Source organism: Hordeum vulgare, chromosome 3H (assembly GCF_904849725.1).
Source record: "Hordeum vulgare subsp. vulgare chromosome 3H, MorexV3_pseudomolecules_assembly, whole genome shotgun sequence".
Classification (NCBI taxonomy): domain Eukaryota; kingdom Viridiplantae; phylum Streptophyta; class Magnoliopsida; order Poales; family Poaceae; genus Hordeum; species Hordeum vulgare.
Genome location: NC_058520.1, coordinates 391,859,240 through 391,931,328, shown reverse-complemented (window position 1 = coordinate 391,931,328; position 72,089 = coordinate 391,859,240). Strand labels below are relative to the sequence as shown.

Below are 72,089 nucleotides of genomic sequence, written 5' to 3'. Positions count from 1 at the left end.
CGTGTCACACCCAAGATGCGACCCTATCCTCAATTTGGGACGAGGGCCTCGTCAGGGATAGAAGCGCATCTCGCGTTTCGCAAGAATGGATATCGTTACAAGTACATGTACTGAAAAGAAGAGATATATACATAGAATTGGCTTACACTCGCCACAAGCTACATCAGAGTCACAGCAGTACAATACATAAACATCATGAAGAAGAGCGGGGTCCGACTACGGACGAAAAACAAACGAGAAAAGAAGAACGACGTCCATCCTTGTTATCCCAGGCTGCCGGCCTGGAACCCATCCTAGATCGATGAAGAAGAAGAAGTAACTCCAAATGAACAATCAATGCGCTCGCATCGAGTAACCTTTACCTGTACCTGCAACTGGTGTTGTAGTAATCTGTGAGCCACAGGGGACTCGGCAATCTCATTTCCAAAGGTATCAAGACTAGCAAAGCTTAATGGGTGAGGTAAGGTTACAAGAGGGGGAAGATCTACGCATAGAGAACATGAGTACTGTTGATCAAATTAATGATCCTGAACACCTACCTACGTAAGACATAACCCCACTGTGTCCTCGATCGGAGAAGGAACTCACGAAAGAGACAGTCACGGTTACGCACACAGTTGGCAAGTTTTAATTAAGTTAACTTCAAGTTATCTAGAGCCAGTGTTAAACAAAGTTTCCAAGTTGCCACATAACTGCGGGCACGGCTTTCCGAAAAGATTTAACCCTGCAGGTGTGCTCCAACTAGTCCATCACAAATTACCACAAGCCGCATAGAAATCCTCAATCACGAAGCTCGCGATCTCGTCGGATTCCCTAGTGAAAAACCTCAACTCTGAGATTACCCAAAGCATCACCGGAATCCCGATGCACAAGATATCTCGTCAAAGGTGAAACTAATCCAGCAAGGCCCCCCCGTGTGTCGACGAACCCGATAGGAGCCGCGTATCTCGTTCTCAGGACACACCGTCTATGCATAGTGGACAGTAACCAAACGCTCGAGTTGCCCTGAGGTGGCACCGCCGACTGCTAGGTGGGTGGACCAACACTCATGAGGAGCACTGGCCCGGGGGTTGACTAAATTTCCTCGGGTTAATTACTTCCTATGCGGTTCATTAGTTATTAGGCAAATGTAAAACCAAAGTTGGGCCTTGTCAGACCAGCTTTAATCTAAAACGAATTATCAAGGGGGTCCCCATAACAACCCCGATCGTGTTAGGAGCGCTCAAATATGGAACATAACATCGGTAGCCGAAACTAAGGGGGCAAAGGTGGAACAAAACACCAGGCTAGAAAGGCCGAGCCTTCCACCTTTTACCAAGTATATAGGTGCATTAAATTAGATAGCATTTAATAGGGTGATATGACAAGGAACCCATGTTATCACATGGAAGCAACTGCACCTGCAACTAGCAACGCTAACACATGGTTAAGCAAGCGGTAACATAGCCAATCAGTGGTTTGCTAGGTCGAACTGGTTGAAGGTTTCATGGCATTGTTGAGAGGCTCATATATAACATGTGGTCAACACTGAGACGTAAACGGTAGAAACGGTAAAACTAGCATGGCAATGATAGTAATGATATCTGGGGAAATGGTTATCTTGCCTGAGATCTTGCTTGGAAGAAGAACAACTCCGTGAAGTCGGCGAACCAACGTAGTCGAACGGGTCCTCACATTCCGACACGCTTGCGGAACTCTATCGAGACGGGAAACAAACATCAACACAGATATTCACCACACGATGCACACATGATGCACAACCTACTATGATGCATGATCAGTTCACTGATGCAAGGCATGGCATGGCAATTCACCTCACGCAAACACTACACATTAAGTGAAGCTCGATATGCAACGAGTTGCATATCGACGAAACTCCACATTTAATTGTTTAGTTCACTCCCGTTAATTTACACGGCAATATTAAATTGTTGTTAACATGGCAAGGGGTGAAGCGGGTGATTCTACCTGTCATCCTGGTCGATTAACACGCGGAACATAGATCGGAGCTACGTTACAAGAGACATGCAACACAAGGTAACTATGCCATGAATGTGTCATGCATGCTAGTTACAACAACACAGGCAAGAAGGAAAAGAAGCATGTGTCGCCACGGCGAGCGAAAGGGAACCATGGCGGCAAAACGGAAACGATGCCACGGCAACGTTCCTATCCCAATAACTCAACGAGATATCGGTGCCAACGAATAGGGAGCGTGTGCGGGTCAAGCCAAATAAAGATGGGGTGATCCCAGTTACCGGGTTCCCACGTGTCGGGGCCACAACAAAAGAGGAACACGTGCAACGGGCAACATATATAGGCGCAAACATACGGGTACATCTAATACATCATATGCATTCGGTACACGACACGTTCCAACGTATACCTTCGAAGCATGCATTTCGGAGCGGTTCGAATAATTGCGGTGAAGGAGAACAAAGATCGTCGTGGTCGTAGCGGAAGTCGTGGTACTCGGGTCTCGTCGACGGTAGTCGTACTCTTGGGGTCGATAGTTGAACACGGTTCCGTAGATGTTCGGGGTCGTCGAGGACGTCGTGGTACTCGGCGAACTTGTCAGATCCACGGTGGCGGGGATGGTGCACGTGGTCTTCGGCGACGTTCCAACAGGCAGCCGGACAAGGCAACAGCAGCAAGCATCCAACAGCAATGGGCTTGGCTATCAACAGCAGCGGTCACAGGCAGGCAAGCAACAGCAACAAGCTTCGGCAGTGGCAGCAACTGGCAGCAACACACAAACACAGCAGCTAGCAACCTAGCATGCTCCTGCGGCACGCAAGCAACGCAAGCAGCAGGTAACAGCAACAGCATCTAGCAGGCAGGCAAGCTAGCAGGAACATCACCCAACAGCTACAGCAACTAGCAATAGCAGCTAGCAACACATAGCAACATCAGGCGGCAAGCACATCAATGGAAACATAGCAGCTAGCACCTACCGGCCGCGGGCAATAGCAACAGAAAGCGGCTACAGGCAGCAACAGCACGCAACAGGCAAACACAGTAGCAGTCGGCATGGCAACTCGGCATGAGACCGCGGGAGGCGGCGACGGGTTCTTGCAGCCGGCGAAGGGGCGAGCACCGGCGGGGTTGGCGCTGCAGGCGACCACGGCGGGGCGGCGCCGGCGGAGGACCTCGGGCTGGCCGGGAACGTGACGGGCGGCGACGCAGCTGTCGCCGTGATCCGGATGAGTCGAGGAGGAGCAGGGACGCCACGGCGGCGAGCGGCCATGGCTGCGGCCGCACGAGCTCGCGGGGGACGAGGCCGAGGAAGAGGGTGAGGGAGGCTCCAGCGAGAGGAGGTGCGCTGACGACGGGAGGCCAAGGCGACTCGGCAGGGGAGCGAAGCAGGAGCTAGCGGCTTGCAGGGAGGCGAGCACGCGGGGCGGCGCATCGGGGAAGGGAGGCCAGGGCGACGCGGAGAGGGGCGCTGGAGGCGGCTCCCGACGAGGGGGAGAAGAGGGAATCGGGAGGTTGCTCGGGAGGATGACATCGATGCGGGAACCAGGAGAGGGATCGAGGAGGATCCCTCCTGTCGCTAGGTGAGGGGTCGCTTGGTCCTGCACCGGCTGGGCCTTGGGCAGGCTTGGCCTAGGCTCGCAACTCCCTCTCTCTCCCCTTTACTTGTTTTTTTAAATAGAAAACACACACAAGAAAGAATTTAACAAAATAAAAAAATACTTTTTGGCTCCTTAAAAACATACCCCAACTATAAGAAATAGATTGGGCATTTTTTTAAGAATAAAAACGAAACCTTTTTTTAAGAATAAAATAAAAACCCCTTTTTTATAAATAAAATGGGACTCTATTTTAAAATAAAAGAAAAGAAGAAATAAAGGAAAACCCAAGGGGTTGCCCCCACTTTTAATAAAAGGATTTTTAAAAGAAGACAAACTTTTTATAGGGGTTAAAACTAAAACTTTAACGCAGCCACAAAATAGAATAAGAGAGGAGAGAAGGGTTTTTTATGTCCTTGGTGCAACAGGGTTTTGAAGTGGCTCTGTTGCACCCACTCTCATCACACCAACAAACAAAGCCACACTCACAAAGCACCCACACTCCAACAACAAGGAGCAACAAGCAACACAGACAAAGAACACAGTTGACATGATGCCATGCATGATGCAATGATGCAAACTAAAAGATGATGCAACAAATAAAACCAATCACACGACGGAAACGGAAATAAAGGGGAATCTTCTGGGGCGTCGGCATCGGGCTGTCACAACTCTCCTACACTACAAGAGGATCTCGCCCCGAGATCCAAGAATGAAAGGGGGGAGAGGATGAGAAAGAACAAGAGGTAAAAACTTAGTCGCTTCTTTGACAAACAAGTGAAAACAACGATCCTTGAAGATTGTACAGAGATGAGGAATGATAGGAGAAACGGGAAAGAATTCACAGAAAAATTCGGCAGCACTTCGGTAGGAAAATGGGACAAAAAATTCGATAAGATGGGAGAAATAGACAATATACATCACAAACAACTAAATAGAACAAGGGAACACCATGATCTTGATAGAACAACATAATAGACCCAAAAGAGCAACATCACAATGCCTCCGGAACAAGAGAATATGAACTAGCTCATACTGAAGAAGACAATGAAGAAAAGAATGACAACTATCATCACAATAGAATTGAAGAGCCTCCGGACAGAGAATTAACGTAGTAGTTGGAAAACCAACAACGAAAATAAAAAGATAGTAGTGGGCTTATGAAAATCATCTCAACAAATATGAGATGCCAACCAACCACTAAAAGAAACAGGGATAGTTGAAAGCAAAGATATCAAAAATTCTTACACCAAGAGGGTGCATTGAGAACTTGGATCAATGATAAACACCATAATAGCAACATCCTTAGACAAGCTTTAGGTAAAGTCCAAACCAAGATAGCTCAATGAAGAAATCATGGGTTGAAATATCTCATGATCAAAGAATTGGTGGATTTAATTATCTCATTCTTGAAAGGAAAACTGTTCGAGGCTCCTACACTAACAAGAATGCTATAATACCACCTCAAAGGATAAAGGAAGAACCAATGCACTGGAAATGCAAGGGAAAGAATGCTTGAGGTTGTCCAACGGGAATGTTGAAGAACACTTTGAGAAAAAATCACATCCTCGACGAACCACCACGACGAGCCTCCGTATCAAAAGGATGATGCAAGATATGAAGGATGAAAGAATAAGATTGAAGCCTTGCAAAGCCTTCGATGAAGCTTCACGAAGAGATACTTGAGAAAACTTGGAACTCCGGAAAAGAAAAGATAAGAACACTTGAGAAAAAGGAATTGATATCAAGAGCCACTCCGGAAGAAGAATTGAAACCATTTGATGAAACAAGAATAAGAATTATGTTGTGCTAATCCTTCACCAAATCAAATTGACGACAATCAACGGATTTAGCATACGACTTAATCTTCTTGAAAAGATTAAAGAGAGATAGATAAAGCACAAACTTAAGAAGTCTTGAAACAACCACCGACAAGAATTCACACTTGAATGGGAAGACCACGAATTAATGGAGATGCATGAGAATGAAGAGATCGTAAGACACCTGAGAGAAACTTGAACAAGGCACCGGATAATGGAGAGACGAATGAAGAGACAACAATTGAGAAGAATTGATGGTGAAAGCTGAAAGCTGAGAACGAAGATGTCTTCTGAAATGATGGCCTTCGGAGGAACGAGAATGAAAACAACTCAGAGAAGCACCGGATAGCAAGAAAGGGATCACTCATGATTGGAACAAATAGATGACGACACCAAGCTGAAATGATGAATCTTCTAGATAATGAACCAAGATTTGAGAGAAACACCCCTTCTGTCATCAAAGCTGGAATGATGAGGAGAACACCACCAAGAATAGCTGAGACACTCCGGAATAATGAAGAATGAAAGGTTGAGCCAATATGAGAATTAATTCAAATAGATCTTGAAGAAGGAATATGACTGATGAAGATCATACTTATGTCATAGTTGAAAAGATTTAGAGATCTCCGGAACGATTACAAGAGCCAGATAAGATCCTGGGAAAAAACCTGTGGGTTATGGGCCCACTCAAAGAAACCACCGTTAGAAAAGAATTCTTAGAAGAGAGATATTGCACCGGTATGAAGAGAACTAGGTGAGGTTAGCACCTTGAAATAATTGACAAGATTGGAATAAAGAACTACTGAGATAACTTCAACGCTCCAGAAAGAATAGAGATAAATGCCACCATAATACTAGATAAGAATTTCCAACACAGAAAAGAATTTAAAGGATGACAAGGATATAATGAACACGGATAATTGAATAGAATTCACCGGTACGGATGACAAGAATGAACAAATATGACACGAATCTCCTGAGAATCTTCACAATGAATCTCCGGGTAAGAGAGAACAGAACAGTCAGCGGAAGCACAATGAAAAGAAAACTCTTGGAAGAAAATTGAATCACTGAAGAAAAAGGGTGGGAGGGCGGGGAAAAACAAAGACAACTTGAGACAGATGAGATGAACTCCGGAAAGAATTGAGAGAATGATCTGCAAAAAATTGGAGAGGATAGAATACACTGAAGAGAAGCACACCGGTTGAAAAAGAATAGATATGACAACTCCGGTGGACAAGAATTGATAAAACAATAGATTAATGAAAAGGATTAGCACTCTCACAAAAATATGAGAACGCCACTTAGGAAAGATCTGAAATCACCACTTGACATTGAAGCAACTCGAATTACCATATTCAACAAAACAAAGGGATGAGTCTTACAATTAGCTAGAACAAACTCATGAGAAAGATTTCGTCTGATACTTTCGTGGACAGGATCGCACGGGCTCGAACCTTACAGTAGCCATCAAGTGCAAGGCAGTGCACCCGACATACGAAGCGTCCCCAAGTCGTAGCAAGCTACAAGGACTCTTTAAGACACAACGTGAACCGCTGTAAGACGACCGTCAACAAACGAATCCACTAGATGTCGAACCCCAACCTAACATCATGTATTTGTTGGAAGATTGTCCTATAAGCAACTACTTGAATTCCCACCTAAGAATTCCCGAAATTTCTGGTCATGCAATCTGGTACACGGATACAAGGAGTAATATATCACACAACTCCTATGCTAACCCGTCACATGTATCACATCCGTCAACACACAACCAGAATCTCGGACCTTCATCTACAACAGACCCTCGTGATCCCAACGATACAAAGTATGGCAGTACTCCCAAACAATCTGCACCAATACTGGGGACATCGGGGTTATCTTGCCACTACTAGTATTGAAGCAATTACGAACATCCTTCGTTCTGAGATTTTAACAAATCTGAATGATAACGATGTGCTCGAGAATCCCCTGGAGCTCAACTCCCCGGAATAAAATCAAGTCAGACAGGAGGCACCAAGACAGAACTCCGTCACATCGGCATCATACAGATCCCAAGAATATCCGCATGATCCTAAAAAAATTTGAGTGAGAAGAGGAGTAGAATTAAAATATTACGTCAAGATTCCTCACCAGAGCATAGAAGAGGAGAAAAAAGAATCCTACTCTCTGATATATAACTAGACTCAAAGTAGTTTTTCACTAGATTCGACTCGGCCAAGTTCGATCAATCAAGGGGGCTCCTAGGTCGATACTGCTCTGATACCAACTTGTCGCGCCCAAGATGCGACCCTATCCTCAATTTGGCACGAGGGCCTCGTCAGGGATAGAAGCGCATCTCGTGGTGTCGCAAGAATGGATATCGTTACAAGTACATGTACTGAAAAGAAGAGATATATACATAGAATTAGCTTACACTCGCCACAAGCTACATCAGAGCCACAGCAGTACAATACATAAATATCATGAAGAAGAGCAGGGTCCGACTACGGACAAAAACAAATGAGAAAAGAAGAACGACGTCCATCCTTGCTATCCCAGGCTCCGGCATGGAACCCATCCTAGATCGATGAAGAAGAAGAAGAAGAAGAAGTAACTCCAAATGAACAATTAACGCGCTCGCATCAAGTAACCTTTACCTGTACCTACAACTGGTGTTGTAGTAATCTGTGAGCCACACGGGACTAAGCAATCTCATTTCCAAAGGTATCAAGACTAGCAAAGCTTAATGGGTGAGGTAAGGTTAAGTGGTGAGGTTGCAGCAGTGACTAAGCATATATTTGGTGGCTAAACCTACGAGTACAAGAAATAAGAGCGGGAAGATCTATGCATTGCGGACATGACTACTAATGATCAAATTAATGATCCTGAACAGCTACCTACGTCAGACATAACCCCACTGTGTCCTCAATCGGAGAAGGAACTCACGAAAGAGACAGTCACGGTTACGCACACAGTTGGCAAGTTTTAATTAAGTTAACTTCAAGTTATCTAGAGCCAGTATTAAATAAAGTTTCCACGTTTCCACATAACCGCGGGCACGACTTTCCGAAAAGATTTAACCCTACAGGGGTGCTCCAACTAGTCCATCACAAATTGCCACAAGCCGCATAGAAATCCTCAATCACGAAGCTCGCGATCTCGTCGGATTCCCTAGTGGAAAACCTCAACTCTGAGATTACCCAAAGCATCACCGGAATCCCGATGCACAAGATATCTCGTCAAAGGTAAAACTAATCCAGCAAGGCCACCCGGTGTGTCGACGAACCCGATAGGAGCCGCGTATCTCATTCTCACGACACACCATCTATGCATAGTGGACAGTAACCAAACGCTCGAGTTGCCCTGAGGTGGCACCGCCGACTGCTAGGTGGGTGGACCAACACTCATGAGGAGTAATGGCCCGGGGGTTGATTAAATTTCATCGGGTTAATTACTCCCTATGCGGTTCCTTAGTTATTAGGCAAATGTAAAACCAAAGTTGGGCCTTGCCAGACCAGCTTTAATCTAAAATGAATTATCAAGGGGGTCCCCATAATAACCCCGATCATGTTAGGAGCGCTCAAATATGGAACATAACACCGGTAGCCGAAACTAAGGGGGCAAAGGTGGAAGAAAACACCAGGCTAGAAAGGTCGAGCCTTCCACCTTTTACCAAGTATATAGGTGTATTAAATTAGATAGCATTTAATAGGGTGATATGACAAGGAACCCATGTTATCACATGGAAGCAACTGTACCTGCAACTAGCAACGCTAACACATGGTTAAGCAAGCGGTAACATAGCCAATCAGTGGTTTGCTAGGTCGAACTGGTTGAAGGTTTCATGGCATTGTTGAGAGGCTCATATATAACATGTGGTAGGCAACCAGACGTAAACGGTAGAAAGGTAAAACTAGCATGGCAATGATAGTAATGATATTTGGGAAAATGGTCATCTTGTCTGAGATCCCACTTGGAAGAAGAACAACTCCGTGAAGTTGGCGAACCAACGTAGTCGAACGGGTCCTCACATTCCGACAGGCTTGCGGAACTCTATCGAGACGGAGCAAACTGGAAACAAACATCAACACGGATATTCACCACACGATGCACACATGATGCCAACCTACTATGATGCATGATCAGTTCACTGATGCAAGGCATGGCATGGCAATTCACCTCACGCAAACACTACACACTAAGTGAAGCTCGATATGCAACGAGTTGCATATCGACGAAACTCCACATTTAATTGTTTAGTTCACTCCCGTTAATTTACACGGCAATATTAAATTGTTGTTAACATGGCAAGGGGTGAAGCGGGTGATTCTACCTGTCATCCTAGTCGGTTAACACGCGGAACATAGATCGGAGCTATGTTACAAGAGACATGCAACACAGTGTAATTATTCCATGAATGCATCATGCATGCTAGTTACAAAAACACAGGTAAGAAGGAAAAGAAGCATGTGTTGCCACGGCGAGCGAAAGGGAACCATGGCGGCAAAACGGAAATGATGCCACGGCAACGTTCCTATCCTGATAACTCAACGAGATATCAGTGCCAATGAATAGGGAGCGCGTGCGGGTCAAGCCAAATAAAGATGGGGTGATCCCGGTTACCGGGTTCCCATGTGTCGGGGCCACAACAAAAGAGGAAGACGTGCAATGGGCAACATATATAGGCGCAAACATACGGGTACATCTCATACATCATATGCATTCGGTACACGACACATTCCAACGTATACCTTCGAAGCGTGCATTTCGGAGTGGTTCGAATCGTTGCGGTGAAGGAGAACAAAGATCGTCGTGGTCGTAGTGGAAGCCGTGGTACTCGGGTCTCGTCGACGGTAGTCGTACTCTTGGCGTCGGTAGTCGAACACGGTTCCGTAGATGTTCGGGGTCGTCGAGGACGTCGTGGTACTCGGCGAACTTCTGGGATCCACGGTGGCGGGGATGGTGCACGTGGTCTTCGGCGACGTTCCAACAGGCAGGCGGGCAAGGCAATAGCAGCAAGAATCCAACAACAACGGGCTTGGCTATCAACAGCAGCGGTCACAGGCAGGCAAGCAACAAGAACAAGCTTCGGCAGTGGCAGCAACTGGCAGCAACACACAGACACAGCAGCTAGCAACCTAGCAGCAGCAAGCAACCTAGCATGCTCCTGCGGCAGGCAGGCAACACAAGCAGCAGCTAACATTAACAGCATCTAGCAGGCAGGCAAGCTAGCAGGAACAGCAGCCAACAGCTATAGCAACTAGCAATAGGAGCTAGCAACACACAGCAACATCAGGCGGCAAGCACAGCAACGGCAACATAGCAGCTAGCACCTACCGGCCGCGGGGAATAGCAACAGCAAGCGGCTACAGGCAGCAGCAGCACGTGGCAACAACGACAGCACGCAGCAAGCAAACACAGCAGCAGCCGGCATGGCAACTCGGCATGGGACCGCGGGAGGCGGCGGCCGGTTCTTGCAGCCGACGACGGGGCGAGCATCGGCGGGGTTGGCGCTGCAGGCGACAACAGCGGGGCGGCGCCGGCGGAGGACCTCGGGTCGGCCGGGAACGTAACGGGGGGCGACGCAGCTGCCGCCGTGATCCGGATGAGTCGGGGAGGAGTAGGGAGGCCGCGGCGGTGAGCGGCCATGGCCGCGGCCGCGCGAGCTCGCGAGGGACGAGGCCAAGGCCGAGGGCGAGGGGAGGCTCCGGTGAGAGGAGGTGCGCCGACGTCGGGAGGCCAAGGCGACTCGGCAGGGGAGCGGCGCAGGAGCTAGCGGCTTGCGGGGAGGCGAGCACGTGGGGCGGCGCATCGGGGAAGGGAGGCCAGGGCGACGCGGGGAGGGGCGCTGGAGGCGGCTCGCGACGAGGGGGAGAAGAGGGAATCGGGAGGCTGTTGGGGAGGATGACGACGCTGCGAGAACGAGGAGAGGTATCGAGGAGGATCCCTCCTGTAGCTAGGTCAGGGGCCGCTTGGGCCTAGACCTGCTCGGCCTTGGGCAGGCTTGGCCCAGGCTCGCAACTCCCTCTCTCTCCCCTTTACTTGTTTTTTTAAACATAAAACACACACAAGAAAGAATTTAACAAAATAAAAAAAACACTTTTTGGCTCCTTAAAAACATACCCCAACTATAAGAAATAGATTGGGCATTTTTTTAAGAATAAAAATGAAACCTTTTTTGAAGAATAAAATAAAAAACCCTTTTTTTATAAATAAAATGGGACTCTATTTTAAAATAAAACAAAAGAAGAAATAAAGGAAAACCCAAGGGATTGCCCCCACTTTTAATAAAAGGATTTTTAAAAGAAGACGAACTTTTTATAGGGGTTAAAACTGAAACTTTAACGCAGCCGCAAAATAGAATAAGAGAGGAGAGAAGGGTTTTTTTGTGTTCTCGGTGCAACAGGGTTTTGAAGTGGCTCTGTTGCACCCACTCTCATCACACCAACAAACAACGCCACACTCACAAAGCACCTACACTCCAACAACAAGGAGCAACAAGCAACACAGACAAAGAACACAGTTGACATGATGCCATGCATGATGCCATGATGCAAACTCAAAGATGATGCACCAAATAAAACCAATCACACGACGGAAACGGAAATAAAGGGGAATCTTCTGGGGCGTCGGCATCGGGCTGTCACAGTACGAGTAATGTTGGTCCGGGCCGCTTCAATCCAATAATACCGCCGAATCGAGAAAAGACTAAGGAGGGTAGCAAATCGAACATCAACCTCCACAAAACCTTTTGTGTTCTACTCGATATAACATCTACGCATGAACCTAGCTCATGATGCCACTGTTGGGGAACGTTGCATGGGAAACAAAAAAAATCCTACGCGCACAAAGACCTATCATGGTGATGTCCATCTACGAGAGGAGATTAGATCTACGTACCCATATAGATCGATAAGCGGGAAGCGTTAAGAAACACGGTTGATGTAGTGGTATAGCTTCGTGATTCAAATCACCGTTGTCCCACGATCCGTTCCGATCTAGCGTCGAACGGACGACACCTCCGCGTTCAGCACACGTACAGCTCGATGACGATCTCGGCCTTCTTGATCCAGCAAGAGAGACGGAGAAGTAGATGAGTTCTCCGGCAGCATGACGGCGCTCCGGTGGTGGTGATGATCTACTCCTGCAGGGCTCCGCCCGAGCTCCCTAGAAATCCGATCTAGAGGTAAAACTATGTGGTATAGGTTTGAGTTGCACGTGGCAAAGTTGTGTCTCAAAAGCCCTAAAACCACCAGTATATATAGGAGGAGGGGAGGGGCTAGCCTTGGGTCTCAAGGATCCCCTTGGTGCGCCGGCCGAAGGGAGGAGGTGGACTCCCACCCCAATTCGGTTTGGGGGAAGGAGTCCACTCCTTCCTTCCCACTTCCCTCATTCCTTTTTTTTCTTTCCTTTGGTGTTTTTCCACTTGTGGCGCCATGGCCCTATTGGGCTGGCCTCACCATCCCACTAAGGGCTGGTGCGCCACCCTAGGGTCACTGGGCTCACTCCCGGGTGGGTGGGCCCCTCCCGGTGAATACCCGGAACCCATTCGTCACTCCTGGTACACCGCCGGTAATGCCCGAAACTTTCCAGTGACCAAATGAAACCATCCTATATATCAATCTTTGTTTTCGGACCATTCCAGAAACATTCGTGATGTCCGTGATCTCATCCGGCACTCCGAACAACATTCGGTAACCACACATATAACTCAACTATACTAAAACATCATCGAACCTTAAGTGTGCAGACCCTGCGGGTTCGAGAACTATGTAGACATGACCCGAGACACTCCTCGGTCAATATCCAATAGCGGGACCTGGATGCCCATATTGGATTCTACATATTCTCCGAAGATTTTATCGGTTGAACCTCAGTGCCAAGGATTCATATAATCCCGTATGTCATTCCCTTTGTCCTTCGGTATGTTACTTGCCCGAGATTTGATCGTCGGTATCCGTATACCTATTTCAATCTCGTCACCAGCAAGTCTCTTTACTCGTTCTGTAATACAAGATCCCATGACTTACACTTAGTCACATTGCTTGCAAGGCTTGGTTGTGATGTTGTATTACTGAGTGGGCCCCGAGATACCTCTCTGTCACACGGAGTGACAAATCCTAGTCTTGATCCATACTAACTCAACGGACACCTTCGGAGATACCTGTAGAGCACATTTATAGTCACTCAGTTACGTTGCGACGTTTGATACACACAAGGTATTCCTCCGGTGCCAGTGAGTTATTTGATCTCATGGTCACAAGAATAAATACTTGACACGCATAAAACAATAGCAACAAAATGACACGATCACATGTTACGTTTATAGTTTGGGTCTAGTCCATCACATGATTCTCCTAATGATGTAATCCAGTTATCAAGTGACAACACTTGCATATGGTCAGAAAACCTTGACAATCCTTGATCAACTGGCTAGCCAACTAGAGGCTTGCTAGGGACATTGTTTTGTCTATGTATCCACACATGTATCTATGTTTTCATTCAATACAATTATAGCATGGATAATAAACGATTATCTTGAAACAGGAAATATAACAATAACTATTTTATCATTGCCTCGAGGGCATCTTTCCAACATAAGGTTCATTGTTGTCCAACAACTTGATTTCCATGACAGGGTTGTCGTACCACTCTGGTGCGGAACATACCCTTGTCGACCTTCGAGGTCCAATAGCAACTTGATCTGAAGTGTCATGATCATCATCATTAACTTCATCTCTTGCCGATGCATGCGCCTCAGAAACATTTTCTTGCGCTGCGCTACTCTCCGGTTCGAGAGGAGGTACGATTACCTCATCAAGTTCTATTTTCCTCCCACTTACTTCTTTTGAGAGAAACTCTTTCTCTAGAAAGGATCCGTTCCTAGCAACAAAGATCTTGCCTTCGCATCTAAGATAGAAGGCGTACCCACTAGTTTCCTTCATATATCCTATGAAGACGCATTTTTCGCTTTGGGTTCGAGCTTCTCTGGTTGAAGTTTCTTCACATAAGCATTGCAGTCCCAAACTTTAAGAAATGACAGCTTAGGTTTTTTGCCAAACCATAATTCATACGATGTCATCTCAACGGATTTAGATGGTGCCCTACTTAAAGTGAATGCGATAATTTCCAAAGCATATCCCCAAAATGATAGCGGTAAATCAGTAAGAGACATCATAGATCGTACCATATCCAATAGAGTGCAATTACGATGTTTAGACACACCATTACGCTGCGGCATGCCAGGCGGCGTGAGTTGTGAAACAATTCCACATTTCCTTAGGTGCGTGCCAAACTCGTGACTCAAATATTCTCCTCCACGATCGGATCGTAAGAACTTTATTTTCTTGTCACGTTGATTCTCCACCTCACTCTGAAATTCCTTGAACTTTTCAAAGATTTCAGATTTATGCTTCATTAAGTAGACATACCCATATCTACTCAAATCATCAGTGAGGGTGAGAACATAATGATAGCCTCCGCAAACTTCAACGCTCATTAGTCCGCATCCATCGGTATGTATTTTTTCCAATAAGTTGGTCGCTCGCTTCATTGTTCCGGAGAACGGTGTCTTGGTCATCTTTCCCATGAGGCACGGCTCGCATGTGTCAAATGATTCGAAATCAAGAGACTCCAAAAGTCCATCAGTATGAAGTTTCTTCATGCGCTTTACGCCGATATGACCAAGGCGGCAGTGCCACAAGTATGTGGGACTATCAATACCAACCTTACATCTGTACTCACACTATGAATATGTGTATCATCACGATCGAGATTCATCAGGAATAAACCATTTACCAGCGGGGCATGACCATAAAACATACCACTCATACAAATAGAACAACCATTATTCTCAAATTTAAATGAGTAGCCATCTTGCATCAGCCGAGATCCCGATACAACGTTCATGCTCAAAGCTGGTACTAAATAAAAATTATTAAGGTTTATAACTAATCCCGAAGGTAGATGTAGAGGTAGTGTGCCGACGGCGATCACATCGACCTTGGAACCATTCCCGACGCGCATCGTCACCTCGTCCTTAGCCAGCCTACGCTTGTTCCACAGTTCCTGCTTAGAGTTGCAAATATGAGCAACAACACCGGTACCAAATACCCAGGAGCTACCACGAGCGCTGGTAAGGTACACATCAATAACAAGTATATCACATATATCTTTGACGTCACCGGCCTTCTTGTCCGCTAAGTACTTGGGGCAATTCCGCTTCCACTGACTGGTTCCCTTGCAGTAATAACACTCAGTCTCAGGCTTGGGTCCTTTCTTTGACTTCTTCCCGGCAACTGGCTTACCCGGTGCGGCAACTGCTTTGTCGTCTTTCTTGAAGCTTTTCTTACCCTTGCCCTTCTTGAAACTGGTGGTCTTATTGACCATCAACATTTGATGCTCTTTCTTGATTTCTACCTCCGCAGATTTCAGCATTGAATACAACTTGGGAATAGTCTTTTCCATCCCTTGCATGTTGTAATTCATCACAAAGCATGTGTAGCTAGGTGGAAGCGACTGGAGGATTCTGTCAATGACCGCATCATCCAGAAGTTCAACTCCCAGCTGAGTCAAGCGTTTGTGCAACCCAGACATTCTGAGCATGTGCTCACTGGCAGAACTATTCTCCTCCATCTTACAACTAAAGAACTTGTCAGAGACTTCAGATCTCTCGACCCGAGCATGAGCTTGAAAAACAAGTTTCAGCTCCTCGAACATATCATATGCTTCGTGTTGCTCAAAACGCCTTTGGAGCCCCGGTTCTAAACTGTAAAGCATGCCGCACTAAACGAGAGAGTAGTCATCACTCCGCGACTGCCAGGTGTTCCTAACGTCCTGGTCTGCCGCGGGAATGGGAGGATCACCTAGTAGTGCAGTAAGGACATATGCCTTCTTGGCAGCATTGGGGTGAGCTTTAAGTTACGAGCCCAATCCGCATAGTTGCTCCCATCATCTTTCAGCTTGGTTTTCTCTAGGAACGCGTTGAAGTTGAATGAGACATTTGCGTTGGCCATTGGATCTACAATATTTGTAAAGACAATTTTAGACTAAGTTCATGATAATTAAGTTCATCTAGTCAAATTACTAATGAACTCCCACTTAGATCGACATCCCTCTAGTCATCCAAAGGACACGATCCACGTCGACTAGTCCATGTCCGATCATCACGTGAGACGGACTAGTCATCAATGGTGAGCATATCTATGTTGATCGTATCAACCATACGACTCATGTTCGACCTTTCGGTCTCCCGTATTCGAGGCCATGTCTGTACATGCTAGGCTCGTCGAGTCAACCTAAGTGTTCTACGTGTGTAAACTGGCTTACACCTGTTGTATGCGAATGTTAGGATCTATCACACCCGATCAACACGTGGTGCTTCGAAACAACGAACCTTCGCAGCGGTGCATACTTAGGGGAATACATATCTCGAAATTTTATGAGGGATCATCTTATCTTTGCTACCGTCGTTCTAAGCAATAAGATGTAAAACATGATAAACATCACATGCAATCATATAGTGACATGATATGGCCAATTTCATCTTGCTCCTTTGATCTCCATCTTCGGGGCACCATGATCATCATTGTCACCCGCACGACACCATGATCTCCATCATTGTGTCTCCGTGGAGTCGTCATGCCAAATATTACTTCTACTACTGTAGCTAATCGTTAGCGATAAAGTAAAGTAATCAATATAGCATTGCATCTCATACAATAAATTAAGACAACTCCTATGGCTCCTGCTGGTTGTCTTACTCATCGACATGCAAGTCGTGAATCCTATTACAAGAACATGATCAATCTCATACATCACATATGTAACATCACTTCCTCTTGGCCATATCACATCACATAGCATAACCTGCAAAAACAAGTTAGATGTCCTCTACTTGTTGTTGCAAGTTTTACGTGGCTGGTTAGGGTTTCTAGCAAGAACGTTTCTTACCTACGTGACAGCCACAATTTTGATATGCCAATGCTATTTACCCTTCATAAGGACCCTCTTCATCGAATCCGATCTGACTAAAATGGGAGAGATACACACCCGCTAGACACCTTATGCAACTAGTGCATGTGAGTCGGTGGAACCACTCTCACGTAAGAGTACATGTAAAGTCGGTCCGGGCCGCTTCATCCCACGATGCCGCCGAACCAAGATAAGACTAGTAACGGCAAGCAAATTGACAAATCAGCGCCCACAACTTTTGTGTTCTATCCGTGCATAGAATCTACGCATAGAACCTTGGCTCTGATACCACTGTTGGGGGTCGTAATAATTTCAAAAAAAAATCCTACGCCATGCAAGGATCTATCTATGGCGAAACCAGCAACGAGCAAAGGGGTAGAGCATCTTCATACCTTTGAAGATCGCTAAGCGGAAGCGTTGCTAGAACGCGGTTGATGGAGTCGTACTCGAAGTCATTCAGATCGCGGTGGATTCCTATCTATGCACCGAATGACGGTGCCTCCGCGTTCAACACACATGCATCCCGGTGAAGTATCCCACGCCTTGATCCAGCAAGAAGGAGGGAGAGGTTGAGGGAGAACTCCGGCAGCACGAGGGCGTGGTGACGATGGAGCTACGTGGCACTCCAGCAGGGCTTCGCTAAGCACTACGGAGGACGAGGAGGAGGAGGAGTATGGTTGCGCCGTAGAGAGATCAATTGTGTGTCTCCAAAAGGCTAAAACCCTCCGCTATATATAGGAGGAGAGGGAGGAGGTTCCCACCCTAAAGGGTGCGGCAGCCCTAAGGGCCAAGGAGGGCGGCGGCCAAGGGGTGGAGCGCCCTAGGGTCGGCCTTTGAGGCCTAAAGTGGCCTCCCACGCCTAGGGTTTGCCCCTCCCCACCCTTGCTGCGCCTTGGGCCTCTTGTGGAGGCACACCAGCCCACATATGGGCTGGTTCCCTCCCACTCTTAGAGCATCTCTAGTAGAGCCCTCAAACCCTTAAACCCTTAAAAATAACTGCTTTTTTACAGTTTTCGTCGAAAAAACAGCGTAGACTAGAACCCTTAAACCCCTAAACCCGTAAAAAAGTTTAGAGGTCCAACCCTCAAACCCTCTCCCGATCTGTAGAAGTGAGGGTTGGGGAGCAAAGTCTACCCCAACCCTTAAACCGTTCCATCCTAGCGTGGGAGGGAAATTTCCCATCCCAACTACCTCCCGCGCCCACGCCGGCCTCCTCTCCGACCGCCGCTGCCGCCGTCCCGCCCCCGGATGCCTCCCCTCCACTTCCCGAGACGCCGCCGCTGTCTCGCCCCCCCCCCCCCCCCCCGCCCGCCTCAACCTCCCCGGCCGTCGCCCGCCTCGACCTCCCCTGTCGCCGCTACCTCCTCGACCTCCGCCGCTGCCGCCCGCCTCGGCCTCCCAGCCGCCGTCTCCGCCTCCCGCCCGCCTCGACCTCCCCAGCCGCCTCCGCCACCCCCCGCGCCCTCCGCCTCCCGCAACAAGAGGCCGCTCGAGCTCTCCTCGTCGATCCGCAAGAATATTCCGTTATAAGGGTTGGGTTTGAGGGTTCTAGTCTTTGCCCCTGTTTTTCAACCCTTAAAAGTGTCAAAAATGGCCAATTCTCAACCCTTAAAACTGGTTTTAGATTTAAGGGTTTGAGGGTTCTACTAGAGATGCTCTTAGCCCATGGAGCACTTTGGGGCTGGTGGCCCTTGCCGGTGGACCCCCGGAACCCTTCCGATGGTCCCGGTACATTGTCGGTGTCGCCCGAAACAATTCCGGTGACCAAATCCTCACTTCCTATATATCAATCTTTACCTCTGGACCATTCCGGAACTCCTCGTGACGTCTGGGATCTCATCCGGGACTCCGAACAACCTTCGGTAATCACATACACTATTTCCCTATAACCCTAGCGTCATCGAACCTTAATTGCGTAGACCCTACGGGTCCGGGAAGCATGCAGACATGACCGAGACACCTCTTTGGTCGATAACCAATAACGGGGTCTGGATATCCATGTTGGTTCCCACATGTTCCACGATGATCTTATCGGATGAACCACGATGTCAAGGATTCAATCAATCCCGTATGCAATTCCCTTTGTCTACCGGTATGATACTTGCCCGAGATTCGATCGTCGATATCCCCATACCTTGTTCAATCTCGTTACCGGCAAGTCTCTTTACTCGTTTCGTAACACATCATCCCGTGGCTAACTCCTTAGTCACACTGAGCTTAATATGATGATGGATTACCGAGTGGGCCGAGAGATACCTCTCCGTCACAGGGAGATCCCGGTCACGATTCGTACAACCGAACAGACACTTTTGGAGATACCCGTAGTGCACCTTTATAATCACACAGTTACGTTGTGATGTTTGGTACACCCAAAGCACTCCTACGGTATCCGGGAGTTGCACAATCTCACGGTCTAAGAAAATGATACTTGACATTAGAAAAGCTTCAGCACACGAACAACACGATCTAGTGCTATGCTTAGGATTGGGTCTTGTCCATCACATCATTCCCCAATGATGTGATCCCGTTATCAATGACATCAAATATTCATGATCAGGAAACCATGATCATCTATTGATCAACGAGCTAGCCAACTAGAGGCTCACTAGGGACACATTGTGATCTATATATTCACACATGTATTACGGTTTCCGGTTAATACAATCATAGCATGAATAATAGAACTGGAAATATAATAATAACAACTTTATTATTGCCTCTAGGGCATATTTCCAACACTACCGGCGTCAACAGCCGCATCCTCCGCCGTAGCAACCACGCACCACAGCCCCTGGGCATCAAGGAACGCTTCCACCTTGATCGCCTAGGGAGTGTAGTTCGATGGCGTCAACGGCGGGACCGGCGGCGACATCGCGCCACCGCCGCCGCCTCCGTACGGAACCAGGGTCATGGCCGCCGGCGATCCCTGCTCAAGGCTCTGATGCCAATTGTTGTTACCGCAGCGTCCCTCCGTGCTCTGTGAAACCTCTCTCTTGTCGGAACAGCCGAAGGAAGAAGAAGTGGAGAGCGCAGAGACACAGTGGGGATTTTTCCTGACGCCAGGGCACACACCCACGCCTCCACTCGCTCGCCCCGCGATCCGCTTGCTCCGCTCGCACCCACGATGCGCACCAACGCGTCTCGGTTCACGCTCGGGCTCAACACATCGCTCGCGATCACCGCGCGGCTCGCCAACAGGCTGGCGACCCACACACCTACGACACGGCCACACACCCGTGCATGCACACACTAACCTACGCACAAGCCAGCCGTGGACTCGCTGCACCCGACGCGCCCTGGTGCGCACCCCAGCCACAGAGTCCGTCATGGCTTATTTGGCCAACAGGTGCTGCTGCAAAACATAGGGGTTGCAGACGCGACGGGGCACACCAGAGCCATGCAACTGAGATGGCCGTAGTCGCCCTCCATCGACCTTGCATGTTGGTGTGGTGGCCGGCGTCGCCTTCTTCTTTTTGCAGCTGCACCCGGTGACGAGGATGCAGGAGTGATGTGGTTGTGTTATCCCCTCTAATTTCAAACATTGATGAAGTTGGACGGAGGATGCATCAAGACGGCGACCGGTGGCAGCCCCTATCGATTTTCTTGCGGCTATGGTGGTCTTCGCCATGGGTTCTCTCCTTTGGTTGTCCGGATAAATGAGATTGGAAGGGGGAAGAAAAGAAGCAATGTGTGGAGGAGGCAGCTTCGTCCTGAGAGATAAAGTTAGGGAAGCGGTGGGCCTTCTCACGCGGACACATGGCGTGTAGAGGAGGGGGTTTACGAGATGCAAAAATCAGTGAGTAGATTTAGAGACTTTTCCAACTTACACACGTTTGACTTTCTTTCAAGGAAATTGGAAAATATATATCTAAATAGTTAGCCTCACAAACATTTTTTCTCAACATATAAGCATATCACCTCATCAATCAACATACAATAAAATTGATTCATCTCAATATATGGTCATGCATAAAAAAGGTTTCATATTAACATGCATACATGCATAAGATATTTAATAAATAACTAGACCTCACTGACCTATTTCTCCCATCAAGTAAGGATGTCACAGAAAGGTTCCCCTCAATATGCTATCATGGGTACAAAAGTTTCACCTAAACATGCAAACATGCATGAGATATTTAATGCTATAAGTAACTATTTAAGAGCAACTCTACTAGACCCCTTATATCTTCCCGATCCGCAAAATAATTGTCATTTTATAATTTTGCGGTGAAAAAGTGTCTCGGACAGACCCCGTAAACGCGGTTGCCGTAGATGCGGCTGACCCTTACAAAATTTTAAATGGCGCAATAAAATTGCCCCTCTGAGTCGAGAATACACAGTTTTCCCCTCGCCCCGACGACGCCATGTATCTCGCGAAAGCGGTTGGCAAGAGCGACATTTTAGCCCGCGCTTGTTCCCCTTCCCATTCCCTAACCACCCAGCACCGTCGTCGCCTGCGATTTCGACCATATCCGTCACCAGAATCACGTTGCCAGACCGCTCCACACCCCGCTCCATCGCGCCGCCTCGTCGCCCCCGGATGCCCGCCGACACAGATCTACGGCGGAGCCGCCGCCGGCCCGCCTCCACCTCGAATTCAAGAGTTTGCGGTCGTCCCCAGCCCACCGGCGGTCAGTCATTTCGTGCCCTTTTCTAGTTCGATGTAGCGGTTGATTTGACGAAGGAAATTCGTTCATGCGAGCTCGGGTGTGCCATTTTGTACATGGATTTGAGCCATTGCGAGGAGTTTTTGCTCGAGAATTCATACTCGTCGGACGACTCGGACATAGAGTCGCTGCTCGAGAGACATCGATGACAAATGATGGTGATGGTGCCCGCCATGAAGAAGCACGAGGATTGGAACCGAAAGAGACAGCCAGGATCAACCGTCGGCCGCCTGTACATCCCTCGCAACCGCCATCTTGAAAACGAGATGCTCATGCAAGACTACTTCACGGAGAATCCAACGTATCTGCCGCACCTCTTTCGGAGAAGGTATCGAATGTGTCGATCCCTCTTCATAAATTTAGTGCAAGCTTGCGAGGCAAATTCGGGTTTTTACTCAAAGAAGAAACGCCACTGGCTTGAAGGGTTTTAGCGCATATCAAAAAATCTCAACAACTATGCGAATGATTGCATATGGCGTTCCGGTTGACTATGCCGACGAATATCTTCGCATTGACGAAGATACTACAATAGAGTTAGTGCATAGATTTGGACCTGTCTATCTTCATACACCCGACGAAGAAGACACAAAAAGTTGATGACAACAAGTGAGAGGAGAGGTTGGCCTGGTATGCTAGGAAGCGTTGATTGAATGCATTGGACTTAGAAAAACTGCCCGAAGACATGGCACGGGCAGTATTGTGACAAGTCTCATGATGCAACAATTATGCTAGAAGCCGTAGCATTCAAGGATTTATGGATGTTCTTTTTTGTATGCCGGATACTCTCAATAATATCAATGTGTCGCAATTGTTTTATTTATTTGCTAGACTTGCTAGTGGTGATGCTCATGCTTACAACTACATGGTCAATGAGCATGAGTGCATCAAGGAATACTATCTTGCAGATGGTATTTATCTTTTTGGTGTATATTTATTAAGAGTATAAAAAACCAAGTACTAGGAAGCATGTTGAATTTGCAAAAGTACAAAAGGTTGCTTGAAAAGATATTTAAAAAGCTTTTGAGGTTTTGCAATCAAGATTTACTGTTTTGCGGTCCTGCTCATTTTTGGGACAAACGAACCCTGAAGAACATCATGAATTGCTACGTGATTCTTCACAACATTATCCTTAAAGATGAGAGGGACATGAACTTGAAATTCTTCCGATAATGTTGATAGCTGTGTGAAACCAGCTAGAGACCTTGACTGCATATAAACATTTTTTTAGACATACTGACAAATTAAGGACACAAATACCCACTATCAACTTCAGGAGGATCTCATTGAACAACTTGATAAATGCATAAACAGTAATTTCTGTCATTTTTCCATTCATTTCATTTAATTCATGTGTGATTTGCATCATTATTGTATTCAGAACAATTTTTTATTTAATTATTAAATTATTTCAGTGATTTGAATAATTATTCTAATCTAAATGATTGTTGTATTATGATTTAGATATTCAATCTTATGTTTAATATATCATATTTGAGTCAAATCCAGCCAATACCACATTTTTAGGGCCGCATCACGGAGTTGTAAAACAAAATATTCAGTTCTACGACGTTCTGTTGCGGCCCTCGCCAGCCCGTAAAAATCATTTTTTGCAACCTGTAAATGTGGAATATGGGTCTTGATATCATAGGTCTGCTAGAGTTGCTTTAACAACTATATACAATAGTCAAACACAATAATACATACATATTTTAACTATTAGCTGTCATATTGTTCTCTGAATATTCATATTCAATACAATCGAATATCATCAAAATACATTGTACTCCCTCCGTTCCTAAATAATTGTAATTGAGGAGCACTAGAGTCGTCCTCCTCCAATACAATTATTTAGGAACAGAGGAAGTAAAATATTCCGCAACAACTTGCAGGGTATTATCTAGCACAATCAACTACGAATCAGAGTCCCCCCAAAAAAACTGCGAAACAGAGTACAAGGTACTCACTAATTCAACATCCTAACATAACCCCTCATGTCCTCATACCTTCTCAGGGACACATGCAACTAAATTGTTATAAATCCCATAGAATCAGCAAAAGTAAAAAAAAGACGCCATGGCAGCTTGCCAAACGCAACACAAGCTATATGCCGAGTCCCCTAGGTCGGAGGGGGAGATCATCCACACATTAACAGAAACCAGGCAGCAAACCTTCTTGTAGATTTTATCCTTCGGAACCTTCTTGGTGCCATTGTGCGTTAATGACTCAGGGAATAATATACCTAACATTTCGAATGGCAAACTTCACGTCCGGTATGTTGCACCTCCTACCAGACTACAAGGCATCCAATTCTGTAAGAAAGCATCCAGCTGCACCGTGCCGTCAATCACTTGCTACAATAATTCAGGACGCCTTTATTCTTGCTTCATGGAGGATTTGTACTCTGCACGCTTGGGAGACCCAAGAAGCGGCCTATAAATACCTTGGTCCATCTATTCCCAGTTCATCAAGTGCACGACAGCTTAAGCTTCTGAGCCTTCCAGTGCCGGAACAGAGCAGCATATAAGAATGGCATCCCTGAAGGCCGTGAAGCCAACCGGACTTGAAGGGCAGGCCAAGGAGCCTACCAAGGTTAGTGCCACTAAGGGGCCTGCAAAGCTCAGTAACACGGCGACCAAGCCAGCAGCCGCCAAGGGCGGCATCAAGAAGGCTGAGTCAAAGCCACGGGAGCCTAAGAAGAGGGTATAACCTGCAGCTGGTGTTATATTGAGGTCCTTATAACCTTCACCTTGCATGCTCTTTCCCTAATGATTTGGTGTGTTTTCAAATGACAGCAGGTCAAGAGCACCAAGCCAGCAGCAGCAAAAAACTGACAACGGCAGCAGGAGAACGGAGCTTGCATAGCTATCTCCATGGTGCTATGAATTATATATGAATCCTGCCTTTCCCTTCCTCTGTCTCCCATGATATTGATCATGCCTACACAGGGTGTGCGCACAATCCATGTGACGAATATTACAAATAAGACGTGTAGTTCTGCCATCTGCTTCATCTTATCCTGCTTGATGTTTCACTGCATTCTCCCATTTTACGTGTGTTTGTTCGGATTCGATTGGCAAATACAATAACACAAACACCATGCACGAGATCCTAAGAATCATCATCTCCGCGGTGTCGTCTAAAAAATAAGCAAAACCCATTATGCCAACAGTAATAGGAGTACATGACAAACGATTATCATGATCTTCAAACGAACAGAAATTTCAGAACACAGAACTTTCAAAGAGTCACACAACCAATCACCATAAACGCTGATGATGTCAGAAAAAGTAACACTGTATGAATGACTAGCCACACTTATCCAAAAATTAGAAGAACGCACACTTGGTAAGTTATAAACAGAAAAGTCAAAGGTGGGCACTTCCGAAATTACCATGATGCATTTCAAAATAATAACAAAAAATACTTTCTAAACCAACTTTTATATTACCCATATAGTGACCTTCTAGTTTCGTGTTTGACACAAATTAGAACATTGCAGATCAGGTGATTACAAGCCTCTGTGGGTGATACAAAGTACACAACTTCAAAAACAAGGACGGGCGCGCGGGGGATGGGGACGGGGTGGGGGGTTGAGAAGGTGTAACTTCGACTCATAAGTTTCTGTTGAATTATAGATGGGCCTTGGCCTCATATAACAATAATTCATGGTTAATCTCTAAGGCCCATGTGGGGTGTCATGATACGGTGGAAAGTTTAGTAACATACTACTAGCGGAGTAGAGTTGAGACCTCTTTATAAGAGATTCTCTTCTACATACTATTGGAGCTTGAGAAGAGGAGTAGTACACACATGCTCCTCCTCTGTTGCCCGCCTTGCCACGCCTGGCCCGGGCGCGTCATGTTTCGTGAATGAGCCGAGCCGAGCTCAGATCTATGTCATGCGTGCACTTAATTTTTGCCGGTCACAAACGGATAATTAATTAAAGATCAATTATGAGTCGCTAATGGACGTGCCACTAATTCGAGACGCTGGATTGTGGTATGCTACTGACTCGGTTGTGGGCCTAAGCCGAGGCCCGCGACTCCCTACCAGATATATTTGAGGCATTGGCAACCCCAGCCGACACTTGCTCATGCATAAACCGCCACTATCGTTCCACTCATTGTTGTTGCTTCTGGCAATCCCATCCGTCGACCGCGTGCACGACCGTTAGGGAGAACATGCTTCCGGAACTCCGCCCTTTGCGACTTTACACCGGGAGAAGGGTGAAAAGGTTTTTGAGTAACGCCTTGGCACGACTGCTTGTTCGTCTGTCTCTGTCCTCTGCTTCAACTCCCTCCTCCACACCGACACCATGGTTGACGATGCTGCCCAGAAGAAGGCCGCTAAGGAAGCCACTGCCCTCGCCGCCTCTCTGTCCTGGCCTACTGAAGGGTATGATCTATCCATCCCCTATCTACTTGTTTATGTGCTAGCCGTATTTAATGTCTTCATGGATGTTTTGGTTCTATGTTCGGTACGTGCTCACATGTTTACATATCGGTATGAGCTTCGTGTTGTTAATGCCATGTTCATGATTTATCTATGGATTAAATCAATAGAAATTGCCAACACGCCCAGTAAAGCAAAAAACCTTATATTTATGGGCATTTTTTGATTTAAGGATTTGCTGGTACACTACCTTGTGGCTCACAACAATGAGTGTGTTCCGGACCGTTGGTGGCACTGCAGTTGAAACGATTGCTCCTGACAAGAAGAAGGCGTTTAGGGAGGCTACTACCGTCTTTGTCGGAGCCGTTCTGGGTGTGTGTGAGTGTGTGTGATCGGAGACAAGCTAGTTGACACATATCTGCAGATGGGGGTTGCCAAGAGTTTGGTGATGCGCTCGAAACTAAGTTCGGTGCAATCGATGCTGGACGGGAGTTGTACGCTATGGAGCAGTTCCATGATAGGATGGTTGATAGTCGTCCTGTATTGGACGAGACTTGTGAGGTACAGTGCATCACTAAGGAGCTCAAGCTCCTGAAGTGTGAGTTATCGGACAATTTTGTCAAGGGGTGCATAATTGCTAAACTTCCTTCTCAGAGGAATTTTGTTACTTCTCCCATGCACCTGAGACGTGAATTCTCGGTTGAAGATGTCATCCATCATATGAATTTTGGGCAGAATTTGAGAGAAAGGACTAAGGGGCCGAGGGATCTTCTAGTGCAAATATGGTGCAGAAGAATTTTCACAAGTTCAAGGGAAACAACACGGTCCAGCAAAATACTACCTTCAAGAAGGGTAAGAAGAACAACAAGAAAGATTCTGGCTGCAACACTTGTAGTGATGATGGACACTGGTCCAACAGATGCCCACAGAAGTTAAAGAAGCCAGGACAGAACATCAAGTTTGTCGATGTGACCAAAAGCAACAATTATAATGGGGCATCTGGGTAGGTAATTTATTTACTGTACTTTATGTTTGTCAATCTACCGATTGGTGGGTTGATACAGGTGCAAATATTCATGTGTGTGTTGATATATTGTTGTTCACTTCTTATCAGGTCGCACGAGATTGATTTGTTTTGATGGGAATGGCACGCATGCTTCTATTCATGATGTTGGCACGATGAATTTGGAGTCTAGTAAGGAGAAGATCATACAGCTTAAGAACGTGTAGCATGTCCCCGCTATAAAAAAACTCCCTAGTGTCTCCCTTCTATGTAAAGAAGCCTTTCAGATAGTATTCAAGTCTAATAAAGTAGTCCTATCGAGATATGGATTCTTCGTTCGAAAGGGATATGAATGTGGTCGTGAACCATATTCATTCAAGTGTGAATGAATCTAAGGTTTGGCATTCACGCCTTTATCACATTAATTTCGATTGTATGATGCAGCGGCTAAGATGAATTTAATCATGAGTTTCACTCTAGCGAAAGGCTCTAAGTTTCATGCATGTGTGCAAGCAAAGCAACACCTGACACCATTAGAGCTCTACATTTTGATCTGTGTGAGATGAATGATGTGTTGACTAAAGATAAAAATAAGATGACTTCTGAGATTGATTAACGCCAAAAACATGACTTTTGAGATTGATAGATGATTTCACTAGATATTGCTATGTTTATTTGTGGAATACTAAGGATAAGGCTCTACACTACTTAAAAATCTGTAAGGCCGAAGTTGAGAATTGGCTTGAAAATAAAATAAAACGAGTTCAAACTCTGATCGTGGTGGAGAGTACTTTTTTAATGAGTTCAATTTATTTTGTGCGGAACGTGGAATTATTCATGAGAGGAGGCATCCCTATTCACCCGAGTCAAACAGAATTGCCAGCGGAGAGAACATACTCTAATAAACTTGGTTAACACCATCTTAGACACATTGGATTATCCTAGGCATGGCGGGAGAGGCTATATTGACATCATTCCATGTGTTGAATAAGGTTCCCACAAAGGATAATGAGAAGCAATGGAAGCAAAAAAAAAACTAAAAACTACACTCATTTACCTGCGCACTTGGAACTGATTGGCAAAAGCCAACATGTTGATAACCAAAAAGCATAAGCTTGAACCAAAGACTGTGGACCACGTTGGCTATGCTAAGCATAGTGTTGGCTATATATTTTTAGTGGTGAAATCTGAGGTAACTAACGTGAAGGTCGGTACGATTATGGAGTCTAAAGATGGTACATTATTTGAAGATATTTTGTTCTATGAGAGATTTTTTTTAGAAAAGGAGGATGACCCCCGGTCTCTGCAATCTGGGAGATGCATGCGACCATTTTATTGATTATTCCCGAGGACCTTACAAAGTAGTACAACAATATGTCTGAATCCGCTATCTTGGCAACATTTGCCGCTACTCCTATCCATACTATGAAAGGGTGCAAGCTGAGCCAAATACCCAGACCTCTCACCTAAGCCTAACATCTAAAGTCGGAGGCCCCGACCGAGCCACATACCGGGCCAGGGGCACAAACCGGCCTGACGTACTCATATGTGTCGCCGCCATCATCTTCCATTGGTTCATCTTCAGTGCAGATTGAGGTACCGCCTTGGCAGGTGCCTCCGCCATCGACGCCACCATGACGCCAAACGACAACCTCCACCTACGCGAGTCCATCTCCAAGCAGCGGACTTAGATCCATGCTAGGATAGGGCTGCACCACCGCCATCGCCCACCACCCACAAGCACCACCCAGCCCCAAGGTTCCCAAAGCGGCGCCTTCAAGAAGGGAACGACGTCGTTAGCGCCGCCGTCGCCCAACAAAGTTAGGGCTTTCGCCCGGGAGACCTAGGGGAAGAGGAAGTGAGGGGATCAGTCCATACCGACGCCTCCAAGGAGGGGAACGACGCCCTCAGGCGTCGCCGTCGACACGGCCGGCCATGGCCGGCCAGGGATTTCGCCCGAACTAGATCCCCGTCACCAGCAGCGCCTCCTGTACATAACCGGCGACCGAAGGAAGCGCGGCCCGACCAGGCTAGCCCGCACGCCGAACATGGGAGGAGGGGATGCGCCAGATCGCATGCACCGACCACCGCAGAAGCCGCCGCCGGCCGTTGGGCCAACGACCTCTGGATCCCGCCACCCGCGCGGCTCGGACCCAGATCCACCGCCCGCGCGGCTGCTAGCTTGTCGTGCCTCGTCCATGGAGCCGCCGCTCCAGATCCGGAGTTCCCCAGGCTGAGGCAGGGCAACCAAGGCCCCGCCGCCACGATCCTTGGCGCCCCGGGCTTGCCCGGCGGCTGCCTCACGCGGCGGTGGGGAAGGGAGGGGGAGGGAGTTGGGCGGCTAGGGTTGGGAGGGGGAGGGAGTGGGGGACACTTCTAGACAAGAAGATGAGACCTGAACCTACCGTTCTAATGGAAAATTATGACGAACACATGATGAAAATCATGTGGAGGAAGATAATAAAACGCTTAGTAGAGGCAAGAGACATAGGACTACAAAGTCCTTTGGTGATGATTTCTTTATGTGTATAAGTGGATTGCCTAAAGTTCGGACTTTTGATTGTGTTGGCTAGTGCATGAAGCTTAGCATATGCATCTACAGATGATAACTACTGAAAGAATGCGGTCTACAGCGAGATAGATTTTATCTTGGCTAATGGGACACGAAAGATCATTAATCATCCCTATAGTTGCAAACCAATGGGATGCAAGTGCGTGTTCAAAAGAAAGCTTAGGCCAGATGGTACCATTGAAAAGTACAAGGCTTGTGGCCAAGGGTTATACCTGACAGACTGACAACCATTCAAGTGCTCCTCTTGTTAGTCGCCTCGCATGGTCTTCTCATCTAGTTCCTTGACCCGTCTATCTTAGCGTTAAAGGGAAGAGGATGTTCCATGTGTGCAAGGAGGCTAAGGGGCCAACTGACTTGAACGACAATGGGCCCACCAGACGGTGACACGAAGCCCAACCAAGTGACATAGGTACCTGGCGTCTAGGCCCGAGTCAAATAATTGGTCCTGACCGACTGACAAGCGAGGCCCACCGTAAAAACAGAACCTGGAGTTGCGCAATTTATGACTCCCTATGCCTGGGGAGCTTAGAATTTGAAATGAGTAACATTGAATTCCAAGTCAACATCAATGGTGCTTGAGAAGAACTACCCTTATCTCAAGTGAATGAACTCGCAGAAATCACATAACAGAAGACTTGGCACACGATAATACAATATTGCCATGGCCACAATTACTACATTCTTACAGTTAATGAGAACCGTAGCGATTTTAGAACTTAGCAATTTTTTACTACACAAAAAAAAGTCTAGCAGTGAAGGAATTTAAGGAAAAAGATAAATACGGGAACAACAATTACCTTCTAGAAGGGACTAATCCAACGGGCCAACTGCAATTGCCACTCAAAAACCAGGCGCCTTGGAGTTGGCACAGAAGCTGTATTTCGGCGAGTTGCATCATCAGCATGAATAACAGACAAGACATCTTCAACCAAAGGATCCCTTCCACCCCTAAGAGGATCCTGTGAAAGGATTTAAATAAACTTGTTAGAATAAAACACAAGAGTAACAAGTTAATAGCTATAAGAGCTCATAATTAGGCGAGATGTTTTAATTACACAACTGTAGAGCAGTTACCAGGTAGGAGGGCTAATTATGCAAATATTAATGAAAGTAAGATTTTAGCGAAGACATGGTAAGGTCTCGCTCTTACTAACTAATCGTGGAGATCATGAATTATGATAATATAACAAATAGAAGTGCGCATTTGGTGCAAGGTCTCTCGAACCTAATCCCCAGAGATACTGGTTTCCCATAAATGTTTTGACAGTACCAGCCAGCAAAGTATCCACCTTAACATTTTGTTTATGAACTGGTCAAAAGCCAGTAGCTCTTTGTATGAACTATTAGAGATACATCAATTTACTAAATATACCTTAATAACTCTAAATAATGTTCTCCATAAAATAGTTAGTTAATATATTTACTATAATTGATAATATTAAGCAAAAAATAACCGACGTGGCCTAATTCAGATAAAATCTGCAATTCATTGGCTATGGCAAAGATATATTATGACCCCCACGTTCGCCTCACAGTAAAATCCTTGAATCACACAGCAGTACAAGAAAACCATTCAGAAAATGAAGGCGGAGACATTTAGGGTATGTTTGGTTTGTGACGAAAACAACCATACTAATTGTTTGGTCATAACCAGAACTTTGGTCCTTGTTTGGAATTTGGATGGTTGCCGGAAAACCTTCATGCCCCTTTTCCCACTCGAGTTCATTCTTACTGGCAATTTGGCGACAAGTCGCCACTAATAAGTTGAATGATATAGCAACTACTATCTTTTCCTTATGTAAAATATTCTAGTATTACTACATAATAGGTAGTAAGATTCAATGTTGCCATAACCTAGTGTGGACCAAGGAAAGGCCCACATAACCCCATTTTCTATCCTGAGAATTTATTCATACAACAACCTAAAATATTTGAAATAGCACATTGAGGAGGTAGTCTTTCCAGAAATCGGCCAATTTTATTTAGTAAAGTAAGAAAGAAAGACAATTAGCGAGTTAAGTCCGTTCTGTTTGAGTAAATAGTTAGCATATGAATCAAGTTGTATTTTACAGATATAACTACTACTCCCTCCATTCCATAATATAAGAGCGTTTTTTATACTAGGTAGTGTCGAAAACGCTCTTTGTATTATGGGACGGTGGGAGTATATGATATACTATGACACAAAAAATGATTCCTAGAATTGACAAGTGATGCACAGGGGGTTTTCTCTTATTTATTGAGGATCAAGTTTGGTGTGTGGTGAAACCACTCATCAAAAAATATCTTGCTACTCATTTAAAAAAATTGAGGACCATGTTTATCTTGGTACTCATACTAAAATGGCCGTATGGATCCCTAGTTGGTGTGGAGGCCGAAGTGAAAATCTCTCCCAAATTTAAAAAGTTGGCACGAATAGATTGACAAAGATTGCACATGAGGTTGTGCAACCGAGTCAAACGGCTTTCATGCCAGGCAGAAACATACTGAGGGGTGTGGTTGTCCTTCATGAAACGTTGCAACGAAATTCACTCAAAGAAACTAGACGGAGTTATTTTCAAAGTGGATTTTGAGAAAGCGTACGATAAAGTTAAGTGGCCTTTCCTTCAGCAAGCGTTGCATATGAAGGGTTTTGATGATGTATGGAGAAAACATGTCGAATCCTTCGTACAAAAGGGAAGCATTGGAATTAAAGTCAATGATGTCATTGGGCATTATTTCCAAACGCATAAAGGGTTGCGGCAGGGGGACCCAATGTCCTGTATCCTCTTCAATATAGTTGCGGAGATGTTGGCAATTATAATTGGGAGGGCAAAGCAGGAAGGCCTGGTCGGAGGTCTTGTCCCACACCTAATTGATGATGGTGTGTCCATATTACAGTACACTGATGACAATATTCTGTTCATGGAACATGATGTTGCAAAGGCCAGGAATATGAAATTGGTCATTTGTTTGTTTGAACAGTTGTCTGGGTTGAAGATCAATTTTCACAAAAGTGAACTGTTCTGATTTGGGAAGGCCAAAGAAGAATGGGAGACGTAGAGACAACTGTTTGGGTGTGCCTTAGGTAGCTTGCCCTTCAGTTATCTAGGTATATACCAATACATCATCGAAGTTATCCAACAAGGAATGGAAATGTATTGAGGAACGGTTCGAGAAAAAACTGAGTTGCTGGAAAGGAAAGCTACTGTCTTATGATGGTAGGTTGGTCCTGATTAATTCAGTTCTCACCAGCATGCCAATGGTCCTACTTTCCTTCTTTAAGATTCCGGTTGGGGTAAGGAAGAGATTGGACTTCTATAGATCCTGTTTCTTTTGGCAAAGTGATGAGATCAAAAGAAAGTACAGACTTTCTCGATGGGATATTGTCTGTAGACCCAAAGAGCAAGGTGGTCTTGGGATCGAGAACTTGGAAGTCAAAAACAAGTGTCTTCTTAGCAAATGGTTATACATACTGTCCGTAGAGACTGAAGGCACGTGGATACAGATTCTGAGAAATAAGTATTTACATGCTAAAACCTTGGCGCAAGTCACCATGAAACCCAATGATTCACCGTTCTAGAAAGGTCTAATGAGAACGAAGGCAGCGTTCTTTCAGAGGACTAAGTTTATCGTTGGGAATGGAGGGGCTACGAGGTTTTCGGAGGACACATGGCTGGGTGAGTCGCCCCTAGCCACGCAATACCCTTCTCTATATAATATTGTGCAGCGTAAGGAGGCTTATGTTGCTACTGTTCTTCAGTCTGTTCCTCTGGACATTCAGTTCAGATGGAGTTTGTGGGGCGATCGTTGGATAGCTTGGATTGATCTAGTTAGGAGGCTGATGGAGGTTAACCTATCGGACGGGGCCGATAGACTTCATTGGAAACTATCTAAGGATGGCATCTTTTCGGTGAAAACGATGTACTTAGACCTCATTGACTCTGGATCAATACCAGAATCTATTCATATTTGGAAGATCAAAGTCCCTTTAAGAATAAAAAAATTCATGTGGTTCGTTCACAAGGAAGTGATTCTCACAAAGGATAATTTGGCAAAAGCGTAATTGGCCCGGAAACAAAAGTTGTAACTTTTGTAATCAGTTCGAGACAGTCAAACACCTCTTACTCGACTGCCCGTTAGCAAAAATACTATGGACTTCAATTCATATAGCCTTTAATATCACACCTCCGAATAGCATTCACACGTTGTTTAGGACATGGCTAGACGGAGTAGACATCTACGTCGCAAGACAGATTCGAATAGGAGTTTGTGCGCTACTATGGGCTATTTGAAATTGCAGAAATGACATGGTCTTTAATAGGATATATCACACCAATTTTTTGCAGGTTTTACACAGGGCAACTTCTTTGATCCGTACATGATCATTACTCACTCCTGCGGAGAACAGGGAGTGTTTGGCTACTAGATCTACCCGATGGGAGATGGTAGCTCAGGATATCTTCAACCGGTTTGGAGGGCGATCCAATAGTAGAATAGGTGGATAGGTTTCTAATCCTATTTTACGCCGGTAGTGGCTTTTTTCACATCTTTACTTTTCAGTTCTTTGTAAGCTTGTTATGGATTGCAGACATTTTATCGTACTTTAAATAAAAGTGGCAGCCGGAGGTGATCCTCCTTTTCTAAAAAAAAACACAAAAAATGATTCACTATGAACATCCACATTTGTCACCTGTATAAATATATCTGTATGTGTTTTCCCTTCGTACAACAATAATTTGGCCTGGGCACCAGCTTGTTGAAGGATGTCTACAAAAGTTCGACTGCACATAAAAAGAAGCAGAGTAACTTGTGTCATGAAATTGGGAAACGTTATGTTGCTTAAACAAGGGAGCAATCAACTAAATATCAATCCGAACAACAGACAATAGATCAACCTTGTCGTCTTGCAATAGAAGCAGCAAAATATAGATGAGTAGAAAGTTCAAAAAGAATCCTCAAACGTAGTATTATTGTTACAGGTGAAATAGTTGACACTTAATGCTGCACATGTAAACACAGAGACAATATTCATGTTCTAGTCAGTCAATCCCCAAACTTGCCAGTATACTGACAAATATAATGTCATCTGGAGTTTAACAAAGGGTGTTGTATGAATAGTTCTGCTATTGCTCCTATCAAAGAGAAGTATGAATATATCTTTGAACTTTCCAAACATTATGTACAGTTTTGGTTTTAATATATTTCTGGTAGAGGCTAGGGTTCTACCAGGTCTCGGACGTAGGTTGTAAGGGTGGAAATGCGGGCTGCAAGGTTGGGGACGCCGGCGCCGGCGGTTGGGCGCCGTGCGGCGTGAGAGAGAGAGGCGGCTAGGGTTTGGGGCTCCCGTCTCCTGAGGGAGAGGACAACATAATACTGTTTATTGTCTGCCTAATATCGAAGGGGTACATGTGTTTATATAGGAGGACAGCCTCCACTAAACCCTAGATAACTTGGACTCTAACTTGGACTCTAATATAACTTGGACTCTAAGATAGCTAAGATAACTTGGGCTAAGCCCGTAACTAACCCTGCCCATTGGGCCTCCTCCGTTGGTACGTTGTACCGGTCATAACATCTCTCCCCGCCTTCTCAAACAGCTCGTCCTCGAGCTGAACATCTGGAAACTGCTGGCGGAAATCGTCGAGCTTCTCCCAAGTCGCTTCCTCCTCTGGCAGGACGGTCCACTGTACCAAGACATGCCAGACGCCGCGACACTGCTGCGCTTGCAGCACCTTCGCCACCTGTGCGGAAGCTGGAAGGAGGCGGCCATCCGAAGTAGGAGGAAGGGCCGGCGTCGCTGCAAGAGGGTCCCCGCGGTAGGCCTTCAGTAAGTTGACATGGAAGACGTCGTGGAGGCGAGAACCAGCTGGCAGCTCCAAGTGGTATGCGAGTGTGCCGACACGCTCCAGCACACGAAAGGGACCGGCGTAGCAAGGTCCCAATTTGCGCTCGGAGCACGGGTCCAGAGACTGCGTGGTCCTGTGGAGGAGGCGCAGCCACACCCAATCGCCCACCGCGAACTCCGCCTCGCGATGATGAGCATCGTAATACTTTCGAGCCAGCTGCTGTGCTTGGAGAAGACGCCGGCGCGCCTCAGCCAGAATGTCGTCGCGGGTGCGGAGTAAGTCGCCCGCCGTCTCGGGCCGAGCCGTCCCAAGCTCGTAAGGGAGCATCGCCGAGGTGGGCGCCTGTAGACCACCTCGAAAGGCGTGGTGCGCAGGGCGGAGTGATAGGAGGTGTTGTAGCAGTACTCCGTCCACGCCAACCAGTCCACCCAAGCTCGTGGACGATCACCAGTAACACAGCGCAGGTACATGGCGATCACCTTGTTGACCACCTCGGATTGGCCGTCTGTCTGAGAGTGGAACGTCGTGCTCATGCGGAGCTTCACGCCCGCCAGTCGAAAGAGATCCCGCCAGACATGTCGCGTGAACACGGGATCACGATCGCTGACGATGGACGACGAAAAACCGTGGAGGCGGACGATGCCATTGAAGAAGGCCCGCGCCACGGAGGCGGTTGTATATGGATGACCCAGGGCGATGAAGTGCGCGTACTTGGAGAAGCGGTCAACCACCATGAGGATGACGGACTTGCCGCCCACCTTGGGAAGGCCCTCGATGAAGTCCATGGAAATATCCGCCCACACCTGGGAGGGTACGTCCAGCGGCTGCAGTAGACCCGCGGGTCGTAGTGTCTCCGTCTTGTTCCGCTGGCACGTCACGCACGACCGCACCCAGTCGCAGACCATCGCGCCATCACCGGGGATGTAAAAATCAGCACGGAGACGATGGAGAGTCTTCTGCACGCCCTCGTGCCCTACAGAGTGCGCCAAGGTCAGAACCTGGTGGCGCAGGTCGCCCTGGTCGGGCACGAAGATGCGGCGGCCATGTAGGGGCAGCCCCTCGTCCAAGCGCCAGGGCGCGTCCAGCTCGCCGGCGTCAAGGCGCTGGCGCAGGCCCTGCGCGTCCGCGGCCGTCAAAGTTGCCTGGCGAATGTCGTCGATGAAGGCGAAAGATGGCCCGGAGCGGATGCACATGATAGTGCCAGCCATGGCGACGTCGTCCGCGACATCCTCAATGTCGCGGCGGGACAAGGCATCGGCGACCGTGTTGAGACGGCCGGGGCGGTACTCGACGGTGAAGTCGAAGCCAAAGAGCTTGTTGATCCACTGGTGCTGCGAAACTGTGGAGAGGCGCTAGTCCAGCAAGAACTTGAGGTTGTAGTGGTCCGTGCGCACACGGAATGACCGGCCCCAAAGATAAGGCCGCCAGTGGCGCACCGCCAGAACCAACCCAATAAGCTCACGCTCGTAGGCCGCAAGCTTGTCATGGCGAGCGGTAAAGGGGCGGCTGAAGAAGGCGAGCGGTCCCTCGCCCTGGTGGAGGACGGCGCCGAAGCCGATGCCAGAGGCGTCGCAGTCCACCACGGTCGGCATATCAAAGTCCGGCATCTGGAGGACGGGTCCCGTCGTAAGCGGCCGCTGGAGAGCCTCGAATGCCGTAGCCGCCTCCTCGTCCCAGGAGAAGGCGTCGCGTCGAAGGAGACGCGTCAGTGGGCGGCGATGAGGCCGAAGTCCCGTATGTACTTCCGGTAGTAGCCAGTGAGGCCCAAGAAGCCGCGGAGCGCCTGCGGTGACCGCGGGGTCGGCCCGACGGCGGCGACCTTGTCCGCGTCCATCGCTACCCCGTCCGCCGAGATGACGTGCCCCAGGTACGCGACGGAGGTCGTGCCGAACGAGCACTTCGAGCGCTTGAGGTGAAGACGATGCGCTTGAAGCTCGTTGAAGATGATGACCACGTGTTGTAGGTGCTCCGCCCAAGATGCACTGTAGATAAGAATGTCATCAAAGAAAACAAGCACAAAGCGACGCAAGTATGGGTTGAGCACGTCGTTCATCAGGGCCTGGAAGGTCGCCGGCACGTTGGAGAGGCCGAACCGCATCACCAGGAACTCGAAGTGGCCATGGTGAGTGCGGAACACCATCTTCTCGATGTCGTCAGGGTGCATGCGCACCTGATGTTAGCCCGAGCGAAGGTCGAGCTTGGTGAAGAAGCGTGCTCCGTGTAGCTCGTCCAAGAGCTCATCCACGACGGGGATGGGGAACTTGCCCTTGGACGTCAGGGCGTTGAGGGCGCGGTAGTCGATGCAGAAGCGCCATGTGACGTCGGGCTTGCGCACAAGGAGCACCGGGGCGGAGAACGGCGATGTCGAAATCCGGATGATGCCCTGGATGATGCCCTGCGCGAGCATGACCGCCACCTGACGCTCGAGCTCGTCTTTCTGCAGCTGAGGGTACCGGTACGGGCGCACGGCGACAGGTGCCGTGTCCGGCAGCAGGTGGATGCGGTGGTCACAGGGCCGCGCGGGAGGGAGGCCCTGTGGCTCGTCAAAGATGTCGCTGTGCTGCTGCAGGAGGTCGGCCAGGAGGGGATGCGCCTCGTCCAGTGCGGCCGCCATCAATTGGAGCTGCGGAGTTGCGGCGCCGGAGCCGCCAATGCTTGTCCACTGAACGCGACGGCCGCCCTCGCGCCAGAAGATGAGGGACAACACATCGAGGTCCCAAAGGATGGGGCCGAGAGTGGACAGGAAGTTGATGCCGAGGATGAAGTCGTAGCAGCCCAGGTCGATGCCGACGCAGTCGATGGAGAACGGCTCGTCGCTGATGAGGACGGGAACCTGCCGCGCCACCCCCTGGCAAGCAAGGCGGTCCCCGTTGGCGACGGTGACGCTGAACTTCTCCGAGCCCGCCGGTTGGAGTGCGAGGCGGCGCATGGCGTCCCCGGACAGGAAGTTGTGCGTCGAACCCGTATCTACGAGCGCGGTGAGACGCTCCCCGTTGATCGTCACCGGAAGCAGCATCGTCTTTGCCGTCTTGATGCCAGCCATGGCATGAAGGGAGACGACGAAGACGGTCGCGTCGACCGGCCCGTAGGTCGTAACGCCGGCCTCGGAGAGTGTGGTGGCGTCGAGCTCTACGGTGAGGGCCTCCACCTCTGCGTTGTCAACGGTCTCCAAGTAGAACAGGCGGGCGCACGTATGACCCAGCGCATACGGCTCGTCGCAGTTGAAGCACAGGCCCTTGCGGCGCCGCTCGAGCTGCTCGGCCGACGTTAAGCGCCGGAAGGTGCGTGTCGGCGCGGGGGCAGCCGCAGTAGTGGCCGGCAGGGCGGGGCGTGTAGGGGTGGCGGCCGCCGCGGCGGGTCGGGGGACGCGTGCCGCGGCCCGGGAACGCCTGCTGCAGGGCGTTGGCGCGCTGCTCGTACGCGCGTGCGTAATACATGGCCGTCTGCAGGTCCTGGGGGTCGCGCATCTCGACGTCGATGCGGATGTGGTCGGGAAGGCCGCCGACGAAGAGCTCGGCGCGTTGGCGAGCCGTGACGTCAGGCGCATGGCAGACCAATGTCTGGAAGCGGTCGGCGAAGTCCTGCACCGAGGTGGTGAAGGGAAGGCGGCCGAGCTCGGCCAGGCGGCTCCCACGTATGGGGGGCCGAACCGGAGGAGACACAGGTCGCGAAAGCGCTCCCACGGAGGCATCCCGCCCACGTCCTGCTCGAGGGCGTAGTACCACGTCTGGGCGGCGCCACGGAGGTGGTAGGAGGCTATCCATGTGCGGTCGGACGCCATGGTCCGCTACCCCCTGAAAAACTGGTCGCACTGATTGAGCCAGTTCAGGGGGTCGACGGTGCCGTCGTAGGTGGCGAACTCCAGCTTGGTGAAGCGGGGTGGCTGCTGCACGTGTGGAGAGGCCGCGTAGGCGCCCTCGTGACGACCCAGCGCGGCGGAAGGAGAGTGTTGCAACACCACGGAGCTCCCGGCGTACGGGTCAGTGTACCCGCCAAACCCCCCGAAGGTGGGGGCGGGTGGCTGCAACACCGTTGGCTGTAGCGGCGCCGTCGTGTAGGTCGGCGTGTCGATCCACGTCGGTAGCGGGGACGGCGACGGCGGCCACCGGACCTGGGTGATCGGCAGGCCCTGGGGCGCGACGATGGCCGGGGGCGGTGGCGCGAAGGGCGCCGCCGGCGGAGGCGGTGGTGTCGGGGTTGCGTACGGAGCCTGGAGGAAAGTCCGGAGGTTCGAGACCGCCAGGGTGAGGTCGCGGATCGCCGAGGACATCTCTGCCGGGGAGAGGACGGGGGCGGCTTCGGCCGCCAGGGCCGCGGTACCGGAGGCGGCCGGACCTGAGATGGCCGACGACGGCGACTGGTGTGGCGGCGGCGGCTGCTGCGAGGTGGCGGGGAAGGCGGTGGTGGCGGCGGCGGTGGTGGTGGGAAGGTCCGACAAACTCATCGAACCCAAGCTACCTGATACCAAATTGGTAGAGGCTAGGGTTCTACCAGGTCTCGGACGTAGGTTGTAGGGGTGGAAGTGCGGGTTGCGAGGTTGGGGACGCCGAGACGCCGGCGCCGGCGGTTGGGCGCCGTCGCGACGTGAGAGAGAGAGAGAGAGAGGTGGCTAGGGTTTGGGGCTCCCGTCTCCTGGGGGAGACGACAACAGAATACTGTTTATTGTCTGCCTAATATCGAAGGAATACATGTGTTTATATAGGAGGACAGCCTCCACTAAACCCTAGATAACTTGGACTCTAACTTGGACTCTAATATAACTTGGACTCTAAGATAGCTAAGATAACTTGGGCTAAGCCCGTAACTAACCCTGCCCATTGGGCCTCCTCCGTTGGTACGTTGTACCGGTCATAACAATTTCATCTTCAATAATTACTGCCAACAGCCTAAAATTGGAGAAGGAAAGACCATGACTGCAAAAGGGTATGTTACCCTACCCCAGCTTGGTTTATTGTTTCATGAAATCCAACTAGAGTATTCTCTGTAGTCTTTTCAACTCACCCAAGTTGTATACTGTAGATCATAGTAACAGACAATGCCTAAACCAAGATGCCAAGGGAGTTTGTTTTATAGTAAACTGAAATGCAGATGGACTTGCAGCGTAGAAGGATTTCCTTTTACCACACATCATCAAGAAATTTCGGAGGATAAGTGAGTATGGTTTGCCCTTCATTGTTTTAAATAAACATGTGCAGGCGGCATAAACAAACCTGGCAGATGATGGTATTGAATAATCATCTGTTCCATGCATAAGAAATATACGAGGCAGTAGAGCTATGGTCCGGGCACTTGACTCCTTGACAACAATTTCGGGAGAATAACGTGACAATGATTCTTCTCCATCCATTATACTGAAACAGTAATTGTGCTTGGTGTTGGTATCAAATTATTATTAAATAAATGGACCAAAGCATAGTCATATTACTACCTGAAAAATATTGAACGGTTCAGACCACGCTGATGGAAATGGTCGACCAAATTATGGAGGTTGTATCTGCAAAACTATTACTGTTATTTACTGAACCATGTGAGTGTCCATCAGTATACAACCTCAGAAAGCAAACATAAAATATTGGAGGTCAAGGTTTATTTGTAATCCAATGAAAAAGAAATATCACAATATATATTTGTAAAATAACTTTGAAGTACAAATCTATCAAATTCCATGCGACATTTGGAATATGATGGTGTCCCCTTTTTAGATAAGAAGCAATTTTAGTGCACTCATAGTTGACGAAAATCAAGCTGCAAGAGGTTGAGATAATAAATCATAATGCTTATAATGCATCATAGATAACCATAAATGATTGTGGGTATCGAACTGGAACTAGGTGAAGCAGTTTGGTAGTGGCGTCATTCCAAAATTTTAGACCAAACTATTATTGTGATTACTGGCACAGAGGAAAACTTAGAAAAATTATAAGGTCTTCTACAAGACAATCTGTACATTCTTGGCGACAAATACAAGCCATCTGGTTGCAAATACAACGACAACAATTGGTTTGGTTCTCCTATTTTAAGACTAGCTCCCATATTGATACTGATCGAATTAGTTCAAATCCAGAACAGACAAAATATGATCACTGAATTACTTTTTGAAGACGCGAAAAGGCAACCTAATGTGTACCCAGTATCTGACCAAATATGCGTTAGTCAATATCTTCCAGAGAAATCACTCAATATGCTGTCAACAATATAGAATTTAGCCTCTGGTTATGGGTTTTAAGGAGAATTAGAAAATCCCTAAAGTGTCATCACAGCTTAGAGGAGCTCTGATGCTTGTACTATCTTCAGTTTCACCAGTAGTTAAATAGTCAAACCACAAAAGACTAACCAGCGAGGAACCTAAGATCTCACCCTCCAGATAAACCAAAGTATGCTTTGGTTTGTGTAACGCTCCAAGAAATGGGCTGCCCGCTAGACTCTTTTACTGCCTGTTCCATTAGGACACATGCTGAAATATGTGCTCCTGCTGACTGACCCATCAAGTAGATCCTACAATTGCCGTGGATATATAACAAAACATCACTCTGGTGGAAGTTATCAGTAATGATAATAAACAGAATGATGTAAATATATGCCATTAACATAATGCAAAATGACATGGAAATATTTATAGAACTTAAGCTAGCACAAGGGCTTTAAGTAAAGTTCTAAGAAGTGTCCAATGACACGTTTAAGAAGAGGTCAAGTTTCCCGAGTTATTCATCAATAATTTGTGGCTATCTAGCTGACAACCATGGGCTAACCAGATCGTGCATCTTATTAAGCAAATGCCATGAATTGGCACATAAACTTAGCCTAAGGGATAAAACTGCTCTTTGTGATCCTTTAATAGACACTTCGTACACACAAAAATGGTTATCTTACTGATTAGGATCACCTCCATAACTAGCAATGTTGTTACACACAAATGAGATCCCCTGAGAAGCATCGCTAACCATGTCACTTATTGTTCCTTGCGGAAAATTTCTGAAAATAAACGTGTGAATATTGTGTCAAGCAAACAAAAAGTGAAACAATTATTTCATATTATTAACAAAATAATATGGAGTGATTTCAATGGAAATAGAGCATCACCTGTAATCAATGCAAGCAACTATGATTCCTCTCTCAGCCAATCGCCTGCCAAGAAGAGCACCCCATGCCTTGTAACTGAATTTCGAGCAAGGTTGTCAACAAATGGAGTCGCCACGAATGATTAACGTATTGCATAGTTGCAAGAATATCAACACTCACCCAATAATCCAGGCCCCGCCAGTTACAAAGGCCACCACCGGACAGGGTCTTCTATTATCTTTGGGTATATACAAATCCAACCTGTAGAATGCAATTGTCATAAAACTGAAAAAATAAACATAGGATTGACTTCTGGGGCATTGGGGTGGGGATGGTTGATGTTACCTGTTTCTCGGTTGTTCTCCATAAACTATACTTCTACGAACCTGACTTGAAAAGAAATAGTAAAATCCAACTGCAATAAGAAAGAACTGTTTTCAGAATGCCATATTCTAATGAAATGAGCCAACAATCCAAGGGTCCATTCGAGAAGATCACATGAACATCAGAAATAACAAAGAATATCCATCCACATGCTCTTTGATGTGCATAATAAGAACTGATATCGCAATCCCTGAAATGTTGACCTGTCTGCAATATACCTTGCAAAAAACCTGGCATAAGTAGAACAGCGTAGACTGCGAGGGCAAGAAGCTGCCTCATCCAGCGGTAACCTAACCTGAATAATAATAAAATTAGAACGGGAATAGAAAAATATCAACAGTGGTTCTATTCATCGATACACTCTAACAAAAAGGGTGAAAATTATCAGTGAATCTTAACCTATCAAAGTGAACATAGTTTTGAACTACAACGATGGTGAGAATTTGTATGGCCTCCCCATGCCATACTTCGAAATAAAATGCCTTAATATATTCCCTGCAATTTTCAGTACCGACTCATAGTGCAGCATCAAAGAGATACAAACACAATGAGCACACAACCTGCCTTTGCGCGACTAGGATGCACACAACTAAGTACTCTAGTGAATACATGACAGGCTTATTTATGTTTCAGCAGAACTAGTTGCAAGATCGTCCCCTCGATGTATCTCTTGTAAACGATTATGACAGAAATAGTTGTATTGTTGTAGCAAAGATTCCAAACACGATTCTAAGGCAGATAAAAGCGATCCTTCGGGTGGCTTGATATATGATCTTGTCAGACCTTTGTGGAATAATTAATAAAAATGGTTGTATGCATCGATTGATGCAAAGGCCGGGGGTTGAACCTCCTTTTCTAAAGAAAAAAAAGATAAAAGCGATCCCCCCTTGTTCCTTCTTTACAAGGCCAAGATCACCAAATCTTGGTGGATACCAAGTTTTTTTGTTTGTATCTGAACAAATGGTTTGTTATGGAACGACAAAGCCCGCACGGCAGGGAAACACGAAAGCCTTGAACAGTTATGTGGTCCCCGAAGCTCTGAGCTTAATTCAGTCCATGCCCCTCACGCAACCGCGTAATCAAACAACCTTGTGGAGTTGGCTTCTCCATAGGATTTGATATGAAGCTGCCTTGGCAACTCAACCATCTCAACGACCACCGGACACAAGGAACTTTACTAGAGCAGAAGGTTGCTACAGCATGAAAACCGTCACCACCGTGCGTGTTGCACTTGCATCATCATACTACTATCGTAGCGTTCGCCCTCGAGTCGGAGCACCTCATGGCGATGGAGACGGTGAAGCAGCGAGGAATTTTGCTGATTACCCGAGGTACTGGAGTAGGGTGAAGGTGAGGCGCGTGACGAGGTAGGTCTCCGAGGCGGCATGGCCGACGTCGTGGCGGAAGGACGACTGCCTCCTGGGACCGGCCCCCGGGGGCCTCGGGGACGCGGACTGCACGGGCGACGAGCGGCGGCGGCCGGCGGAGTCGCTCCGCGGGAGGAGCGCGTCCGCCTCGTCCCCGGAGGAAGGAGGCTGCATTGCCATTGCGTGGCGAAGGCTCGGGAAGGTCCGCCGGGCGGTTGGGAGTGGGAGATTCGAGTTGGTGCGGAAGAACGGAGCGGGGAGGAGGGGTGTGCCTAAATAGGAGGAGGAGGCGGGCGGGGAGCGCGAGCGCAAGTGCGTGGCGTGGAGGGACGCGTGGTGGAGGCGAGGCGAGGCGAGGCGAGCGCAACATGCCGCAAGTCCTCGTTTGCCTCCTTGCTGCTTCGACATCCTTCCGGCGCGGGCGGACTTTTGCGGGAGCCGGGCGAGGCTTTCGGTGCTCCAGGAGTCGAATGTAGAGTTGGATACAGCAACACGAATGGAATGGTGTCCAAGTTCGAGAAATTATTTACTCGTGGTAGTAGTACACACGACACGATACACTCGTCGTGCGTTATGGTCACAGACAGAGCATACGTATATCCTTTGCCAGCACAAGGATGCGTACAAGGCTCGATCATGGATGATTTGTACGCGACACTGAGGAGATCTCTTCCATTATTAGAAAAGATAAATAAATGAAATGATGACAACAAACATGAGAGTGTGTACCTAAATGGCTCGATGATGCAATGTTTTGTATGGGCTAGAATGATTGGTGACTAGGGTACCGTGGTAGGGCCGCGTAGATGATTGTGGCGTGAGGCAGGGGAATCTTTGCAGGTTCTAGAGCTTTGTTTGCGGTCTGTGGAGCGGGGCGTGGCTGGCTCTAGGGTGCGGCGGTCAGGCGAACGCCGTTGCCGTCCGCGTCCGGCTCTGTGGGCCCGTGATTACGTGTCGCCGCGCCACGCGTTAGAACCCAAAGTGACTTTGCTCCGACACGGCTGACCGTCTGATGCGACTCATTGGAGTCGCGCTGGTTTACATTCCTCCAACGAATTCTGAACAAACTTTACTAGTAGAATGGTCGTGTTCATATAAATGAATTTAAAAAATAATTAAAATCCTTTTCATAATCGAAGCTCGTTTCTTGAGAGCAATTTTAATTGGACGACCTATTTCGTCCGACTCATCTGTTTGGGTAAGCGCGGACGGGAAAGTCAACTCAAGCTGTCGATCCAAACGGATGTGCGACTACTTTTCGTTCGCGTGCCGATCCATTCCCGGTCCAATTTTAAGCCTCATTTAGGTCGGCACAGACACGAAGCGGACGCGGATGACGCGCGCGTACTCCTTTCCCTCGTCCTCCAATCGGTGACACATTGGTCGTTCTCCACCCCTGTCGACAGCTAGCCCTCACCTCGCCCTCACCCCGTCGTCGCCATCGCCCATTTTCGGTGCCTCGGCCACCGGCGCCTCCTCCCGTACCCCCCCCCAAACGCCGACACCTACCCACGCCGTCGGCTGCATCGCCGCCGGGCTACCGCAGCTTCCCACACCCCAATCCGACGTCGCCAGTTTGCTTTGTCATCCACGTCCGCAAATTGTTCGGCAGTTTGCCTCAAGGTACAAATGGATACGCCGACGAGTTCTTTTTTCATAATGTTTTGTGCGACTCCGACGATTCCTCATCTGACGATGAGGGGATGCTGCTTGCCGTGTTGGTCCATGACCACCTTAATAGGCAACGTCAGTTGTTCCGGGTCTCAATTTCGGGGCATGTTCCGGCGTTGAATCGCAACCGAGAGAGCGGCCATTTCCTTCTATGGAAGGACTACTTTGACACAACCAATCTGTTGTTCAAACATTAGAAATTCCGGTGGCGTTTTCTTATGGCTAGGCATGTTTTCAACTAGATTCGAGAGGGGGTGGTCAGATACGATGACTACTTCGAGTGCAAAAAGGATGCCATTGGAAAGATTGTCTTCTCATCTTATCATAAATGAAATGTAGCTATCCAGGTGCTTGCTTACGGAGTACCCGGTGATCTTATCGATGAGTATGTCCGTATGAGTGAGTCTAGTTGCCTAGAGTCATTGTACAGATCCTGCAAGGCTGTGGTTGTAGTATTTGACCATGAGTACTTGAGAGAGTCGACTGCTGTAGACACAGCCTGCTTGTTGGCGACCAATGCCAGCCGGGGCTTCCCATGGACGCTTGGCAGCATAGACTGCATGCACTGGGAGTGGAAGAACTGCCATTCTGCTTGGCAAGGCTAGTACAAAGGCCATGTCAAGGCTTGCACTGTCATACTAGAGGTCGTGGCCTCTCAAGATCTCTGGATCTGGCACTCTTTCTTTGGCATGGTCGGATCATACAATGATATCAAGGTGCTTAACGGTCGCCGGTGTTTGCAAGGCTTGCCGAAGGCAACAGCCCGCCGGTCAATGTTAACATCAACGGTTACAACTGTAACAAAGGATACTATCTAGCTGGCGGAATCTATCCATATTGGACCACTATTGTGAAGACAGTCTCCAACCCTGCCGGAGAGAAGAGAAAAGATTTTCCCAAGAGCAATAGAGTGCTAGGAAGGATGTCGAGCGTGCGTTGGTGTTCTGCAATCTCGATGGGGCATAGTTCGGTATCTTGCTAGAACTTGGAGCACAAAAAAGTTGTGGAAAGTGATGAGTGCTTGTGTGATCATGCATAATATGATCATAGAGTATGAGCGTCCGGAACGTCTCTACGATCAAGGTTTTGAGTTTTAGGGTGACAATGTGGTGCCTCGGCATGGCGGGGGAGCAACATCATTTGCATAGTTCACCCAATTTCATCATGAAATGCGTGATTGGAAAACTCATATTCAGTTGCAAGATGATTTGGTTGAGCATATGTAGAATCATGTTGGCAACCAATGGATGTATCTTTTTAAGACAATTTAATTTTTATTGGGTTTGTAAAACTTTGCTATATTTTATTTCAGTTGTGGAACTATGCTATTTCATTTGCTTTTGAAAAATATGCAAAATATTTGTATTTGTTAAAAATCGGCGGCTAGCCGGCCACGCAGACAAATATGGATCGGCGCGTTGGACGCACTATCGACTCAAATCCTAAAGCGGGCGGACACAGAGTGGACAGGCGACCCAAGCGGTAGGTACGAGTCGTGTAGTTGTTGTCCGTTTGGGTCGGTCGGTCAAAGTTGATATAATGGGAGTATCATCCGTAGTGCTGATATATTTGTGTCGAATATTATGTACGCAAGGGGTTACGTGGACTTGAAGTTGTAATTGGAGTGGATAGGTACTCGTCGTGTAGGAGTCGGACACGTTGTATCCTAGGCCTCTTATATATCGAGGGGCACCACACATTGTAACCCATGACGACCGGATAGCAATAGGTACGCGGGGGAGCCGACGACTTGTGTAGGCGCCCGGGCGGCCGGTGTTGCCGTATCTTTGGGAGGAGCGCCCGTAGTCACGCCCCGGGGATGTAGCCATATCGGTGAACCTCGTTAACAAATATCGTGCCTCGGTGTGTCGTCTATGATCTTGCATTCGCGTTTTATTCTAACAAGTGGTATCATGAGCAAGGTTGCGAGAAGGCTATGCGAAAGATCATTTGGAGGTACGAGGATCATGCTTGTCGGTGCCAGGAAACCTTCGATTGGCGTAAGGTGGAGCATGGCGGCGATCGCGGATGCAATCGGTGGTGTCGGACACTTCGGGCAGGAGGCCTGGACCGTTCGATGGGCTGTGGTCGGTAAGGATCGGCTAGACGTGGCGATCAGACTAGCATAGTGGTTGTTGAATACGTTGTGAAGGCGACGAATTCGGCTTGCGATCAGACCGGCGGCCAGACATGGGGACGGTCGGATAGACCGGAGTGTGAGAAAGGAAACAAGTACCACAAGAACGAATCAAGAGATTCATGCCAAGATGCAACCTGGAGAGAGAGACATAACCATGAGAGGAGGGTATAACCCCTCGCAGTCCCGAGGGTGTGGTAGTACCGCAAGTCATTACGGTAGTACCGCCTGGCCAGCGGTTGTAAAACTATACTCCCGCTCGCTGGGCGGTAGTACCGTTCGTCCACCGACAGCAGAAAAATATTGTCGTGCTGGATGCGATAGTACCGTGTCGGTGCTGCTACTGCATGAGTGCAGCAGTAACACATCTCCAGCGGTAGTACCGTGGCTACCCACGGTAGTACCGCTCAGCCAAGAGAAGACATGTTCGGGCCTTGCAAGGAATGTATGCATGAAGTAGATACTTGTTACCGAGACATCATTGGATTGATGTAGTAGATGATTGTTGGTTGATCATCCTAACTTGGTGATACGTCTCCAACGTATCTATAATTTTTGATGGTTTCATGCTATAATCTTGTCAAACTTTGGATGTTTTGCATGCCTTTTATATATTTCTTGGGACTAACTTATTAACTCGGTGCCAAGTGCGAGTTCCTGTTTTTTCCATGTTTTTGACCCCTTTCATAGGAGGATTTTGAATGGAGTACAAACGGAATGAAACTGCCAAAAAGATTTTTTTTCCGAAACACAGAAAGATCGGGAAGCCGGAGAATTAGGGCAGGGGGCCTGTAGGGACCCCACAAGCCCCCTAGCCGCGGCCAGGGGGGCCCGCGCCTCCCTGGCTTGTGGGCTCCCTGGGCCACCTCTGCCCTAGGTTTTGCGCCTATATATTCCCTAAAATTCCAGAAAAAAATAGGAGATCATCGAAAGTACTTTTCCGCCGCCGCAAGCTTCTGTCTCCGCAAGATCCCATCTGGGGCACGTTCTGGTGCCCTGCCGGAGGGGGGATTCGGATACGGAGGGCTTCTTCATCAACACCATGACCTCTCCGATGATGCATGAGTAGTTCACCATAGACCTACGGGTCCATAGCTAGTAGCTAGATGGCTTCTTCTCTCTCTTGGATCTTCAATACAAAGTTCTCCATGATCTTCATGGAGATCTATCCGATGTAATCTTCTTTTGCGGTGTGTTTGTCAAGATCCTATGAATTGTGGATGTATGATCAGATTATCTATGAATCTTATTTGAGTTTCTTCTGATCTCTTATATGCATGATTTCATATCCTTGTAATTCTCTTCGAGTTGTGGGTTTTGTTTGGCCAACTAGATCTATGATTCTTGCAATGGGAGAAGTGCTTGGTTTTGGATTCATACCGTGCGGTGACCTCACCCAGTGACAGAAGGGGTAGCGAGGCACGCATCGTGTTGTTGCCATCAAGGGTAAAAAGATGGGGTTTTCATCATTGGTTTGAGTTTATCCCTCTACGTCATGTCATCTTGCTTAAGGCGTTACTCTGTTCGTCATGAACTCAATACACTAGATGCATGTTGGATAGCGGTCGATGTGTGCAGTAATAGTAGTAGATGCAGAAAGTATCGGTCTACTTGTCTCGGACGTGATGCCTATATGTATGATCATTGCCTTAGATATCGTCATGACTTTGCGCGGTTCTATCAATTGCTCGACAGTAATTTGTTCACCCACCGTGATATTTGCTATTTTGAGAGAAGCCTCTAGTGAACACTATGGCCCCGGGGTCTACTACACACCATATTTCCAGCCTTACTCTTTTTTTCTGCGTTGCACTTTCCGCCTTCAGATCTCACTTTGCAATCAATCTTGAAGGGATTGACAACCCCTTTAAAGCGTTGGGTGCAAGCTCTTTTGTGTTTGCGCAGGTACTGTGGACATGACGAGATTCTCCTACTGGATTGATACCTTGGTTCTCCAATTGAGGGAAATACTTACTACTCCTGTGCTGCATCACCCTTTCCTCTTCAAGGGAAAAACCAACGCAAGCTCAAGAGACGACAGAAGGATCTCTGGCACCATTGCCAGGGAAGGACTTTTGTTGCCGTAGCAGAAGGATTTCTGGCGCCGTTGCCGGGGAGGATCAAGTCAGGAACTCATCCAAGTAAGTGTCGCAAACTCATCTCTTGCATTTACTTTGTTTGCCAGTTGCCTCTCGTTTTCCTCTCCCCCACTTCACACTTTGCCTTTTTTGTTTGACTTTTCTGTTTGCCTTTTCGTTTGCCCTTTTTCTCGCTTGCTCTTTGCCCGCTTGTCTGCCTACTAAAACCCGAATGGCCCAACCAAGGGATTTTGATGCTCACTATGCGAAGTTAGAAGAGATTGAAACTAGTGTTAAAGGCTTCATGTCTACACAATTTGAATACAACAGTTACTTTCGTAGAGAATTGAAGGAGCAAAATTATTTTATGGCTTTTATGAGTAGAGAAGTTGATGATATGGCCAAATAATTCCTTGAGCTAAATTCTCAGTTTGCTCGTCTTGAAAAGTTGGTAGGCCAGATTTCTGATAAGCAGGCTACCTTAGTCAATAAAATGGTTGCTAAACCTGAAACTCGTGATGAGAATCATGAAGATCTTAAAGCGCTTGGTGTGACTCCCATTGAATCTTTGTTTTCTTGTGACAAACCTAATGATTATGGGGCTGGATATGAATCCACTTTGGTTGAAAAGCGCCCCAATGATTCGAAGTCCATCTATCTTGATGCTAAAAGCATTGAAAGTGGAGTAGAAGATATTAAAGCTTTGAGTAGTAATGAAATTACTACTATGGATTTCAAGGAATTCAATTATGACAGTTGCTCCTTGATTGAATGCATTTCTTTGATGCAATCCATGTTAAACTCTCCACACGCTTATAGCCAAAACAAGGCCTTTACCGATCATATCGTCGAAGATATGATAAATCTCTTGAAGAGAAACTTGAATTGGAAGTCTCTATCCCTAGAAAGCTTCGTGATGAGTGGGAACCTACTATCAAAATCAAAATCAAAAACTATGAATGCAATGCTTTGTGTGATTTGGGTGCTAGTGTTTCCGCGATTCCAAAGTCTTTATGTGATGTTCTGGGTTTTAATGAGATTGAAGAGTGTTCTCTTAATTTGCATCTTGCGGATTCTACTGTCAAGAAACCCATGGGAAGGATCAATGATGTTCTTATTATTGCAAATAGGAACTATGTACCTGTGGATTTCATTGTGCTTGACATTGATTACAATCCTACATGCCCTATTATTCTTGGTAGACCTTTCCTAAGGACTATCGATGCTATCATCGATATGAAGGAAGGGAATATTAGATTTCAATTTCCTTTAAATAAGGGAATGGAAAACTTTCCTAGAAAGAAAATAAGATCGCCTTATGAATCCATGATGAGGGCCACTTATGGTTTGAGCACCAAAGACGACGATACGTGATTCTATCGCTTTTATGCCTAGCTAAGGGAGTTAAACAATAGCGCTTGTTGGGAGGCAACCCAATGAATTTATATTTTTTCTTTCTGTTTTGTTGTGTACACACCATCATAATTCTGTTTTGATTGTGTTTTTTGTGTTTGAGCCAAGCAAAACCTTTATGACTAGTCTTGGTAATGGTTGTTTGATCCTGCTGGAAAAAGACAGAAACTTTTCGCTCACGAGATGATTTTTCATTTTTATTTAGAAAGAGATTTTGAGTTGATTATTTTTGCTGCTGGTGGATATGCCTTTTTCCCAGGCATTCCTAAGTTTTCAAAAAAATTGAGGTAACAGAAGTATACGAAGTATACAGATTGCTACAAACTGGTCTGTTTTTGACAGATTCTGTTTTTGTTGAGTTGGTTGCTTGTTTTGCTGAAACTATGGTTAGTATCGGGGGGTAATAGCCATGTAAAAGTGAGAATACAGTATCCCAACAACAATATAGATAGAATTGAAGTTTGCTACAGTACCAAAAGAGGTGGTAGTTTGTTTTCTTGTGCTAATGATATCACGAGTTTTTGTTTAAGTTTTGTGTTGTGAAGTTTTCAAGTTTTGGGTGATGTTCTCATGACAAAAGAGATAAGGAGTGGAAAGAGCTCAAACTTACGGATGCCCAAGGCATCCCAAGCCAAATTCAAGGACACCAAAAAGCCTAAGCTTGGGGATGCCCCGGGAAGGCATCCCCTCTTTCGTCTTCAATCCATCGGTAACATTACTTGGACCTATATTTTTATTCACCACATGATATGTGTTTTGCTTGAAGTGTCTTGTATCGTAGGAGTCATTTCTTTTTGTTTTGTCAAAATCATCCTTGTTGCACACCTTTTTGAGAGAGAGAGACATGCACTAATTTTGCTAGAATGCTCATAGTGCTTCACTTATATCTTTTGAGCTAGATAATTTTGCTCTATGTGCTTCACTTATATCTTTTAGAGCACGGTGGTGCGTGACTTGGTAGTTGGCTTATGCTATGAAAGTAGTCCCAAAGGTGATAGGTACCCACAGAGGATACAAAAACCTCCATCTTCATGTGCATTGAGTAGAAAGAGAAGTCTTGATTCCTCTCAATTAGTTTTGAGACGTGGATTTGGTAATATTAAGAGTTATGTTAGTAGGGTGTTGTGAATCTAGAAATACTTGTGTTGAATTTAATGATTCCCGTAGCATGCACGTATGGTGAACCGCTATGTTAGGAATTCGGAGCATAATTGATCTATTGATTGTCATCCTTTGTGTTGAGGTCGGGATCGCGTGATGGTTAACACCTACCAACCCTTCCCCTAGGAGTATGCATTTAGCACTTTGTTTCGATTACTAATAAAAACTTTTGCAACAAGTATGTGAGTTCTTCATGACTAATGTGAGTCCATGGTATAGATGCACTTTCACCTTCCACCTTTGCTATCCTCTCTAGTGACGTGCAACTTTCGCTGGTGCACAAACCCACCATATGCCTTCCTCAAAACAGCCACCATACCTACCTACTATGGCATTTTCATAGCCATTCCGAGATATATTGCCATGCAACTCCCACCGTTCCGTCTCATGACTTGTGCCGTCACTCTCATATTGCCATTGCATGATCGTAAGATAGCTAGCGAGATGTTTCAACGTCATACGCCAAGCTAGATCGTTGCACATCCCGGTACACTACCGGAGGCATTTCCTATAGAGTCATCATCGTTCTAAGCTTTGAGCTGTGAGTAAATAAAAGTGTGATGATCATCATTATTAGAGCATTGTACCATGTGAGGAATTAAAAAAAAGAGGCCAAAGAGCCCAAATAAAAAGAGGCCAAGAGCCCAAACAAAAAAAAGAGAAAAAGAGAGAAGGGACAATGCCACTATCTTTTTCCACACTAGTGCTTCATATTAGCACCATATTCTTCATGATTGAGAGCTTCTTGCTTTGTCACTACCATATGCTAGTGGGAATATTCATTATATAACTTGGCTTGTATATTACAATGACGGGCTTCCTCAAAAATTCCCTAGGTCTTCGTGAGCAAGCAAGTCAGATGCACACCCATTAGTTCTCCTTTTGAGCTTTCACATACTTATAGCTCTAGTGCATCCCTTGTATGGCAATCCCTACTCATTCACATTGATATCTATTAATGGGCATCTCCATAGCCCTTTGATACGCCGAGTCAATGTAACCATCTCCTCCTTTTTGTCTCACAACCACCACCACAATCTATTCCACCTATAGTGCTATATCCATGGCTCATGCTCATGTATTGCGTGATAGTTATAAAAAGTTTGAGAAAGTAAGAGTGCGAAAACAATTACTTGGACAATACCGGGGTTGTGCATGATTTACATTAGTTGTGTGAGGATGATGGAGCATAGCCAGACTATATGATTTTGTAGGGATAACTTTCCTTGACCTTGTTATTTTGAAAGTTCATGATTACCTTGCTAGTTTGCTTGAAGTATTATTGTTTTCATGTCAATAGCAAACTATTGTTTTGAATCTTACGGATCTGAACATTCATGTCACGTGAAAGAAGTTGCAAAGGACAACTATGCTAGGTAGCATTCCACATAAAAAATTCAGTCTTTATTAATTCCCTACTCGAGGACGAGCAGGAGTTAAGCTTGGGGATGCTTGATACGTCTCCAACGTATCTATAATTTTTGATGGTTTCATGCTATTATCTTGTCAAACTTTGGATGTTTTGCATGCCTTTTATATATTTTTTGGGACTAACTTATTAACTTAGTGCCAAGTGCCAGTTCCTGGTTTTTCCATGGTTTTGACCCCTTTCAGAGGAGGATTTTGAACGGAGTCCAAACGGAATGAAACTGCCAAAAAGATTTTTTCCAAAACAGAAAAAGATCGGGAAGCTGGAGAATCAGGGCACGAGGCGTGCAGGGACCCCACAAGCCCCCTAGCCACGGCCAGGGGGGCCCGCGCCTCCCTAGCTTGTGGGCTCCCTGGGCCACCTCTGCCCTAGGTTTTGCGCCTATATATTCCCTGAAATCCCAGAAAAAATTAGGAGATCATCGAAAGTACTTTTCCGCCACCGCAAGCTTCTGTCTCCACCAGATCCCATGTGGGGCACGTTCTGGTGCCTTATCGGAGGGGGGATTCGGATACGGAGGGCTTCTTCATCAACACCATGACCTCTCCGATGATGCGTGAGTAGTTCACCATAGACCTACGGGTCCATAGCTAGTAGCTACATGGCTTCTTCTCTCTCTTGGATCTTCAATACAAAGTTCTCCATGATCTTCATGGAGATCTATCCGATGTAATCTTCTTTTGCGATGTGTTTGTCGAGATCCGATGAATTGTGGATTTACGATCAGATTATCTATGAATCTTATTTGAGTTTCTTCTAATCTCTTATATGCATGATTTCATATCCTTGTAATTCTCTTCGAGTTGTGGGTTTTGTTTGGCCAACTAGATCTATGATTCTTGCAATGGGAGAAGTGATTGGTTTTGGGTTCATACCATGCGGTGACCTCACCAAGTGACAGAAGGGGTAGCGAGGCACGCATCATGTTGTTGCCATCAAGGGTAAAAGATGGGGTTTTCATCATTGGTTTGAGTTTATCCCTCTACATCATGTCATCTTGCTTAAGGCGTTACTCTGTTCGTCATGAACTCAATACACTAGATGCATGCAGGATAGCGGTCGATGTGTGGAGTAATAGTAGTAGATGCAGAAAGTATCGGTCTACTTGTCTCGACGTGATGCCTATATGTATGATCATTGCCTTAGATATCGTCATGACTTTGGCGGTTCTATCAATTGCTCGACAGTAATTTGTTCACCCACCGTGATATTTGCTATTTTGAGAGAAGCCTCTAGTGAACACTATGGCCCCGGGGTCTACTCCACACCATATTTTCAGCCTTACTCTTTTTTTCTGCGTTGCACTTTCCACCTTCAGATCTCACTTTGCAATCAATCTTGAAGGGATTGACAACCCCTTTAAAGCGTTGGGTGCAAGCTCTTTTGTGTTTGCGTAGGTACTCTGGACATGACGAGATTCTCCTACTGGATTGATACCTTGGTTCTCAAACTTAGGGAAATACTTATTGCTCCTGTGCTGCATCACCCTTTCCTCTTCAAGGGAAAAACCAACGCAAGCTCAAGAGACGATAGAAGGATCTCTGGCACCATTGCCAGGGAAGGACTTTTGTTGTCGTACCACTTGGCTCCATTAAGCACACGGTGTTAACACCTTCCTTGTAGGTGAGCCGAGCATCAATGCATCTCCAATTGTTCCTAGAACAACAAACAAACAAAATGGTGCCCAAACTCATTGGGACCAAAGAGTTAGAAAACCAACAATACATAGGACAAACTCCACATAAATATGTGCATATAGATATGAAAACTTATGACAAGGTGGAGTTTCCCCTATATATCGAGTCCAGGAAAGAAAGCATGCAAAAGAAGCTATATATAGTAAATATGCATGCTCAAGGCTCTCAAGAATCAACTCAACACAAAGTTGATAAGTCACCAAAAGACAAGGTATCAAGTGATAATAAGATCCCAAACAAAAAACTATCACTTGAAGGATATCAATTAAAAGATACCTCAAGGAATGAGATATCCATTGACACATGCCAAATAAAAGGAAACAAAATACCAATTGAAGGAAAACAAATACGAGGTATCTAGTTTCCAAAAGAGATCTAGGTTCCAAACAAACCAAACCCTCGACAATATTTTCATGATGGCACAAAGCATCATAAAGATCAAGACTTGCCTCCCATCAACACACTTGATGGGGATCAAAAGATTTTATGATGGATGAATAAAGAGAGTGTTCTAAAGAAAATAGGATAGCTCCCCAAAGGGATGTGCATTATATAGAATTTGCATTTAAATACAAAATGCACAAGATGGGATCATCACTTTCTCTATATCTATAAAAACACTAGACATGTTAAAATAGATCCACAAGAGGCAAGGAAGACAACGAAACACAAAATACAATGTAAAGACGATTAGCAATTTCTACCATATGATGGGAATACCAATTGTCAAGGCCAAGAAGTATTTTGGAAATAATACTCATTGGTAGATCACAACTATATCCAACATCATCTTTTACCCCTAAAACGCAAGCAAATGACACTTGTAGAGATAACATGCCACCTAGGAACAAGATAATTTACAATATAAACACCAAGTGGCAATACCTCAAATGTACACATTTTTTGGGCTTGTAATATGCACATAGCATATTACTCACCCATAATGTGATAACCCAACAATATTAACAAGTGGCAAATTAAAACCTACAAGAGATAATTAATGTACCATATAGAATTTGAATTTCTCATGAGTAAGACATACCACAGAGAAACTAGATAATCTGGAAATATCAATACTAAGTGGTATTCCCCATGTATACACATTTATAGGATTGTGAGGTGTGCAAAGCACATCACTCCCCCATAATGGGATAATCCATTAATCTCTCACAAGAGCCAACAAAGATACAAACAAGATGCAAAAAGGCTCAATACAAGACTCACATGTACATGATGTGCAAACCAACATACACATACTCGATTACTCAAGATAAGCAAGTTGGAAGCACAACACATACAAACACATGCAAGGTAAAAAACCACAACATGCAAAGGGGCAAGTAACTAACAATGTAAACATTTTAAGTACAAGTTACCCTAAGGAGGCACATTGGATATAAGATAGAAACTCGATAATCCAAATGACTTGGCTTTAGATAATATGAATGATGAAGACCCCTTAATTCTTTATTATGTATCAAAGTCTCCAATGTCCTCCACAATCACCTATTGATCAAGTTTGAGCTTGTTGGTCCCCAACCACGTTGGGTCCTAAGAGGTTAGTCACAATAGGCTTGGCAACCCAAATGGTACTTTTCTTGACACCACTTTGAGTACCAACAAACTTGGCAAACACATTGCCAACCCTATACTTCCCAAGAGAATAGATATCATCAATAATGATTGGGTTGGATAAATTACCTCTCGTGCAAGAAGTGAAGTGACCCTTCTCACGACATAAGTAGCAACATCTACCCTTTAATTTCTTCCCTATTGATTTCTCAACATGAGGAGTGTTGGCTTGGGTATTCTTGGGAAGTGGCATTTCTTCAACTTGTAGTTGAGTATGTGATTGAACTTGTGGTCGCTTCCCTTGTTGCTTGTGACTTTGGGGCTTCTTCTTTAGTGGGCAAGATCTAACATGGTGCCCTTCAATTTTGCAATTGAAGCAAATAATCTTGGCCGAATGCTTGACTTGTTCTTGGCCCTTATTCTTGAAGTTTTTGGACTTCTTATTCTTGTTGTTGGAGTTGAATCCAATTCCATCTTTGTCATTCGGGGATTTTTGCCCACACAAGACATTGTTGAGTGTGGACATCCCTTCATGACTCTTTTACAAGTCTTTCTTCAAAGAAGTGACTTGGGCCTTGAGCTCTTCGATTTCCTCTACATGGTTAGTATCAACACAAGTACTAGAGGAAGTATAAGCTTCATTGTTAGAGCAACAAGGCAAGGAAAATAATTCATCACAAGAGGTAGCAACATTATGAGTAGGAGAATTACGAGGACTAGGACATGGCAATATAGCATTTTGACTAGAAGCAGTGCCATTGTCCACATGAGGCTCACTTGATGTTACCTTGGTAGTAATAGCCTCAGGAGCTAATTTTAGCGCATTATGGGATGCTAGAAGATCATCATGAGAGCTTGTGAGTATTACATGACTTTCTTCGAATTTCCCATAATTGGTAGATAGCAACTCAAGTTGAGCCCTTAGCTCAACATTATCCTTTAAAATGGATGCTTCACAAGAAGTAGAGTTAGTAGCACAAGCATCATCATTAGCAATATGTGACAGCCCGATGCCGACGCTCCAGAAGATTCCCCCCTTTATTCCGTTTCCGTCGTGTGTCTATTTTATTTTGTTGATTGCATCATCATGTAGTTGCATCATCGCATCATGCATGGCATCTTGCATCGTCTGTTGCGTGGTGTGATCTGAGTTGTGAGTGCTCTCGGAGTCTCGCAATAGGAAACCACCTTCTCTCCTCTCTCATTTGTTTTGTGGTTTTGCTAAAGATTTCAAACTTAACCCCTCTTTTAAAAATGTGTCTTCTTTTAAAATGTCATTTTTATTAAATGTGGGGGCAACCCTTGGGTTTTAGTCTTATTTTTCCTTTTGTTTTATTTCTTAAACGTCTCTTTTTATTTTCTCTTTTAAAAGCTTTTATTTTGTTCTTTAAATTAAAAGAGGTTTTATTTTATTCTACAAAAGGGTTTTAATTTTTAGTTCTTTAAAAGGTTTTAGTTTTGTTCATTTTTAAAAGATGCCAGTTTATTTTAACGTTGGGTATTTTTATTTAAAGGAGTAAAAGGCGTTTTCTTCATTTTGCTAAAACCCTTTTTTTCCTTTATGTTCTTCTCTGTTTTTTAAGGGGCAAGGCCCAAATAGAGAGCAAGCCGGCCCAGGCCACGAGGCCCCCCCAACCCTAGCACAGGGAGGCCCGACCGATCCCTTCTCTCCTGCCGCTCCTGTGTGCCTTCCCTCGCGCCATCGCTCCTCCTAGCGACCACCCCAGCGCCCCCCTCCTGCCGCCGCCTCCTCCTCCCGCGTGTTGCGCCGCCGCCGTGCCGCCCCGTGTCGCCGGCCTCTCCCCCGCCTCCTCGCGCTGCAACCCCGAGGCCCGTCCCGCGCGCCGTCCGCGCGAGCCGCCTGCAGGTTTCCCCGCCGCCGCGCCGCCATGACAGCTCCCCCTGCTGCGTCCATGGCGTGCCCACCGTCGGCCGACGTGCCGCCCGTCCCGCGCACCGCCCTCGCCCCCTCCTCGTGGCTCCCTCGCACCGGCCGTAGCTATGTCGCGACGCCTCTCCGCTCTCCCTGTGCGCGCAGCCCGTGGTCACAGTCTGCCTCGCCATGGCCGCATTGCCGTCCTGCCCAGTGAGGAGACCACGCGCTGCGCCGCCTCCAGTCGATCCCGCTGCTGCCGGAGCCCCAGCCGCCGTGCTTCCGTCGCCGGTCGACCCCGACCGAGCTCGGCCATGCTTGTAGCTGCCGGAGCTCCATGGGCTGATTCACGTCACCCTCCGTTCAGCCGCCGTCCTTCCGCCTCCTGCCTTGCGCCGCCGCCCCTCGCCGTGTTGCCGTGCGCCGCCTCGCCCTGTACCTCGTTGGCTGTGTCCGCTCGCCGGTGCCGCGCTGCCTTGAGCTCACCTGTCGTCGTTTTACTTGCTGATGTGCCTTGCTGTGCCGCTGCTCTGTTGCTGCTGCGCCATGCTGTGGCTGCTGCCGCTTGCTGTTTGCGTTTGCTGCCTGTTGCTGTGACATAGTTGGTGCTGGTTCCTATCGTTGTGTGCCTGCCTGAGATGCTGCCGGTTGTAGATGTGCTGCCCTGCTAGCTGTTGCTGTGCGTGTAGCTGCTGCATATGCATGCCGCCTTGCTAGCTTGCTTTGCTAGCTTGTTGTGCATGCTGTTGCTATTGCTGCTGGCTTTTGCTGTTGCCGGATGTAGGTGCAGTTGTGTGCTATAGCTTCGTGTTGTTGTAGCTTGTTGCCAGTGCTAGTGGACGTTTTGCTAGTTGTAGATGCTGATGTGTCGTGTAATGTCACCGCGTGCACCATCCTCGCCTGCCGTGGGTCGACGTCGAGTTCGTCGAGCACCACGTCGTCCTCGACGACCCCCGGAAACGAGTTCGACTTCCTCGACGTCGCTGAAGACCCGTGATCGACTACCGACGCCGAAGACCTGAGAACCATGACGGCGAGTGAACGACTACCGCCGACGAGACCGTGTACCACTACTTAAACTACCGGCGTGTGTACGACTACTTCCACGACGACCACGACGATCGTTGATCTCCTTCAACGACCCGTTCCGCTCCGATATGCACACGTCGAAGGTATACCGATGGGACATGTCGTGTACCGTGTGCTAGTGATGTGTGAATGTATGAGTTGTTTGAGTTGAACGCATGTACGCACTGTATGTTTGCACCGTTGTTTGCCCGTGCATGTTGTCTTCCTTTTCGTCGTGCCCTCGACACATGGGAACCCGGTAACCGGGATCACCCCATCTTCTTCTAGCGTTCCCGCACGCGCTTCAATTCGTTGTCACCGATACCCCGTTGAGTTATCGGGATAGGAACGTTGCCGTGGCATCATTTCCGTCTAGCCGCCATGGTTCCCTCTCGCTTGCCGTGGCGACACATGTTTCCTTCTCTTCTTGCCGTGATGTAATGAGCTTGCATGCATGAAGCATTCATGTCATAATTATCTTGTGTTGCATGTTCTTGTGTCGTAGCTCCGTTCTAAGTTCCGCGTGCTATCGTCTAGGATGCCATGTAGGATCACCGCTTCACCCCTTGCCATGTTAACAACATTTAATATTGCCGTGTAAATAATCGGGAGTTAATTAAATAATTGATCGTGGAGTTTCGTCGATATGCAACCCGTTGTATATCGAGCTTCACTTAATGTGTAGAGTTTGTGCGAGATGAATTGCCATGCCATCCCTTGCATCTTTGAACTGATCATGCATCATATTAGGTTATGCCTCATGTTGTGCATCGTGTGGTGAATATTTGTGTTGATGTTGTTCCCGGTTTGCTCCATTCCGATAGAGTTCCGCAAGCGTGTCGGAATGTGAGGACCCGTTCGACTACGATGGTTTGCCGACTCCACCGAGTTGTTCTTCTTCCTAGCGGGATCTCAGGCAAGATGATCATTTCCCCAGATACCATTACTATCATTGCCATGCTAGTTATCGCTTCTATCGTTTATGTCTCGTTGCCTACCGCATGTTTCCATATCAGCCTCTCAACAATGCCATGAATACCTTCAACCTGTTCGACCTAGCAAACCACTGATTGGCTATGTTACCGCTTGCTTAACCATGTTGTTAGCGTTGCTAGTTGCAGGTGCAAATGCTTCCATGTGACAACATGGGTTCCTTGTCTTATCACCCTATTTAAATGCTATTTAATTTAATGGACCTATATACTTGGTAAAAGGTGGAAGGCTCGGCCTTTTCTAGCCTGGTGTTTTGTTCCACCTTTGCCCCCTTAGTTACCGGCTACCGGTGTTATGTTCCATAAATGAGCGCTCCTAACACGATCGGGGTTGTTATGGGGACCCCCTTGATAATTCGTTTTAGATTAAAGCTGGTCTCGCAGGGCCCAACTTTGGTACTACATTTGCCTAATAACTAATGAACTGCATAGGAAGTAATTAACCCGAGGAAATTTAATCAACCCCCGGGCCAGTGCTCCTCATGAGTGTTGGCCCCACCTGAGCGATGTCCGGCGCCCCTCTGGTCACCCGGAGGTTTAGCGATCCCGACGTCTAGCTCATCCGTCGTGTCCTGAGAACGAGATACGCGACTCCTATCGGGATCGTCGACACGTCGGGCGGCCTTGCTGGATTAGTTTTACCTTTGTCGAGATATCTTGTGCATCGGGATTCCGGTGATGCTTTGGGTAATCTCAGAGTTGAGGTTTTCCACTAGGGAATCCGACGAGATCGCGAGCTTCGTGATTGAGGATTTCTATGCGGCTTGTGGTAATTTGTGATGGACTAGTTGGAGCACCCCTGCAGGGTTAAATCTTTCGGAAAGCCATGCCCGCGGTTATGTGGCAACGTGGAGACTTTGTTTAACACTGGTTCTAGATAACTTGAAGTTAACTTAATTAAAATATGCCAACTGTGTGCGTAATCGTGACTGTCTCTTTCGTGAGATCCTTCTCCAATCAAGGACATGGTGGGGTTATGCCTGACGTAGGTAGGTGTTCAGGATCATTCATTTGATCATCAGTAGTTACGTCTGCCAGGCGTAGATCTTCCCCCTCTCATTTCTTGTACTCGTATGTTTAGCCACCAAATATATGCTTAGGCGCTGCTGCAACCTCACCACTTAACCATACCTCACCCATTAAGCTTTGCTAGTCTTGATACCTTTGGAAATGAGATTGCTGAGTCCCCTGTGGCTCACAGATTACTACAACACCAGTTGCAGGTACAGGTAAAGGTTACTCGATGTGAGCGCGTTGATTGTTCATTTGGAGTTGCTTCTTCTTCTTCTTCATCGATCTAGGATGGGTTCCAGGCCGGCAGTCTGGGATAGCAAGGATGGACGTCGTTCTTCTTTTGGCGTTTGTTTTCGTCCGTAGTCGGACCCTGCTCTTACTCTTGATGATTATGTAATGTACTGATGTGACTCTGATGTAGCTTGTGGCGAGTGTAAGCCAACTCTTTATATATCTCTTCTTTTCTGTACATGTACTTGTAACGATATCCATTCTTGCGACAGGAGAGATGCGCTTCTATCCCTGACGAGGCCCTCGTGCCAAATTGAGGATAGGGTCGCATCTTGGGCGTGACACAATAAGAGGATAAGGCAACTTGGCAAGCTATTTAGCATATGAAGCTTCAAGTTGAGCATGAGACTCGGTGAGTTCGATTAGCGAACTCTCAATAGCCCTTGAGACATTTTCGAGGTGCTCATAGTCCTCACGGAGTTTAGATGTGCAACTTCAAGCTTATCATTTTTAGTTCTAAAATCATTAGCCACCTCGAGAGCTCTATCATGAGATTCCTTTAATCTAGATAATTCGAGTGCAAAGGTCTCCTCAAGAGATTCCTTGGTGGTTTGTTCATTTTCAAGGGCTTGAGATAGCTCCATGATCTCATTAGCGTAATCACGCTCATGACCTTCCATTCTCTCAATGGTGGCCTCATGCAAATCAAGATGAGCTTCCAACTCCTCAATATATTTCTTGCTCTCAGTGGCAATAGACATGATTTCCATGAAGTTGGAACAAACAACTTTATTCTTATAAAGAGATCTAAAAATCATTTCACCCTTAATTTTTAAGGATGCAATATTTCCACTCTCTTCATATTTATCCTCATCCTCATTATCATCAACATCATCATCATGAGATTTATTGGGATTCAAAGTAGGAGATACCTTTGAAGTCTTAGCGATAAGGCAAAAGTGAGAAACATGGATGATGATGTGGGATCCCTTGAAGCATCATTTAAGGTCACATCTTGTTCAATGGAGTGATGGATTTCCTCTACATTGTTAGCACAACAACTCGAGGAAATAGATACATTTTTATCATGGCAACAAGATATAGAAAGCATATCATCATGAGATTTAGTCAAGCAGTTTTTACATGATATGCATGGACCATCAACACAAGCATGTAAAACATTTAGAGTGCTCAAAGTGTTAACGCCCAAATATGAAGCATTGCAATAATATAGTGATGAAGGATCATCAACAATAAGCCCACTATCATCATTGCAATGATCTCCACTACTCACCATATCATTACCTTGTGGCAATCCACATGTAGGTGAAGTAGATGAAGTTCGGAAGACCACACGACCGGAGGTGGAGGGAGAACAATCATTCCCACAAATCTTGGACATACCATATTTATCTTGAAGCTTTGTCCACAACTCATGAGCATCCCAGAATGGCATGAGTTGAAATATAACTACATTGCTCAAAGCATCAAAAAGCACATTAGAAGCTTGAGCATCGAGATAAGAGTTTTTATCATCCTCTAAAGATATATTTTGAGAATCCTTTGGAGGTGAAAAACTCATATCTACAATTTGCTCTAAATTTGGGTCCAAGACCCGAAAGTGATTAAGCATGTGAATTACGCAAACATCAAAATTTGTGCCATCGAAACTAAGAGCGTCAATGAATCCTAAACCCCTAGTCGACATCCTTACTCTCTAGGTGGTTAAATCTAATAAAGTGAGACCTAGCTCTGATACCAATTGATAGGACGTGGATGTCGCCTAGAGGGGGGGGGTGAATAGGCACTTTAAAATAATTATGGTTTAGGCTTGAACAAATGCGGAATGAAACTAACGTTTAATTTGTCAAGCACAAACCTAAAACAACTAGGCTCAACTATGTGCACCAACAACTTATGCTAAGCAAGATAAACAACTAAGTGATAGAAAGATATATGATAAGAAACAATATGGCCATCACAAAGTACAGTGCATAAGTAAAGGGTTCAGTTAAGAGATAACCGAGGCACGCGGAGACGATGATGTATCCCGAAGTTCACACCCTTGCGGATGCTAATCTCCGTTGGAGTGGTGTGGAGGCACAATGCTCCTCAAGATGCCACTAAGGCCACCGTAATCTCCTCACGCCCTCACACAATGCAAGATGATGTTATTTCACTAAGGGACCCTTGAGGGCGGTCACCGAACCCGTACAAACAAGGTTGTGGCAATCTCCACAACTTAATTGGAGGCTCCCAACAAGACCACGAAGCTTCACCACAATGGCATATGGCTTCGAGGTGACCACAAATGCTCGGGGCAATCTCCACAACTTAACTGGAGACCCCGACGCTTGCCCGTAGCTTTACACCACAATGATTGAGATTCAAGGCACCACCAAGCTTCTAGGGGTACCAAGTACCCAAGGGTAATAAGCTTCTCAACTTCTCACTTCCACGTATCACCGTGGAGAACTCAAACCGATGCACCAAATGCAATGGCAAGGGCACGCGGAGTGCCCAAGTCCTCTCCCAAATCCCACCAAAGCAACTAATGCTCGGGAGGAAAATGAGAGGAATAACGAAGAAGAACACGAAGAACTCCAAGATCTAGACCCAAGGGGTTCCCCTCACTTAGAGGAGAAAGTGATTGGTGGAAATGTGGATCTAGATCTACTCTCTCTTTTCCCTCAAGAACTAGCAAGAATCATTGGAGGGATTGAGAGTTAGCAAGCTCGAAGAAGGTTAACAATGGGGGAAGAACACGAGCTAAAGAGATAAGGTTCAATGGGGAAGAAGACCCACTTTTATAGGTGGGGAAAACCAACTGTTATGCTTCAGAGCCCGCACAGAGCGGTACTACCGCTCATGGGAGCGGTACTACCGCTCGGTAGGTTCACCAGCCATGCTGAGGCAAAAAGGATGCGCAAATAAAGTCCGACAGAGCGGTACTACCGCTCGTGGGAGCGGTACTACCGCTGGGTAGGTTCACCAGCCATGCCGAGGCAAAAATAATGCGCAAATAAAGTCTGACGGAGTGGTACTACCGCTCGTGGGAGCGGTACTACTGCTCGCCACAGAAACTACCTTAACTTTCGCATACGGACTCCGAATTCAATGAAACCAACTTTGTTGGAAAGCTAACGACATGGGATAACACAATCTTGATAGAAATATTAATAATAAGCAAGTGATAAAAGTACCATAAGAAAATGGTGAGAACCCTTCTTCGAATAAGACCGGTAAAAACTCCCAACATCGAAAACATCATAGAAGATGCATATGGACTCCGTTTTTGATGAACTAGAGCTTGTCATGAAGATGACCATAAGATCTAAGACTCACAAAGAGAAACACCAAACAAGAACCAAGAAGTATGATGAAAGAATGCAAATGGTTTGAGCTCTCAACGAACGATACGATCATGCTACTCACTTGAGATCCCCCCTTGATAGTGTGGCAATCTATCCTAAAACAGAAAACCTATCAAGGGCAAACCTATACCTTTGTCACGCCCAAGATGAGACCCTATCCTCAATTTGGCATGAAGGCCTCGTCAGGGATAGAAGCGCATCTCGTCGTGTCGCAAGAATGGATATCGTTACAAGTACATGTACTGAAAAGGAGAGTTATATAAAGAGTTGGCTTACACTCGCCACAAGCTACATCAGAGTCACATCAGTACATTACATAATCATCAAGAGTAAGAACAGGGTCCGACTACAGACGAAAACAAACAAGAAAAATAAGAACGACGTCCATCCTTGCTATCCCAGGCTGCCGGCCTGGAACCCATCCTAGATCGAAGAAGAAGAAGAAGAAGAAGAAGCAACTCCAGATGAACAATCAACGCGCTCGCGTCATGTAACCTTTACCTGTACCTGCAACTGGTGTTGTAGTAATCTGTGAGCCACAGGGGACTCAGCAATCTCATTTCCAAAGGTATCAAGACTAGCAAAGCTTAATGGGTGAGGTATGGTTAAGTGGTGAGGTTGCAGCAGCGCCTAAGCATATGTTTGGTGGCTAACTTACGAGTACCAGAAATAAGAGGGGGAAGATCTACGCATAACGGACGTGAACTACTGGTGATCAAAGGAATGATCCTGAACACCTACCTACGTCAGACATAACCCCACCGTGTCCTCGATCGGAGAAGGAACTCACGAAAGAGACAGTCACGGTTACGCACACGGTTGGCATATTTTAATTAATTAACTTCAAGTTATCTAGAACCAGTGTTAAACAAAGCTTCCACGTTGCCACATAACCGCGGCACTGTCCTAATTACAAATCAGTACCATAACATGACATTTCATGCATGTTAACATCAAGTTGATCTGAGCATCAGGTCGAATCAATTAAAACGGTATCCGAATACCCCGTTTGGAATTGATATCCGAATGTGATTCAAATCAACTCTAAACCTAATACATATTGATTATAATAACTTATCACCTTGCATTCTCATGCCATGCTCATGCATCATTTTGAGTGCATATGATTGTTATTGAATGTTGCCATTCATTTCGGTAGGCTCCGCACCCCCGGATTCCACCGAATATCCGTCTGACGGATATCGTTCCTCCTCTGAGCAACAAGGCAAGCAACCCCTTTGATCATCCCGATAACTCCCATGTTCTTGCTCCTGCACCTATTTATTGCATTTAAGATCAAATGCTTCAACTGCTTTTGCCACGATAGTTGAACCCACTTCCTTTGCATGACTTAACCTTGTCACAGTAAATAGCCGAACCTTGCAACCTAGCATACCTGGTAGTTGCTTGAGCTATGATGTGCCTTATCCTGCTATGCATGCTATGCTTAGAGTTGTGTATGGTCTGTCATCTGGGAGATGAACAGAATTGTGGAATGTGTTTGGTGAGCAAAGGTTGTGTGTTGAACTTGTTTTGGTAAAGGTACCGGTGAAAGGCTGTGTAGGAGTACATGGCGGGTTGTTTCATTGGAACCGTCCTTAGGAACTGAGTTCCGTGTATGTATTCCAAGACTAGATACTACCACATGCTGGGCCCTGAAATATGACCCCGCTCGGCCTATTAATCGCGTAGTGCTCGGTCCAGGAGTTGCAAGTAGTTTCTGGTGTTTATAGTAATGTTGGAGGCCGTGCATGGTGCTGACCTGAGAGGTGGGCCGTGATGCGGTAGGCAGTGGCACGGTGTACCAAGTGGCACCCGGATGGTGGGCTTGGGAACCCTCCGCACATCGTTTGAGGCCGTGTCGGAAACCGCGGCCGGACTTCCGTACGGGTTACTCTCAGATAGGCGATAAACCTGGACTAGGTACTAGTGTGGTTAAACAACACCTAAGATCCAAGATCAACTCCCTAGTTGACAACTAATTCAAACGAGGCACGGAAGACTGCCCTCAAGCACTAAACATGCATTTCTATTGCAACCAAAAATACCAGGGGCTAAACAAAACATCCAAGATCAACTCCCTAGTTGACAACTAATTCAAACGAGGCACGGAATTAATCCTACGAATTAAACTGTCGGGACCCCGATCCTAAGCCATAGGAATCCAGCCTGTAACACATCGCATCCCTTTGTGGTCTCACGCACGGTTAACTCCACGGCTGCAGCCTTACCTTAGCCGGGACCGTTTGCGTCTTTTGACTCACGTATGCGATAGTGTCGCTAGCAATCCAATGTCAAAGAACCCGGATCGACATGTCTAGTCATAAACCAAAGTGGCAGTACCGCACAAGGACAGGCATACATGACCCAACAAAGCAGGTGTCGGTCATCAGCGAATGTAGACGAGTTGTAGCAAGCTACAAGGACTCCATTACATCGCGTGACATTTCCCCAAAGGGGACAGACACAGCAGCTAAGAAGGACACATGCCGGTCAACCAATGTGTCCGGAGCAGTAGCGAACTACCAAGGCTCGTTGGATCACAAAGGGGCATTTCCTTGTAAGGAGTGCTACTAAAGTTCACGACTAGGTAATCGAACCCCATACATATCAAGTACGACACACGTACGCATGGCATACCGATATGTATAGATACATCGATGGCATCACAACATAACCATAAACGTACAACCTTTATTTAAGAGGCTCGGAAGAGCCACACACATAATATTACACATTAAGGGTCTCACGACCCATAATAGCAGTCATACAATTACAAGCCAGCGGAAGAGTTATAAACTGTCTGGGTACAGACAGGGCAACTAGAAGGCACATGGCCTGACTACACTACAGAGCCGACGTAGGGCCAGATCGTAGCTGGGACACCAGCTACTCGTCGTCGTCGATGTCTACGAAGAACCCTCCGTTAGGGTCATTAGCAACCTCTGCAACATTTATAAAGCAAACATGAGTACGAAGGTACTCAGCAAGACTTTAGGATGACTAACTACTCATGCAAGGTATCAAAAGGTATTGTGGGGTTTCATGGGGGAAGCCAGCATATGACTCGTGGCTAGACACTTACATTTTTAAATAATTTTGACAACTTGAATTCTCGCACACGAGTCCACTAACACCACAACAATACACTATCGTGGAATCATTCCGTCGCCGTACGGAAATGCCGTCCACGACACTCACGCTTATCTTGGCAATTTTATGAGTAGCCGTTGAAGTTATCTATGAACAACATATGTCTCCAAGTAGTCCATATCCGCGGACGCGGCTATTCGAATAGATCATAACCCTGCAGGGGTGTACTTCATCACACACGCTCTCACCACTTATCGCCATGTGCACGTCATGCACCTCGGCAACCTTCAAGCAGAAGCCCAGCGAGGGAGTCGGCCACGACCGTTAACCACACTAGTACCTAGTCCAGGTTTATCGCCTATCTGAGAGTAACCCGTACGGAAGTCCGGCCGCGGTTTCCGACACGGCCTCAAACGATGTGCGGAGGGTTCCCAAGCCCACCATCCGGGTGCCACTTGGTACACCGTGCCACTGCCTACCGCATCACGGCCCACCTCTCAGGTCAGCACCATGCACGGCCTCCAACATTACTATAAACACCAGAAACTACTTGCAACTCCTGGACCGAGCACTACGCGATTAATAGGCCGAGCGGGGTCATATTTCAGGGCCCAGCATGTGGTAGTATCTAGTCTTGGAATACATACACGGAACTCAGTTCCTAAGGACGGTTCCAATGAAACAACCCGCCATGTACTCCTACACAGCCTTTCACCGGTACCTTTACCAAAACAAGTTCAACACACAACCTTTGCTCACCAAACACATTCCACAATTCTGTTCATCTCCCAGATGACAGACCATACACAACTCTAAGCATAGCATGCATAGCAGGATAAGGCACATCATAGCTCAAGCAACTACCAGGTATGCTAGGTTGCAAGGTTCGGCTATTTACTGTGACAAGGTTAAGTCATGCAAAGGAAGTGGGTTCAACTATCGTGGCAAAAGCAGTTGAAGCATTTGATCTTAAATGCAATAAATAGGTGCAGGAGCAAGAACATGGGAGTTATCGGGATGATCAAAGGGGTTGCTTGCCTTGTTGCTCAGAGGAGGAACGATATCCGTCAGACGGATATTCGGTGGAATCCGGGGGTGCGGAGCCTACCGAAATGAATGGCAACATTCAATAACAATCATATGCACTCAAAATGATGCATGAGCATGGCATGAGAATGCAAGGTGATAAGTTATTATAATCAATATGTATTAGGTTTAGAGTTGATTTGAATCACATTCGGATATCAATTCCAAACGGGGTATTCGGATACCGTTTTAATTGATTCGACCTGATGCTCAGATCAACTTGATGTTAACATGCATGAAATGTCATGTTATGGTACTGATTTGTAATTAGGACAGTGGTGATAATTGTATTCATAATGAAATTTGAATAATTTTCCAAATTCCAATTAAAAAGTAATTATAAGAATTGAATTATTCCTTATTCCATAATTTAGGGTTCTGTAACTTTTTCAAACATAGTTGAAAATAGCATATTCAGAATCCTTGAATTTTTCTGATACTTTTTCATATATAAATTATTTTCATTGGAGTTACATATTAATTTCTATGAATTTTACAAGTTTTAGCAATTTCTTGGAATTATTTCTATACTGGAAATACTTTTATTGCATCAACATGACATCAGCAGGTCCATCTGGCCGTTGAAAGTCAAACCTGACCAGTGGGACCCACTGGTCAGTCTCTCTGGTCAATTTTAGATTAAGATTAAACTTAATTAACTGATTAACCTTGCTGGACCCACATGTCAGTGACTGATTAACTTATTTGATTTATTTTTATTAGTTTTAAACTTGCCAGAGGCTGGCCCCACCAGTCAGTGGCTCAGGCCAGCCGAGATCCACCGGCGGCGAGGTCGCCCTCGCCGGCGGGGAGCCTCCGGCGACCACCAGCACGGCGGAGGGGCTCGGTAATGGTGCTCAGTGGGCCAGATGCTGCGCGGAGAGCACCAGAGGAACGACACATCTCCCGCAGCTCCATTTCTGCACTTAGCCGGGGCTGATCTGACCGGAGATGAGCCGGCGACGAGCTTGGCGGCGGCCAAGGCTCGGGCGTCATCGGGGTCTTTGATCCACAGGAAACTACGCTCGGTTCTTAGCTGCTACAGCATCTACGCGTTGACCTGAAGCTGCTGGTGCCCTCGGAAGGACGAGCTGATCATCGGAGGGCTACCGGCGACGAGCGGCAGCGCCGGTCCTCGCCGGGCTCCGGTGAAACTAGAGCTAGAAGAGGGGATCGATGGGAAAAACTTAGGGGAAACGACCGCATGCTCACGGGGAGTGCAGAGTAGGGCTTAGACGGCTCGGGGAAGGCCTGGGGGCGACGAATCGACGGGAGAGGTCCGGCGGCCGGAGGTGGAAGACGATGGCGCCGCGGGAGTTGCAGGGCTCGGGGTGGCTTCAGCTTCTGCAGGGAGGACCAGACCGACGAGGCGGAGCTAATGGCGTGCTCTGGGAGGGGATCCTATGGCTAGGGGCACGGGCAGCTCGAGCTTTGCTCGGCTCCAATGGCGGCAGCAAGGAGGAGGAAGAGATCCGGGAGGAGGGAGAGAGCCGATGCGGGGAATGGATAGGTGAGGCCTCGGGGAGCTTATCCCTGGCCTTGCCAGCACGAGGCGGCGGCCAGGCAGGCGCACAGGTG

General features: G+C 46.8%; 1 protein-coding gene and 1 long non-coding RNA gene across 9 annotated transcripts; one reads left to right on the top strand and one right to left on the bottom strand.

Moving 5' to 3' along the window:
• Positions 1 to 15,398: 15,398 nt before the first annotated feature.
• LOC123443959 (probable isoprenylcysteine alpha-carbonyl methylesterase ICMEL2) lies at positions 15,399 to 45,171 on the bottom strand. Of its 7 annotated transcripts, none has more exons than XM_045120537.1 (12): positions 44,582 to 45,171; positions 43,474 to 43,550; positions 43,217 to 43,286; positions 43,052 to 43,132; positions 42,893 to 42,967; positions 42,683 to 42,784; positions 42,170 to 42,307; positions 41,241 to 41,306; positions 41,023 to 41,163; positions 34,657 to 34,747; positions 30,782 to 30,943; positions 15,399 to 15,442 (listed from the first exon to the last, which is right to left on the bottom strand). In XM_045120537.1, the coding sequence occupies exons 1-11, from the start codon at positions 45,028 to 45,030 to the stop codon at positions 30,785 to 30,787; spliced, it is 1,449 nt and encodes a 482-aa protein (XP_044976472.1). In that variant the 5' UTR covers positions 45,031 to 45,171; the 3' UTR covers positions 15,399 to 15,442; positions 30,782 to 30,784. The 7 variants fall into 7 exon arrangements, 6 of the variants coding, with proteins under 6 accessions (XP_044976472.1, XP_044976471.1, XP_044976470.1 ...); XM_045120536.1 differs by lacking the exon at positions 15,399 to 15,442 and adding an exon at positions 20,818 to 21,459; XM_045120535.1 differs by lacking the exon at positions 15,399 to 15,442 and adding an exon at positions 23,006 to 23,223.
• LOC123443960 lies at positions 25,147 to 27,891 on the top strand. Of its 2 annotated transcripts, none has more exons than XR_006630898.1 (2): positions 25,147 to 27,412; positions 27,524 to 27,891. It is a non-coding gene; the product is annotated as an uncharacterized LOC123443960 (long non-coding RNA). The 2 variants fall into 2 exon arrangements; XR_006630900.1 differs by having other exon boundaries at positions 25,147 to 27,416.
• Positions 45,172 to 72,089: the final 26,918 nt, after the last annotated feature.

Excerpts from the sequence above, each read along its gene's own strand:
- LOC123443959 (XM_045120537.1), bottom strand. The coding sequence starts at position 45,030 with ATGTCGAAGCAGCAAGGAGGCAAACGAGGACTTGCGGCATGTTGCGCT. Across the intron at positions 42,968-43,051 it reads GGCGGGGCCTGGATTATTGG|TTACAAGGCATGGGGTGCTC; the intron begins GTGAGTGTTGAT and ends CTCGAAATTCAG. Across the intron at positions 42,308-42,682 it reads TATGGAGGTGATCCTAATCA|GATCTACTTGATGGGTCAGT; the intron begins GTAAGATAACCA and ends CGGCAATTGTAG.